Source organism: Falco biarmicus, chromosome 1 (assembly GCF_023638135.1).
Source record: "Falco biarmicus isolate bFalBia1 chromosome 1, bFalBia1.pri, whole genome shotgun sequence".
Taxonomy (NCBI): domain Eukaryota; kingdom Metazoa; phylum Chordata; class Aves; order Falconiformes; family Falconidae; genus Falco; species Falco biarmicus.
The window spans coordinates 10,873,900-10,945,558 of record NC_079288.1 but is presented as its reverse complement, the minus strand read 5'-3'; the positions used below and the strand labels follow the sequence as shown (position 1 = coordinate 10,945,558).

Below are 71,659 nucleotides of genomic sequence, written 5' to 3'. Positions count from 1 at the left end.
TGAAGAATCAACTTAATCAAACTGAAATAAAAAGTTCAGCACGTTAAGTTGTATCCTTCTACAGCTAAATCAGATAAAATAATTCCAATTACAGCGAGCCAACCTCCACCCCTGGGCAAGACACGCACACCCCCTTGGACCAGCCCCGCTCTCTGGTCCCTGCGTGCTCCCAGCCTCCCTCTACACCCGCTCTCATCCCTGCCCAGAGCTATTTTTGTGTAGATGAATCACTGCACAACGAGGGACACCACTAATTGTTGTAGGCAACCACGTGGGTTTTGAAGTATTTGCTAAATTAAGCAATAATAATAATTAGATAATATTGTAAATGGCCCACGGGCGCGCTGCAAAGCACGCAGAACAGGACTTTCTGGGGAAGCAGCCACAAGCACCATGATGCAGCAGAGGGACAGCTGGGGACATCAAAACCGAAGAAGCTTTGGTCCCACCATAGCATCTGGAGCGGCTCTTCGAGCGAAGGGTTCGTAACATACCTAAAAGCTACAAAGATGAGGAGAATTGGCACGGGTAAAATAGTCACATTCACAAGCTAAATGACTCTCCAGCAAGAAGTTATCGACTGCATGCAGTAAGGGGTCTCCAAATCCCTTATGCCTGGGTCCCACACCAAATTAAGTAGACTATTTACATCATCTCCATTTACAAGTAATTAAACTAGGTTCCTTCACTGTGGCTGCAACTCCACAGCAGCAAATTCACTGAAATTACAAAACTACCCTTCCCGGTTCTGGTGGGGCATACCCAGTTTTGGTGGGCACGTAGGAACATAGTTTGTCCCAAAGCCTCGACCATTTTAGCTCAGAATCAAAAAAGAAAAACAAGAGAACGCGAGGCTGACGTTAAGCAGGGGGACAATTTTCAGCATGTCAGCCCAGGTTTGCCTAGTTGACTAAACTGGAATTTCAAAGGCTAAGTACAAAATCTACTGCCAAAAGCTGTCAATCTTTCTGTCACAGCTCTATATTCTTGCTATTAATACAGCATTACGCTGGATCATAAGCTGCCCTTCTGAAAATACCCAGATCCAGATCTTTTATAGCATCCGTCATGAGTCTACATTCACCTATAACATTGCCCAGATGCAGGTTTACGCCACTTTTGAACATTCCTCTCCCTCCTATAAACGCTGTACCTGCCTGAAAGGGATCAGTTGTCTATTCAATAGCAGAATAATTTTCAAAAGCCACATTCATTTATGGAGGCTTAAAAAAATTTAAACTGTGCACCCTGCATCCCCTGCTGTCACACTGAAGGACCAGGATGCTCACAGGCAGTGCACGCTGCAGCCTGGCCTAGGGCTGCTTTAGGGATTCAAACAGGCTTCGAGATGTTATCTATTTACAAAAGCAAGGCTGGCTCCTAGGGATGAGCTGCACAGAGCTGCAGCCGTGGGGACCCCCAGCGGGCTCCATCTGCCCATGAAACATGAGACTTTCCAGGGTATTACTGAGTTTCCTGCGTTTTGGTGAAAATGGAGTTGACCATAAAATAGAGTGTGCCAAGGACTCTCGAGGTGAGGCTTGGGCTGCTTTGATCTCTGCATGTAGCCCATGGGAAAAGATAGTTGTGACCATCTCTGAGCCCTCACTTGCCACAGCAGAGGCTGGGACTGGCAGGAGGAGGGCTGAGGGGCTGGACACCAAACCCAGAGCAAGCGGAGAGGAGGCTGGGCAGGTCGGCAAGGAGAAAGAGCCAGCTTTGGACATGGGCAGCCACTGGAGATCATCTGGGGCTCTCCCTTCCTTTGCCAACAGCCCCTCAAAGAGCTTGTGCTCTTCAGAGAAGCTCAAGAGTCCGTGCTGGCCCCTCCACAACCCCATGCAGCACCTGGGAGTGCCACCATCCTGCTGGCTGGGCTCCTTCACAAACCCGCTCCCCAGCCCAGCGGCACCCATCTGTGCTCTGCAGGCAGGCAGCTCAGCCCCAGCAGGGCACATACCCACCTATAAATAAGGGGTAATGCCAAATTCCAATTTGTCATTAATTCCACCTCATTTGAGTCACTTTCTTGATATCCTTAAATGGCTACAAAAACACGGTCCAGCAGCAGGTTGCCCCAGAAGGACCTGACTCCTCCCTCTCCCTTGCTCTGGTTTAAGGCGGGATGACCTCTGCGATGTTCACGAGCCTGCACCAGAGTAAACACAGTGTAAGTTAAGGAAGAATCAGCCCGCAGTTAATGCCTCAGCGCAGCCGGGACCGTCTGCACGTGCTGGCAAAGGCTGAGCAAGCCCCTCGGGCTGCTGGCGCTGCGCTCGGTTCTGACACAGGAGCCGTTACAGCAGTCTCGGAGGTGGGAGCGTGCTGCACGCACCCTGCTGCCCTGAAAGAGGCACGAGCAACAGGCCAAATATTTTGCCCAAATCAGTGACAGCTGCCCAAGTGAATCATTCCTTATGCATGTGTTTCAAGCGCGTTTCTTTCCCCCCACATTCTTGAGGAGGTTAGTGATTGATTTCTCAGAACCTGCGCTCTCTGCCAAAGTTCACATCTCCATTTCCATCCTGACTTTTCTATCCATAAACCAAGGGGATAGATGTGAGCCAACTGCAAGTGGACGCGGGCAGGCTGCAGCGAGGGGAGGCCAAAGCAAAACCTCTGCCCTGCCCTGCCCACCCCCCCATTATCCCTGGTGCAAAGGTGGGGTGGCCATTCCCACCCTGCTCATACCCTTCTCCTGATGGAACGAGCACATCCCACCTCCAGCCCTGCCTCAGAGCCGAGGGATCGGCTATCCTCTACAGGAAGACTTTTCATCGGATTTCTCAAAGGCACTAGGAAAATGATGGCGTTAAACCAGCGCGAGCTGCTGTGTGGAGACACAAATGCCATTTTACATCAACACACCTCTCTGTCCCCACGCAAAACCGCCCTGGCGCTCAGGAGCTGCGTGTGACATGTGAGAGGAGCCCAGGTGCCCCCGTTTGGCCCATGGGGGACATGCTGAATGCGAGTCACCTCACCTAAGTTTAGACATTGCAGTCTAAATAATTTTCCTTTACGGTCAGGAGGAAGAAATAGGTCTCTCCAGAGGCCATTATCTGACCAACCTTACGTGCTTTTTTTAGCATTAGGCAGATGGTGCAAGGGAAGGCGCATTTCTTCAGCATCCCGTAAGAGATGCACAGAGCGATGCTCAGACTTGGACATCTGACCAACCCAGGGCAGATGAACCCGGACCCACTCAAAAACACCCTCAGTCCTTCAGCAAGGCCAGACTCACTGAAAATCTATCCTTGAAGTTTTGGGTTCCAAAGATAACGGGCACAGAAAATCGCCTCTAGACGAAGGTAATCTTCACCTCCAAACATGAGACTCTTAACGAAGAGAGAAACCAATAAAGAGATCAAAAAGTAGACTGGTGGATGAATTATTCAGTCTAACAATAGTAGCGTTTGATGGAGCTTTCCAAACAATAAATGTGGCATGAATAAATCATTACAAATCCCTCCTTGAGCTCTCGTGATGAGTCACAACCAGCAAACCACAGATGCTCGGGGCAGGCTGCTCCGCACATCCCCAAGGTTAAGACACAGATAACTCATGTAATCACAGCAATCATGATCTCGGAAAATGTAACAATTTACTGGTGATGTTCTCAGCGTACCCAAGGAGCTATAGGAAATAATCCCCAGTGATTTTGGAAAGAGCCTCCTTGTAGCTGGAGCCCTGGATTTTGCTCTCTGCATTGGCCTCACCGCAAAGTCCAAGGCTGTGGGGAAGGTGTACTAAAATTGCATCTACCAAGCAAAGGGGTTGCTCACACCATAAAATTCAATCAACTACACAAAGAAATAGGCATACAAGCAAGTAGGAGACAGCCTTATGTACACCCACTGATTCACAGTCGTATAAAAGGCCTACACATGGGCATGAACAAAGAGGGATGCATGCCCAGAGCTGAGGATGCAGAGCATCACACCACATCTCTGGCTCCCTGGAACCTGCCAGGAGCCTGATGGGAATTGTGATCTTCCAGCCAAGTTCGCACAAGGTCACATTTTGGGGTTACCTCCTTGGCACACAGAAAAGGCCTTATGAAACCATCCCCAGCTACTTCTCCCTTGTATATCCCACTTGCTGTGGCCCTCGATTTACCAGAGGTGCAACCTTCCAGCCACTCCGGGGGCTGACTTCTTTCCAAGGAGAAAAGCCAGGCAAAAAACATTCAGAGCTGACAGCACAGTGGTCCGATAACTGATGGAGGGGGAAGAAGGGAAATGAAAACAGTTTCCCCAGATTTGCCTTGAAATACCCCACCCGTGAAAGCATTTCACCACGTGCTGTTTGTTAACATCACGATCAGCCCCATAATTTCAGTGTAATTTAAACACAAACTTAAAACTGAGCCCCAGCATCTGAGATGTGCTGAGTAGAAATAGATGGCTCGCGTGATTGATGCTACGCACACGCTTTTGTGCTTAGCTGAAGTGAGTTATTGGTGGCCTCTCCATGCTCATATATACTCCTCATTTCTGAGCCAGATGTGAAAGCAATTAGCACAACGGGAAGACTATCTTTAAGTCTGTGGGGCTTTTTATAGGTCAGTGTTTATTTTTGGACCTACTTTCTTGAGGTGAATTTTGGCAGGCTGCTCAAGGACTGGTTTATGTCATGACTGGCTATTGTTTAAAGTTTTTTATTGCTTTGGCAAGGGCTTGGGTTGGAAAGGGGAGGGGAGAGTTGTATGGGGTTTTTTTCTCTGTCATCATATTCAGGCTACTATTTCACAGACAGCAGAAGGATCTCAAAGTCTGCAGAGCCGATAGAAACGACTTCAGTTTCTGCCTCCTCAGGAAATAGCGAGGGCTGGATGCAGCCCCACTGTAGAAGTGCCCAGAAAGCTTGTCTGGAAAAAAAACAACAAACCAGCCTTCACGGAAATTGCTTCTAAAAAGGAAAAGAACTGTCTCTCTCTCTCTCTCCTCACTTCAGCTCCCCTTGCAGCACTGCCAGGGTGCTCCTTCCATGGTCACACAGACGCTTGCAAAGGAGGGCTGAGCCCCTGCACCGTCCCGCGGCACAGAGCCTTGCTCAGCCTCAGCTGCTGCTCAGAAGGACACGACTGGAGAGGAGCCTTAGCTGCAGAAAAGCCCCCGATTCCTGGGCTGTAGGGCGGTCTAGATGGGGAAATAATACCAAACAATCTCAACAGAGCAGCAACCCCTGAGGCTGCTGGAGCGCCAGAAGAAAAAGGTCCACGTAGCACTTCCATGAGCGCAGCGCGGTGCTAGTGGGGTGCTGGGGAGGTCTGCGGTGCCCTTCGCCGCTGCTGTCACACCTGCCTGGCTCAGGGGGAAGAAAAAGTCTTCCCAGAGCACCGTTACTTCTGTAAATACGCAGCAAATGCAGCAAATATTCCTGTAAGGAACGGTTGCAGCAAACTGGCTAAGCACAGCGGCGGGAACCACTTTTGTTGCATTTCAGCTCCCGGAGCGCATCCGTGCTGCTTCTGCAGCAGCAACACCCTGCAGCCGAGCTGGGCTGCGTGTGGCACAGCCAGCTCAGGAAATCAGCAGCCAGCTCAGGGAAAAACCACTCTCAACAAGCCAGGTGAGACATGGGGGTGTGCTGACCTGACTCCCCCCAGGCCAGGGGGAGAAGGAGGCCAGCGCTCGCCGCAGCCTTTCTGCTGTGCCTCCTCCCCAGGTCTGGGACACAACCAGCCCTGCAGGTTGGGTGCACAGCTGAGAAGCAGCAGAGGGAACATCTGCTGGGCTCAGCCCCGGCCACCTGCCCCGGGACCTCAGAGGGCTGCAGCCACAACACAACGATTTCCACACCACTTACTTATACCTGAACTTTCCCAAATACAGGTGGTCTCGGCTGGCCTGTCCCTGACGTACACACAAAACACACAAAGTGCTCGTGACTACAACTTATTGTAAAACACCACCCAAGCTGTGCTTGACTGATTTTAATACTCCTGCAAAGAGATCACCTACAGAGTTACTTCTGCTAAAAACAAAGCACTAATTCCACATTTTAGTACCGGGATCACTCAAGGGATTGTCTAACTCCAGACTAAATTTCCTTTTATCAGATTTGGCCACTGAGAGCTCTGATAAGCACAACGTGTGTGTATTTACAAGCCATTTCAATAGGCAATATAAAAAAACTCCAACTACATTTACTTGCTGGATAAGGACAAGAAAGCAGCCTACCTGGTTTGGCCAAACGTTTGGCTGGACTCGGAGCCTGAATCTGAACTGCCTTTTCCTTTCAGCCACATTTGTGACCGGCCCTTACAGCTGCCCCAGCCCCAGCCAGGATGCCAGAGACGGACCCACCAGCAAAGGACGGGATGGATTTGGATCCGAGCCCAGCTGCAGCCCGTGACGCTCGGGGCCCTTGGTGGTTTCGGTCAGTTCTAGTTTCCGTACGCCAGCAGGATCACAGAGGAAGTTTACTACTTCGAAACAAAGGGAAACCATTTCCATGTAAAGCTGACAAATCATTAAGACAGCTGCAATCAGATTAGATCCCATAAACTACTTGATATCATTTGGTAGATTTTTATTTTTTTTCCTAGAAAGGGCAGATTACATTTCCTACTAAAACCGCCCTTTTTTCTCACCCCTGTGAGCGTCTTTCTGTCCCCGCTGGGACAAGCCAGCAAGAGCAGTGTTTCTTTTCTGCCATGCCCTGCTGCAGACCTTTAGAGCTATCATTAAGATTTCATCACATAAATATTTTGCCTGATCCTTTATCTCATATTACATGTAATTTTTATCCTTGGAACACTGTGGTCCACTTAGCCAGATGGAGTACGCGGCGCCTGCTGAAGAAAATATAAAAGCAGGGCTGAATCGACGGGTTTCTTCCCTTGTAAGTGACAAATATTTTCAAGCAGTTTAAGCAAAAGGTGTTTTCTGATTGTATCCCGAGCAGCCTTCAGAAAAAGGTTAATTCTAGCACATTTTGGAGAGACAAATGTTGTTCAGACTAATGGGTGAGAGGATGAAAGTTGTTGAGGTCTCTGCACACTGAACCCTCATTAAAGTTTGCTCCCAAAGGTACCTATGAGCTATTTTGGTTTGGGGCTTCAGTCAGCAGCTGGGATTTTCACCTGTATCCCCCAAAAGTGATGGGCCAGCCCCTCAGTTTTCTTCTAAATCCATGGCTTCTTCCTGAATCTTGCCTTACACAATTAAAATACAAGGCACAAACACTTTGCATCAGCCCTGGGCCACGGAGTAGGGTGCAGAGCAGCCAAGGAATGAGCAGCCTCCCCAGAGATGCAGCCCATGTGTTTTAGCACAGGTACCGAGGGCAGGACTCCTTACTGCCACAGACTGCCCGAAGCCCCCTCTCTGTGGGTCTGGGGGTGTGCGGCAGGATTTGTTCTGCTGCAGCTGCAGGGAGCTCTGCAAAACCCATCCCAAGGGGTTTGCCCAGGGGGAAAATCCCTCCGGACAACCGGCTGGTGCTTGGAAAGATCTACAGGGACCCCAAAGCCCCTTCTGCCAGGTTCCTGCCCAAGGCAGACAGGGGAACTGTGCCAGGTACCTGCACATCGGGGGTGATCATGAGGGTATCCTCATGCAGACAGGTTCCAGTCCTGGTGCTGGTGCCTCACCAGTGCACATGCTGCACAGATCCTTTGGTCCCTGCTGCCCAGCTCCATTGAGATTTGCAAGCGGGACTCATCCCCTACCCAATGCAGACTGGCTATATGGCAGACAGCACCCATTCTGGTTTTCAACCATTTTTTTTTCCTAACCTGCATTAAAAAAACTGCACACAAATGCTTTCTGCCTGGTACCACGCAGCACTAACAGCGATACAAGTCTCTTCCGGTAGCAAGATGCGGATAACCAACGGTAACAAGAGCATCCTGTGGCCTCTTGCTTGCTCTTTTGCACCCACTCCACGGCAGCTTTTCCTGTGACCTGAGAGCCAGGCTGGGCATTCCCAGTGCCACCAACAGTCCTCAGAAAGAAAGAGCTGGACAGAGTTGTCCTGCCCCCAGAAAATCCTCACACACATGAACCAGAGGGTGGGCAGGAGGGGCCCCACTGCTGGGGAGCCCGAGCCAGAACACGCTCTGCCTTTGCCCATCAGCTATATGAAGCAAAACAAAACACCCTGATTTCACCTTAGAACAATGATGAAAATAGAAAAAAAAAAAACCAAAACAGATAAAGATAATGAAGAAAAAAATAACTGGAATAGATGTGAAATAAATCATGACAGCCGGAAAAGTATGCCAGGAAATTTGCATTTTCCCACCCTTTGCTGAGAAACACTTTTGTGATGTGCTTGCCCTGACTGCCTGCCAGCACTAACAACTATAGCACCTATAGAGACCACTGACACCAGACAAACCAGTAACAAAGCTCAGGGCTGTCAGCGGGGCCACCGCTCCCCAGAGTGCAGCAAGACCTGTGAGAGGTTTCTCAGCGATGCCAGTTCAGCAGCAATATCTGCTGGGGCTGGAGCTACGGGCAGCGACTCCTTGAATGAGACTTCCAGGCTAGAGCAAAATAAATATTTACCCTGAGCCAAGCAGCTATAAAACCCAGTACCAGGGTGCTAGGCCACCTGCTTTGTGGTGGAGAAGCCCTTCGAACCCACTTTCAGGGACAAACATAAGGAGCAGAGGTGCACATACTGGGAAATAAATAATTAGCCTGGAAAGCAGAAGACTGAGAGGGGATCTTATCAATGCTTACAAATACCTTAGGGCGAGCGCCCAGAAGATGGGACTGGGGTCTTTTCAGTGGTGCCCAGTGACAGCACAAGGGGCAACAGGCACAAACTGCAGCACAAGAAGTGATTTGGGTGATCTGCAAGGGAGATGTACGCAGGTAAGACTGATTTCCAAAAAAACAGAAAGGAAGGTGGGGAAAAAAAAGTCGAAGGAGATAGCCTGGCACTATTATGTCCTTGTCCTTCAGCAGCTGGGTCTGAGGACAAGGGCAGGAGCAGCACGTGGACCAGAAACCTTTGGCTGCCTCAAGAAGAGTCCGTATTTCTTTGGCACAGCCAGCTCCAGCGTGCGTCACCCTCGCCACCGGCACCCTGAGCAGGGATGCCCCAAAGGGCCCTCTGCACCCATGCGGAGGGGCAGGCTGCAGCCCCGACCCCCCGGACCCCCTGCGCTGATGGGCACGCAGCATGGGCTCACGGAGGCGCATCTTGGCAGCTGTGTTTTCCTCTTCTCCCCGCGGAGGGTTTGTTCCTCGGTGGGTGCGAGCGGCAGGAAGGAGGCAGCTCGGGCTGGACCAGCCCTTCCCGCAGTGGAAGCCTTGGCAGGAGCTCGGCTCCTTGGCTGGATTTTTTGCAAACAAGCACCGAAGGGTTTCAGCTTTGCAGCTTGGTGGAGCTCACATTTTTCCACCTTATTATTTTTTTCCCTCTTTCCGGAGCGTGAGATTCAGCTCCTGAGGGCTTTTCAGGGTTTCGTGCAAGCTATCTTTCAGATTTGGGGCTTTGTGGTTTCGTTACACCCACCTTGAGTTTTATTTGAGAAGGGACCAAAATACAAAGCGAGCAATTGGCCAAACCCAGTGGGTTTTGCCTGGTTTTAGGCCAACATTTTTCAACCCACCTGAACACATAAATCATCTCAGTTGCGAAGCTGGGCTATAAAAGCAGAGAAGTTCATTCACTTTCTTACACATGTAATACCATCACAGCAGGGAGTGATTCTGCCCCAAAATCGTCTTGTTTCTGTCCACTGAGTGCCAAGGAGTCTGCCCAACCGGCTCACACGGAGACACCTGCCCTGTAGACAGGAACAAGAACAAATGACACCCTCCACCAGGCACACGGCAGCACCAAAAACGTTGGTTTTAAACTAAAGGTGCGATTCTATAAAGCTGATATCATGCATGATACTTAAGGTCTGACACGCACTCCTGAAAAACTTGGGATTACGTTATTTAGTGTTGAGCATCACCTGAATCTGGTTATTGACTCCTGGGGAAAGGCTCAATCCAAATGCAACACCCATGTCACACAGAGAAAAAGTTTCAAGCACAGTTCCAGGAGGGATGTACCAGGAACAGGTACAATAGATAGGAACGGGAAAGGTGCAGCTTGCACCCCCAGGAGATGTTAAGCTCTCAGCATCTGCGGGTGTTTATAACTTGTGAGATTTAAATTCCACTGCCAGCATTGAAAGAAAGGAAATGGGGGCGGAAGGACCTGCCTGTGCTGTCTGTTTTTATTGTTTCATTAGGACTTCCATGAAAATTAGTATTTTTCTTAAAGCCACAATGCCTGGGGTTGTAAGACTATGTGAGAAACTCACCTCTCGCTCCAAGATTCCTCTCTAAACCTCATAACTGCATAGAAAATGACCCCAAAAGGGGAATATTAAAGTCAAAACCGTTTCAATTATGCAAACCTCTATTTTCTATGGAAAGGGGGGTCCATCCAATCTGACCTCTGAACGTCACAGGACCTGGGGTGCCCCAGCACTGCACTTTTCCAACCAAAAGAGATGGGAATAAGAGTCCTCCCTACCCCAGACACACAGAGCCGCGCACAAAAGCCTTCCAGCCTGGTAGCACCTGATCATAGGGTAACTCACGGTGGAGGAGACTTCAGAAGGTCGTGCCGCCCAACCTCATTTTTTTCCACGGGACGCCTTCACTTCTGTCTGTCAGGACACACCGAGCATGGCTGGGGCATCCTCTCCTTGCTCCAGGCTTGCCCAATGGGCGCACACCCTCCCCAGCTGCGCGACGGGCTCCGATGGCAGCGGGGTGCAGGATGCCAATGTGTGTTCCCTGCAGGGTGGCCAGCAAGTCCCTAAGGAACAGCTCTGCCAACCCAAGGAGCCAGTGAGCCATCCTGGTCCCCAGCTGTCCGCAGCTCTGAACCACCTCAGTGGGGTTGGATGCTCCAGGGGCGATCACCCGCGGTCAGAGTTGAAACCCATCACTTCGCAATTAGAGCCCGGCTATTTAGGGAAAATACTTCTCGTTTCCCCCAACCCTTTTTCCTCCTGACAGCATCCTGCCCCGCCATGGGGAATGGCTATTCTTAGAGACGTCTATTTTGGGTTGGAATGCTGGAATTAAGATCCTTCCTTCCTTTAAAGAAAACATGCCAAACGGTATTTCGAAAGCTTCACCCCGGTTTGAAGGCTACGGTCTGGCTGCTGAGTGAAGCAGATTTATTTGTTAGCTTAATATGTACTGGGGGCTGTGATGTGCCCTGCCCCACCGCCCCAGCACCAGGACCACCCAACCACCTCCTGAGGCTCTGGGCACTCCAGTGATGGTTCCTTTAATGACTAGCTGCCACAGGCTTTATTCATTCCTTCTTTCTTGGCAATGCCTTGTATTGGTTTCAAATAGGTTTAGTAAAACATTTTCCATCAAAGCTTTTTTTGACAGAAAATGCCTTTGGACACAAAGGAAACTTTTGTGGAGAAAAAAAATAATAAAATAAAACCTGCTCAGCTGACGTTGGAGACCTTTATTAGAAACTCAGAGTTGTTTTCCTCCTTGAAACATTTTTGGGACGGTACTGCTGATGCAAAAGATGTTATTTTTTCAAGGCAAATACAAATTTTTTGTGGAATTACCAGAAAATTTCTCCTGCAGTTATCACTCCTGGACCGGGAATCGCTAGCAAAAGTGGGTGAATCTGACAGCAGCAGCCCCTGGGGACTCAGGCATCGCAGCCTCCGGGCTCCCCTACCCCAACCTGGGGCAATAAGGCAACTCTCTTCCTTCTACGTAACAACACTCAAAGCTTAAACCGAGGATGAAATGCGTATTTCCTCCCTACTGCAGGTTTCCCCCATGGCTACAGCTCTCCACAGGGCTCTATGGTCAATGTACAAAGGTGTCTCGAATGCCAAAATGAACGTGGCTTTTCACAGGTAACAATGCAGTGAGATTTTTGGAAGACAATGTAAAATAATAGGGATTCACCTTGCCTTTCAAGTCTATTACCCGAGGACCTGGCAAGGTCACTGGTTTTGTACAGCACCTGAGATGCTGACGTAGCCACAGGACTCCAAGATGTGGGGGCTCGAAAGGAACAAACCCAAACAGCTCAGTGCTCGCCAGAAAATCAAAGTAGCTGGCAGCAAAACCTTCCTTCGAGACGGCTAGATGAAATTCCATGGCAGAAACTTAAGAGGCAGCAAGTTTTGGACCAAGGAAGCAGCTCTTTCCATGGGGGCTGCAGCGAAGTGCCATGTTTCACCCACAGAAGCCTCCTCCAGTCCCCGCACGGCTCGGCACCAACCCAGCTACGTGGCAAAGCCCTGGCACCATGCAGCATGGGGGGCCCTGGGCTCTCGCTCTTACCCTCCTCCACATTCTCCCTTTCCGAAAGCAATGTTAATGCAACATTTTTTCTGGAAACCTTGACAATAAATTCTTGCCGCTGCCTGTTTCTCAACGGGTGCTGGAGAGCCCCAGCGCAGAACAAGCACGCCAAGGTGGTGGGTGCCTCCGGCATGCTCCCCATCGCTGGGCGATGCTCAGCCCAGGCGCATTACCCCCCCCCCCCCCCGTACATCTTCCCTGGGGTCCACCTGCAAACCAGCGTGGACTGTTGCTGCCTCCCTCAAACACACACACACACTCTCTAAGGACTTCAGGATTTTGCTAAACGAAGCAAACGAAAGCTGATTCTGGCTGCTGGCAGCCGCAGCCCCCTTATTGCTTTAGCAGCCGCCGGCTAAAACTTTGCAAGGCAGAGCCAAGAGCCACAACGGGCTGCTGGGCTCTCCAGCCCACGTCAGGGGTTTGGAGCATTCAAATTGGGTCTCTGTGGTCACACACAGAGCTGAGGTGTCCTCCAGCCCTGCAAGGTCTGAAAAGCTTGCTGCCACCCCCCCACACTCCACCCACCCCCCCAGCAGACCAGGGCTGTCTGTCAGAGCAGCCTGTCCGTCCCATGCACTGCCAGCCAAGCATCCTTTGCTCCGCATCCCCAGCCAGCCCAGGGATGTGACATGACTTTAAAGCAGTGGTGTTATCCCACGTTTCCTCTAAGTTATCTCCTATATTATCTGACTCTGATGAATAATTAACACAGACTACATCCTGAGCAGAGCTGGCTGGGAGCTGCAATTTCCATTACTTGGGAAATCCTGACATTAAGGGAGAGATTGATTCTGATTCTGCATAAAAAGCTAAAATTCTTGTGTTTGCCAGGAAACATTTCCTCCCAGCAATCACTTTAGGGCCATTACAATGTTTCACTTCAGTAACTCTTTTCATTATTCTTTTCGTTCCTATGCATTTCTTAAACCATGCACTACATGCGCTTGGAATTATACAGTCTATAAAGACAACATAATGTTAAAATTTACAGTCTGCATTGCATGAAATTAATTTAAGTGACAAAACAGAAACATTCTACTTCTGCTGGAGTTTTGGTACTGTCCAAACAAAATATTTCAACTTCTTTTTTGCTGCTGGAAAATGTTGTTGTAATCAGCACATTTCTACTATATGGCTCAAGTTCAATTAACCTGCTTTTTCATATGGAAAGTTCTATGAGAACAATTTTTCAGTGGCTTTAATAACAGAGATACTCTTATACTACTCATCCCCAAAACACTCTCACCCATCTTTTATTTCCTGATGTTAAAATGCTGTGCCAACAGATAAGCAAGGAAGACAGAAACTGAGACCATGTTTTTCCAACCTTATACTCCAACCCCCAAAGCTGGCACAAAAAGGCTACGGAGAGGCTCAGCTCAGAGCAATTTCAGTCCCATTCGCTTTTCCATGGGCTGTTCTGGATTAAATAACTAACTTCTGCCAGGTTTCACAGGCAAAATCTCTACTTCTCTACACCAACGACTGTGCTGGATTGTGCACAGACTTGTGCACCCACAAGGTCTTTTGAACACTTTGATTTCACAGAGATACATGGAGGGGGAAAAAGGGAGAACATCAAGAGCACAATCAGTGAGGGGCATTTGCTGCACGTTGGGATCCCCAGGATAGAAACGCTGATAAAAGCCGCCTCCGAACGGAGCGAGACTGCAGACGGATTAGTTGCAGTGACTGAAAACGCCACTTCTGTTTACTCCACAGCACCTGGTTCTTGGTGCTCTGTTTGCCTTCAAAGGGTTTTCAGCAGCAAACACTGCTGTTGGAAACACCCCACGGACAAGAGGGAAGGGCAAATCTTTTGAGGGCACCAGGAGGTGTCTTGGTGTCTCCTTCGGGGCTCACGATGGGCAGCACAGATCTCCCTGCCCTCTCCATGAGGGCCCTAACACCCCACGCTGACCCGTGCATTACAGACTATCTTGCAATAGCAAAACCGCTCTCTTCTTCCCACAGCTATTGATACTTGGCGCTCAGCTGCCTTTTTTCACCACCTCCAAAACCAGCTGCCTTTCAAATGTATTTTACCCCCAGCAGCCCCTTGCCCATGACGGCAGCATTGGGTGGGTCTCACCTGCAAGGAGAAGACCAACTTCTCATGAAAAACAAGGACGGTATTTCCTAAAGCACCTGTACAACAGCCGGTATGTGGGACGGGGAAAGCCGCGGGGCAGCTCTGCACCTTCACCAGGGCTATGCCAGGGCACACAGGAGTTTGCTGGTGGATTCCAGACCCTGGAGCCCTGCATGGAGCATCACCAAACCGGCCAGGCGCCAGCAGAGACATTGCATGGGGACCCTCTCACCAGCTAATGTGCTACACGCTCTCCCCTGGGCTGGATGACTCAACAGTGACCTGTGTGTCTGTCTGCAGCCTCGGCTATTTGTAAACCTCGCTAATAGCGAGCTCCAGACATTGCACTTAAAAAAAAGAAGTAATTACATCATGCTACATTTGTCAGGGTCAGGCTGAGCGAAGCCAGGCCAGGCTGGTGCCTTCCAGGAACAGCCCTGCCATCCAACCCATCCATCCATCCATCCATCCATCCATCCATCCATCCATCCCAGCACCGTGTCTGCTCTGCCCCTCCCCTGGCCACGTGAGATCTTCCTTCTCAGCCTGCAGCTAAATCTTTATCTTTTGCAGGAACTAAGCACAGATTTGGTTTTCTGCACTTTATTCCTGCCGCTGACAGACATTCCTGCGTTAATCCTAGGGGAAGGAGAACCAGGAGCCTCTCTCCAAGGCTGGGTTGATTTGAGTGCAGCCCAAATGCAGCAGTGCTATGCCAGCTTAAAGGGACACATTGCCCGCACAGGTTAGCATGGTGACCAGCCAGCAGGAAAATGGAGACAAGGATGGAGTACAAGCCCCAGTCCTGCACTGCCTCTAGGAAAATCACATTTCGCAGCAAAGACAGGATAAAATCATCCCCTGCCTCCCTGCATGCAGAAAGATGCCTGCATCCCCCAAAGCAACCAACAGCATAGCCCCAGTGGGGCTGCAACGCCGAGGGGTTGGCACTGCAGACCCAGGCATGGCTCTTAACCAGGTGAGGAGCACAATGTCCGAGCATTTTTATAAACAGCCTGTGAAAACAGAAATATTGGTACAGAGCTTCACCCTGACACACAGTCAGGGCCACACACTGCGGTGCCAGGGCGCTTGCTGAAAGGCGACGTGATCAGATGTACAAGGGGCAGTGCCCCAGCCCTGCTCTTCCCAACAGCTAAACCCTTCCCTGGAAAACTTCCAGAAAGAAAAAAGAGAGCTGACACACAGCATGAACAATGTAAATGCTAATGGCCACACTTTTTATAATCGAATAAAAACACGATGGACATTGTTAGGCAAACACAGCCAGAGACGTTGCTATGAGCCCCACCTGCAATAAAGCCTAATCTCAGGACTGGAGACAGCTTATTTTGAGGGCTCATAAAGTGCCAGCGTACGTACAAAACACACTGTAAGGGCTCGGGAGCAATGCCAGAGCCAATGTCACTTTTGCCTCTTTGGCAGAGAGGAGTTCTGCCCCAGCCGAGCTCCTCCCTGCCTGCTCAGCACGCTCTTCAGGAACGGCAGATCGACGTTTCCAGCAGAGCACTCCCCATGCCGCGGCTGCCTGGCCACTGCCTTGGCTTGACAGATTTTTAAACATAGAAACAAAAGAGTGCATCACCCCGTCCCTCCCTCCTCCCCGCCGTGAGGACACCCGTCCTGGCGAAGGGACCGTGGCGAGGGGTTTAATGCAGGGCTCTCCCGTTCAACCTCCGCAGCCCACCCCTGCGCAGGGGCGGCTTGTAACAACTACAGCAGCACCTGGGGGACTCCGAGAGCCCCAGCCAGGATGGTGGGTCTGGCACAGAAAGGAACGTCCATATCAAGAAGTTTTCTCCTGCTACCGAAGCGCAGCCACCTCCCGCGGGACCCCTCCCTGCACAACACGGCCACCCCATTCCTGTCCCCTCGTGGCCACCCTGCAGGCGTGGGTGCACCCGGCCGAGCCACCAGCCCACACACCCATGGGCCAGCTCCTGCACACACTCACTTTATTTCCATATATACGGCTTTCTGCAACGAACACCTACTTTTTGAATCACAATGCAAAAATCTGGGTCTTTGGGAAGGGAGTCACATCCAACATGCTTGCAAGAAGCTTCCCAGGGTGACTTAAACTGTCCTTGCCACTACCCACATACAATTTTGCTCCTTTTCCCTGGGAAAAGCCACTGTGTTGCCCTAACTTCACTCTTCATCCTTTAATTTCCAAGAAAGCTGCCACTACCTTGTTCCCTGCTACCCTGAGCGAGGCTGGGGGGGGTTAAAACAGGCTGCTGAAGTGCTCCGTGGTCCTGGGGAAATCACAGCACATGTCTGTGGGATGCGTGTGCCATTGCTCAGGGCACCCACAGCCATATCCACTGTGTCTGATCGCCACAAGGCCACGGAGAGGGAGGAGAGGCACAGCGACCTGCCCAGAGGTGCTGGCATGGAGATAAAGGAAATAACGCTGCCTCCACAAAGAACGGAGGTAAAAAAAAATTATATCAACGAGCAAGGAGTGCTGCTGAATCATCAGACACCAGGGAGCCTGATAAACATGACAGCAGCATACAGCTGGGGAGCAGGGGGGCCTTTTTCTTAAAAAAACCTCTTGAAATTTCAGGTAGCATTATTCAAGGTAGATTTGAGTGAACAGCTCTGTTATTTTGCAAAGAGGACGAGGAAATGCTTTTTCCAGGCAAGCTCTTGGCATGCCCCAAATATGCTTTTTAAGTAGAACAGCAAGAGAAAAGATAAATTTAAGTCCTTTGCAAATATGCTAGGAGTGTGTGCAGAGCACACAGTAGAAACCGCTGGGAGCGTTCACGCAGGGCCTGGGAAGGATCAGCGCAGCCGTGCACAGCACCGCATAGAAGCGGCTTTTGTTCCAGCAGCAATTAGCGCATTCCTGCAGAGCCCCGGAGCCCAAGAGAAGAGGCATCCCTTGTCCCAGCCTCCAGCCCCGTGCTCCCACCGAGACACCCAGGCTTGGGATGCTGCCTCTGCCAGCGAAACAACTCTGGGAATGCAAGGAGGACACACCAGCAAAGCAGGGGGAAGCATCCACAGCCGTGCCACTGATGGAGGGATGCCGAGGGCTCCACAGAGACAGGGCTCTGCCCCTGGAATGGGGATGGGACCCAGCCTAGCCAGCCCTTGGTGGGAGAGTGGGGCTCCTCACTCCTACCTTGGGCCACCTGCAGTGAAGGTGTGTGCTGGTGGCCTGATCCCCAACCTCTCCCACACCGGTAGTGTCCACCAGGAGACACCTGGTAGATGCCTAAGAAATGGATAGTGATACTGGTCTCCTTCCAGTGACTATAAAGCGAGTCCAGAAGGGTAGTGTAGATGAGACATCCAGCTCTTAGGTGGCTACATCAGAAATAATTCTTCCCTCTGTGCATTTAACATCATCATATAAGGCAGCATCTTCCCACGAGCACATTGGGCTGCTTTAGCTGATGGCTGGAGGAGGTCCCAATCCTGCCCTGCACTCAACACATCTGTTTGACGACAAACACGGCAGGACTCCCACTGCGCCCAGCAGAAGCAGTCTCTGGTGTAAGCGGAGCTGCTTGCAGAGCTGAGATCGGGCGAAGGGCTGGGGGGGTTCTGGCTCCTCGCTCAGTGCCCTGCCTCAAGAGGCTGGAGATCATCTGCAGAGCATTTAGGAATCCCCAACAGAAAGCACGTAGATAGGCACTTCAGAGTGGAAAATGTTACAAAGCCCAAACTCCTCATATAACTGGAGATGTTCTGGTCAAAAGGACAATATTTGGCTTCTACTTATCACTTATCTACTTGTCACAGCACAAGCAAACTATCAGGCTGCAACAAGGCTTTTACCGTCGGTCAGATTCTACTGTCCGTGCTGTTTCTCCTTCCTCCAGAGGCCAGACCACACTGCTCCTCCGTCCAGCCTTCTCCACTCTTTCCATTCTTTCCTTGATTTCCTTTTCTTCACGCTTCCGCTCATATTTTCGGTGATATTCTGCAGTTTTCTGGGCTCTCGGTTGCACCCCCTCCAGCACGGCACTAGCCTCTTCACCATAATCCAGTTTACAAGCTAACTAAAGATCACGAGCGGCCTCCTCCCAGCGACTTAGAAGTCTATGGGCTTTCCCCCTCCATTTTTAGGGCTGTGCCAGGTCAGGATGAATCCTGATGGCTCTGTCACAACCTCTAATGGCAGCACAGTATTACTGGAAAAAGGGGGGGGTTCTTCCCCTGTGAGGTGCAAACCCTGCGCTGCTCTCCCTTCTGAAGCGCACACAGCCAAGTGCTGAGCACACATCCAGCCCTCAACCCACCCAAACCCACAGACACTGGTGAACCCCACGTCGCTCTTTGCCCATGCTCCTCAGCAGCAGAGCTCCTGCAGATCAGTAGCATGATTCCCACATTGTATGGGGACAGATCTCTGTCTCCAGAGCAAAACAGACATTTGTGCATTGAAACAGCAGGGTCAGGGCACAGGCAGCAGGGCTCACAGCTCCACATGGCACCCAGTGTCACCTTGGCTTCCAGCCACAACCTTCCTCAGGGATGACTGTGGTGTGTCACAGGCAAAAGAGAAGGCCAGAGTGCACGAGCAAGGGCAGGGGCATCAGCAAGGGCAGGGCCGTCAGCAGTGCCCACTGGGATGCTGTGCCTATGTGATTCACGTGTCCCTCCGTGGTGCAGAGATAGGCTGAAAGGGCTCTGCCAACCCAAGGTGGCACTGAGGGCAGCCTGGGTATGTGAGCGCATCCCCTGGGCTGTGCCAAGTGGTCCCCAACACCGATCCTTCACAGGAAGGATGAAAGCAGCCCCTGCACGCCGCTAGCATACACCTACCACAGGGACAGCCTTCTCCTGCTGGCACTGCTGCACCCGGGCACGTCACCGGCATTTCGACCAGCGACACAGGAGCATCGCTTTAACACTGTTCTCTCTAACCTGCCTTTAAAGCCTTTGCTGCACCAAAGCTGAACAACCACCATCACCACCAGGAAGCTGAAGGTTATTTCAAAGGCATTTGGACCATCCCAGGCTTTGGGACCTTTACAGGTCCTGTACAGCCACTGCTGCCTGGGGTCATGGCCATCACTCACAACTGAATCCCATGTGTGGCATAAGTAACACGCTGACCTTGAAATGGTTGTCAGGGAAGGAAGTTTGTCTAATACTGATGTACAGGAAGCAGAAGCACGATGCTGTCCCCATAGGTACGTCTCAGGCATTGGCACAGTTGGTGAGATCTAAAAGTAAGGTTGGGGATCCACGCATGGAGCTGTTCGGTCAGGTAACAACAGGATTTCCCTGTTTAGGGAAACAAATTAAACTGCCCTTATAAGAAAGTGATCTGTGATGGCCACAGCATGCACGTGCACACCCCTTTTTGCACCCTTGTTTGTCAGGTAGTTTCTTGTGTGCTCACCAGAAGGGGCTCAGCATCCAAAGCACAGCCTTGGGATGCAGGCTGGCATCCAGAACTCCATTCATGCAGACCAGATCTAATTGTGCCATCAATTTAGTTTAATTATGTTCTTGCTTTCTCTAATTCACTTACGCTCTACTTTGCCATCCATCACAGGGCTGCAATTGCAGCAGGCAGCACACTGGCCGGCAGTGGGCTGCCTGCAATTAGGATCTGAATCGATGCTATTCGAAGCTGCCTGTGGGCGTTGGACTGCCAGCAAGCAGATTTTTGTGCAAGCCCTTTCCAGCTGACCGAAATGCAAACGGGGGCAGAGACAAGTCCAGAAGTAAGAGGAACCCAGCCCCAAAAGCTGCTGTGGATTCGGAAGCAGCTTGCTGAACTCTGCGTATTTCACACCAACGGTTTCTGTCAAAATTGCATTTAGCTCCAAGGCTGCCAGTGAGCATCAGTTTAGGTCCCACAGAGGGGAAAAGGCTCTAATAAAAATTGGCAGAGTTGCCTTGGGCCGAAGCTTGCACCATCAGAGTCAGTGCCAGGGGTTTTCAGCTAACTGCACTACAGTTTACAGACTGGCCTTTTCAGTGAAAGCACCTTTAAAAAACTTCCACAGATAAACAAGCAGGGAAAGACCACAGAGGAAGGAGGAGGAAATTGTGAGCTTTCTCCTGACTGAAACCTTACTTCTCTTCAGCTCCCCCCAATAATTTTTGATGAAAACGTTTTATAACGGAACAACAGTCACATTTAGACTAGCTCTGATTTTTCTGTAGCTAATAACATTATTTTCAATGGCTGAATCAAATAATTTTCATCTCTGTACAAGAGCAGCACAACAGCAGCACCCATGCCAATGGGATCAGTACTCCAAAACCAGCAGAAACCTCCCAGGTAGGATGGTTGGGGGGGGCAATAACTGCAATCTTATCTACTGGTATCAGCCACACAAAGTGATTTATTGGGATAATTGGAGACAGAGTCTGAGCACAAAGCCCAGCCCCTCCTGCACGTCACTGGAACGGCACGGCCGGCAGGATGATGCTCCCTGCACGCACCAAGGGCAGGGCACAGGTTGTGCCAGAGGCGCTGGCACTCCCCAAGCACCTCGCCTGCGTTATGATCGGTGACACAAACCCGCTGCTCCCCACGAGGACCAGCCCATGCAGTCACCCATGTGCCACACAGCCTGGGCTGGTCCCTCCAGGCACCCTGCCTGGGAGGGAAGCATACACATATTTTACCTTTAGCTCATTAGCCCTAAAACACTGTCTTGAGTTGTGGGCAGCATTATAGAAGTCTTAGTCATGCAGCATCTCGGGGAGACTCCCAGCTTGTACTGACAGATCTCTGCTGCTTGAAACAAGTGCGAGTTGTCCCCGTTACCCCTGCGCCTGGTGCCGCAGGGCAGAAGCCCGGGAGATGCCACATCCACCCCGCAAGGGGCTGCAAGATTAGGGATGGGCACACTGAATGTCTTTATTAATGTTTCTGTGTCTTATTTTTGCAGCGTGCAGGTCACAGGTGAGATTTCTCTGGAGGAGATTTCTGTTCTTGCAGGGCTGGGTAGAGCTCCTGGTGCTCGGGCACCCCAAAGCCACAGGGCAGCCTCGCACAGCAGCAGGGGTGGGGGAGAGGACCCTGTCACAGGCTTCTGCTGACTGAAACCGTGATAACAGGGCTTAGAGTAATAACAACAACTGTTTACAAAAGGGTTTGATCCCATCCACACAGACAGGACCCAGCTTTGTTAGGAACAAGGGCCACGAGAAATTGTGGCGTCTTTTCTTTGCTACCAAGAAATGCTCAGCGTGGCTTTGTGGCTATGGCAAAGTGATGGAGGCAGCCCGTGGGCACAGGGTCCCTCCTGGGCAGCTGCCAAACATCACGTCCTGGCTGTGGGGTTAGGGGCAGGGGTAGCCCTCGAGGCACGAGGAACCCCAGCTTTGGAGACAAGGTCCCCCAGGGAGTAGGTGGCTTGGTGCTGGCCTCTGTCTGCATTTCAGAGGTGGCCGAGCACAGCGAACACCAACAGGCTGGTTCCTTTCCTTATTGTTATTTTGACCGGCTTTTTATTAAGGTTAAAGATCAAGGCTCTGCCGACCCTTTGGGCTGAGCAGTTTACATCTGGGTCCATATTCAGGAAGGCTGGAGGGCCGGCACCCGCAGGCAACTGCCAAAACAAATGGTCGTATTATCCAACAGTTTCCTCCCCTGAGACCTGATTCATGAAAGAGAAAATCAAAGCCAAGAAGCCTTAGGTGTGGAGCAGCAGCCCTAAAGAAAAAAAAAAAAAAAATAAAAAGAGCCCATGAATTAAGCTGTAACACATAACACCTCTGGTTGTTTTCTTCATCACGTGCATGTGATTAAAAACACATGCACGGTGCAACACCGGCTTCTGGAGGGAAATGAGTTGTACCAGGGGAAAGAGGAAACAACAACGAAAATACGCCAGGGTTGGGGAGTCCCCAGGCGACTGCAGAAGGAGCCCTGCTCTTCAGGTCTGCGCTCCCTGCTCACAAGCAGGGTGCCGTGGCCACCGCTCCTATGCGCCCGCTCCCCCAGCATCGATGGCCCCAGCCTGGTGCATCCCACCCGGGAGCTCGGGGTCCGTTTCCCATTGCCTCACATCTCCATGCTTGCAGAGAAACCCCCACACACCAACACCAGCTGTCTGCAAGAGCGAGGTGCTGAGACTGGCTGGGGTTCCAACGTTACAACGGCAGTACAGCACCAGATACCTTCATTTCAACAGAGGGATGGTGGAACTAACGTATTAAGTGTTGGCTCTTCTATAGTTCATGGTGACATCTTCTAAATGTTTTGTGCTAACGGTTTTAGCCACTTGTTCTCCGCAGAAGTGCAAAATGAAACCGCGCTGAGACAAAAGCAAAAGATTTTGCATTTCTAGAGGGAATCCCGGACTTGCAGCATGTTTTGGGCCAAGAAAATCATCTCACTTCTGCACCTGTTTGCGGGACCACAAGAGGATCAGGAGGAGATGCCTACAGGCACCACTGACCACCATAGTGTGCCTTCCAGCCAGGCCAGGCATGGCACAGTGCCAGGTATGGTGTCTCCATCCTGCACCAGTGCGGGAGTTCCCCCCAGGATGGGTTTTTTCCAAACCTCTCTGCTGTCAGACCAACGCTTTCACTTGACATAAGGAAGCCAGAGCAGGGACCAGAGCAGCACATGTGGGCGATGCAGAAGGGAACTCCTCAGTGAATCATTTGCTCCAGTCTGTGAAAATCCCCCACCACTGTCATTTACATAATTAATGCCTCTCATCCCAGAGCTTCCTGAATTGCTTGGAAGATACTGAATATAGCATCTCTTCTGCAACAATCACACAACACTAAAGAAAGCACAGACATCTCTGGGGAAGAAGTAGCAGACATTATAATGCTACAGGACACCGATAGCTGGGACCAAAATTACTAGGAAGGTGTACAAGCATCTGGCCATAAAAATGGTCTTAACATCACTATTCCTGCAAAAAGCATCTTAGAATTTTTAAGGGTCACAAGGACTTTGATTTTATCTCATCTGAAAGTCGGTACCTCCCCCTAGCTCCATGCCGAGGAACTGGTTCAGTAATGGCTCTCAAACCATCTGCCACTTGGAGACCCCCTGAAGCATCTGGGGATTTCAGACCCCCCATACTATGCTGGGATATTTCCAGCTGATCCTCTCAAAACTTTTATAGGATAAAAGAAAGAGAAACCAGATGAAAAGGTTTAGTGGAGCACAGTGGGACAAGCCCTTGGATGCCACAAGTGAAAAGACATAAAATAAAGGTAGGCCCCAACTTCTCCTCTCTGCCCATCTACACAGGCCTTCCCCAGATCACACAGGTCCTAAACAAAAACAGAGCCCAAAAGTGATGGGATGGAAAGAAAAGAACAGTTCAGCAAAGGTTGGATTCCTCCAACACCAAGAATGGCCCCAGAAGCACAACCTGCCCCCTGGAAATCCCACAACACTGGAGACAACAATGCTCTTACCCTCGGGCTACAGAAAAGAGAGACCCATTCCACATTTACATTGCAATTGAAAAGCACTGGTATTTAATTTTAAAAAGTGTATTTTACTTCCACGCCAGACTTTACCAAGGGCTGTGTCTACACAGATTTGCACTTACGATGAAGAACCACACGTCTGCATTCACGTTGCATCTCCAACCTTGCCAAGTGACAAAAGCTTTCATTGTGCTTGTCATTCTCTTCTCCCCTGCTTTAGAAGTAGAAAAATCCAATACATGAAAGATGAATGCGGGCATACTGTATTTTATAACAGCTGTAACACTGCCATTACTGCAAACCAGGGGCTCAGCTTGTGCAGAACCAGCCTTGGAAGCCTCCGGCTTCAGGAGCAAGACGCAGCAATGAGGGGATACCTGCAAGCTGATAAGGACACAGCCAGCACTGATTCAGCCTCTCAAAGACAAAAGGAGCAAAAGGGTGGAAAGCATCCACCCCATTCCCTGTGTACACCTTGAAGAACCAATATTTATTGTCTAAATTAATTATTGTGTCCCATGTATCACCCAGGTTTTCCAGCTGGAAGCCCTGTCAGTCCTGTGCAGCACGTTGCTGTAAAACCCAGCTATACCAAGTGACACCCCTATTTCCTGAGCATGTAGTTGGCATCTTTTCCATTTGATTTTCATCTGAATTTTCCGTATGCCCTCTGGGTTAGGGGCCAATTTTGGACCGATGGCCTCCTGCCCGTGGCGGCAATCGCTAACAGAGAAGACAGGCATGGAGGCAGGTTCACCTGGGAGCAAGCAATGGCACTACACAGCCAGGCTGCTGCTGGTGGTGCTGAAGGCATGTAAGCACATGCTGGAGGCAAATTACTGTCCCAGGCCACAGCTGGAAGCAAATTACTGTCCCAGGACCTCTGCTACAGACCCAGCTTTCTGTAGGGAGGAGACGCATGGCTTAGCAAGGCTGGGAATTACTTTTGAGTGAAAAACTTGTGCAGAAACCCACAAGATGCACAGCGTTCTGTATTTCCTAGCAGACAACTCACACCATAATCTCTCACCCCAGCTGGCCCCGGCCCCATGCAGGATGCACGGATAAATCCTGCGCTGCCAAACATAAGGTTTCCCTCTGCCACGCTTGCAGCAATGGGAACAGAGAGGCCAGGAGCAGCAGGAGCTCCTGGAGACGTCTGGGGGTTTGAAGCCAGGAGGCACAGTGTGTGCCAGGGTGTCAGCAGGGCATGCCATTCCCCACAGGGCATCGCCACCCACCCACAAAGCCCCCGCAAAGGTCACGTCTCCCTGCGACGGCCAGCGACAGTTAAATTCATTCCAAGCAACAGGGCCGACTGGTGATTCATGAAGCTGCGCCTTGGGTTGCGCTGGCAGGACACAGCTGGAACAACAGCTGCAAGCAAAGTACAGCGTGCTCCGGGGAGCGGGTGAGCAGAGGGATACGTGTCACCACCAGGAGGTTACAGCTGGGCAAGGGAGATAGCAAAGGAGAAAGGAGAAAAGTCTGCCACCATCATGCCTCCATGTACTGCCAGCCCAGGGAGAAACAAGAGCTGAGAGGAGGAGAGGATGCTGCGGCATCCCTTGGGGCAAGGCATGACCCATGCAGCAGCCACGCTGTTCCAGGAGACTCTCCTAACTGGGCACTCCCTGTCTTTCCCCAGCATTGTGGACCAGGGGGATGTACAGTCCTTCCCTCCTGAGCCTGGTCACTTCATGGTGTTGCAGCTCTGACAGCTTGAGAAACAGTAATTCATGGGAACAAAATTAGGTTCCCAGCCTTGGTTTTATTCCAGGGCTTTTTTGGTGACATCTAGGACAGCTTTCACCCTTTTCAGGCCTTCCCACCATCCCCTCAGGAACAGCTAAGGGCAATATGGACATCTCAGGAAGGTGTGGGCATGGAAGAGACCTCAGTTCCAAGGACAAAAGGCTGGGTATGCCTGGGCACAACTTCTGGCCCAAGGCCAGTCTGACCCATGGGTGTCCATCTGCCCTCTCTGACTCTGAAACTCAGAAACCTTCTGGGCAAAAGTGTTTCCAGGTCAGAGAGATTTCAAGAAACTGACATTTTCCAAAGGAAAAAAAAGACCTAGTAAACTTTTTCAACAATAAGCTTCAAGGTTTCTTGGCTTATTCCTAAGAGCCACCACTAATTTAAATACACAGGAATATTGGGATCAGTGAGGCATCTCGCCACCCTTTGGAAGACATGACGCATATTCCTATATTCTCCACCATTATTTCCACCAACGGACCTCACTCTCATCCTCCCCCTTCTTTACGTGCTCTGCCTTATTAGCAGCGTGCCTGCTGTCCCCACTCCGGCTTCAAGGCCACCTCCAGACGGCAGAGGCCCCTCACAGCCAGCAGGCTGGGGACTCCCAAGGGCTCTCCATTGCCTTCCCCGAGCTGGTCCACAACACATCAATGTGCGCGTCTGCACACGCCTCTGCGACAGCCAAACATCAGCAGAGCGGGACGGAGAGAGGGAGGCATCAGAAGCTGTATAGAAGTTGTGGCAAACTGTCCCAGCACAGGCAGGGACCCCCTCTGCACATAAATACCCTGCCGATGCAGTCCGATCTGAACCAGCAAAGCCTCATGTCCAGGGAAGCACGGCTGGAGAATATCCACCCAGGAGTATCTCTGAGGGTCTCTGCTTATGTCACACTTGAAGTTTGGTCTTAAATGACTCAGTGGACCAGACTTGTCTCGCCTAACTTTAGGCACTTTGCTAAATAAGGAGACGAGGTTCCTTGGGGAGCTGGTGGTGACAGTGTGGGAGTCACGGACGGACGGACACAGCCCCGCCAGCCTTCGCTCCCCCCGATGCACACACGCACGCCCCTTGCACTGCCACACACATCCCCTCTCCCCATCCTCTGCTCCATTTATAAAGGAAAAGAAACATCCCTCCAGCAAAGTCAGGAGCTACGCTGTGGTTTTAATTTCACTACAGGCTTTTTATAGCTTCTAGTGAAAAAAAGCCTTGTAACGCGAGAAGGTCGGGGTAAGGCGACCAGCCCAGCGTGCTCAGCGCTGCCAGGGCCAGAGGCAGACGCTGCCGAGAGCGGCTAAGTGCAGGAACACAAACTGCCACCAGCAAACCAGGCTGCCCTGGCCCAGGGCAGTGCCCCGCACCACGCCGAGCCCACCGCTGCGGGGGACAGGGGCTGCACTTCTCATCCTCTGTTCCAGGTGATGTGCCAGCCTCGCTCAGCGCTGGGTGCAAACACAAGGAGCCTTGATGACCTATTCCGACACCTGGCCCGTGTTCAGAAGCTTCAGGACCATGCACTTGAGTAGCTGCTCACAAGTGCCAGGGCAGGACACAGAGGCTGGTCCTTCATTTTAACACTGCAGAGCACTCTGAAGGAGCTGTTGGCTCCACGGGTCTTTACATTGGATTGCAGACAGCATATTTGCGCTTAAGTCAATATGAAACCAGTTGTTTGAAAAGAATTCAGACCCCCGAAACTGTTCCCCTTAACGTGAAGAAACTTCAGGGGGAAAAAAGCCTGGAAAAAAATAATTTATCCAAGTTGGTTGGAATCTGAAAGCAAAACTGGAGAGGCACAAGGTCAAAGCCCAAAGTGAGAAACAAACTGCATGGACCCCCCTGAGCATGGACCCCCCCGAGCATCAGAAGAGCTGCTCAGGAGCAGGCTGGGATGGGAGCAGCAGGGGGCTGGGGCTGGGGGCCAGGGGCTGGCAGGGCTGGGGTGCAGGCAGCACGACCCCTGCCCGCACTGCGTGGGCACAGCCCACCCGGGCTCTCCCGCTCCTCTCCAAATGCTCATTCACCAACTGCCGCACACCCTGCCCTTGCTGCTGCATCTTTGTGCATCTTCCCCTAAAAAATGTAATGGGCATTGCACTAAGAGGTGGGGTAAAGCAGAATATCCGTAGAGCAATGCTGCAGCACCGAGCGCTTCAGTAAGTATAAAACGGGAAGAGGAAAAACAGCAAAGGCTGTGCTGAGCCGCGCACTGGTGGCACCACCCATCCACTTGCTTGCCCTCTTGGATGTTTACGTAGCATCGTGAAATCCTATATAACCCAACGGGGCTTTGCTGGTTTCTGAAACGTTTGTGTCATAACAGAGCCTCATTCATCAAACATGTTGCTAATGAATTTTCCACTGAGCAAAACTGGGGATGCTCTCAGGGACGGCTCCTGAAACAGCCTGTGTTTGGATCCAACCACTGGCCAAAATAGGGTTCCTTGTTTCCGATCAGATTAATAAATAAAAAAAATACCACACAAACAACCTCCAAGTGGGGCATCCATCCCCAGCTTCAACCCCTTCCAAAGATGAGTCATTTTTACCCGTCTCAGAGCACCCAAGACGCTGATGGCCGAAGGAAAGGGAGTCAAACCGCCAGTGACAGAACCACCCCAGACCTACTTTCAGAAGAGATTCAGGCACTAAGGATCCTATTTCTGCGATTCAGACACACATTTTTCTTTCAACTTAATACAAAGTGGAAGTCCAGAGCATTTGGAGCAGAAATCTCTTCCCCAAAGCAGGACCTCAGCCAGGGCAAGGACAGAGACACTTGGTCAGCCCCTGCTATTTGCCCCTTTTCCTCCTCTGCTCCCAGCTCGCTGCCTACATCACCCCCTGCCATTTGGCAGGTCACGGCAGGAAAACCAATCCCCCCCATGGCACAAACCACGTTCCATAAGGAGATTGCATTTCAGAGCGAAAACCTCCGGCATTTGGTTCCGTGACCCTACGGTGAATGAACCGTGCGGGCTGGGTGCTCGCCGAGCCCCGTCCAGCCCCGTCGAGAGGGACATATCCACGCCTGCAGCCCCACGGGAAGGCAGCGCCGCAGGACTCACAAATATTTTGTGTTCAAGAAGAGCAAGCGCTTGCCAGCAGTTCTCATGGAGGCTATGGCATCCTGGGATTGGTTCCGAGTTCTCGGTCCAAAATATCCCTTAACATTAATGCTCAAGGCATGCTGCAAAAAAACAATTATCTGCTGGGACTTGCAGCGGGGACTGGCTCCCTGGGAGTGTTTTCCTGCCCATTTTTAGCCTCTGTATGCTTAGCGCTATATTGCTCTATGGATACTCTGCTTTACCCCACCTCTTAGTGCCATGCCCATTACATCTTTTAGGGGAAGATGCACATAGATGTTTAATGACTGCTTTTTCTAAAAGCCTGGATTATGTCCTTGAAAGCTTTCTTCAGCTGGGAGTCACCCTTTTAGACCTCAGACGCACAAAAATATAAAAGCAAAGAGGCAAAAGTGAAAGAGAAGGGAGGAAAAGCAGAGAGCTGGAGCCTGAAAGGCCCAGGAAACATCAATAACCTTTACAAACCAACCAGCCCCAGCAAAGTTTCTGCAGGTACATTGGTGTCCTGCCTGGACAACAGCAGAGAGGGATGCTGCAGAACGGGAGGCAGAGAGTCTTCTCTGAAATGCCTCCTTAATGGCCAGAGGTTGCACACAGGGAGGATACTCGGTTGTCCTGGAGGGTCAAGGAAAAGCCCTGGGCAGGAGATACCGGTCCTGGTGCTGTTGGGATACCCACACCCTCTCCGACATCAACGGGAAACCCCTGGTTTGCCACCAAGGAAAGGAGCAGGTGCCACAAGCCCATCTAAGCTGACCTCAGTCAAATTACAACAGAAGCTGCACTCAGTGTGATCCCGGCTTGTCACCAGCCTCAGGACCAGAGGTGCAACCCCACCAAGAGAAGGGCTAGAAAATGCTCAGTGGCTTCTGGCTGGGAGCTCACAGAGGGTCCCTGTGCCCGGGGGTGAGGCACCCATAGCCCTCAGGAGACCTCTGTCCCCAAGAAAAGCTGTGTCAGCCCTGGGCAGTGGTGCACTGCAGGGATGGGGAGGGAAGGCGAGGTGGCTCGCCTGGAATTCGGGCAATGTGGCCATTAGTCTTGGAGAACTGTGCTGCTACAGGGAGGCGGAGGAAGAGGTTTCCAAGGCATAAGTGCTTATTCATCACCAGAACTCTCTGGAAATTGTCCAAAACCCAGCTGTTAGAAGAAGTGAAACTTCTCCTCAGCACATCCCTCTTCTGACATAACTTTGAAGAAAGGTTTCTCCTCCCTGCAGGAGGTGGGATTGGGGGCAGGAGTTCACTGTGGGACTGTCCGTCCCAGGCAGGGCTCCCTTTCTGCTTCTTGGCTCTGCTTCTTTGTCAGAAAACTTGTCCCAGCCTCAGCCTGCCCTGCTGCAGGAAAAGAAACTGAATTGTTGGGAGTACAGTAGCTGGGAAAAATCTCTTCCTGTGTAGCCCCAGTCCCCACCTGGGCTGCCGTGCCTGGGAAGCACAGCACATGGGACATCTTAGTACTCCAAACTGTCACTGAGTTACCCCCAGGAGTGCCACCAGCACCTGCAGAGCTGCGGGAGCACGGGCTTGAGCAAGCCTCAGGGTGGTGGGATGGAGGGATCTGTATGAAAGCAAAAGAGAAAGCCTGAAAGACCAGCTGGGAGAGCAGCAGGGAACTGCAGGAGAGAAAAGAACTCGGGGATGTGTCTGGGCAGGACAGGGACTGTAGCACGCTGTTGGGGCTGTCCTGGAGAGCCCACTGCTGTACTCCTGCCTGTAGCAAGAGGGGCACGTGTGGGAGAAACCAAAGCTTCCAGGAGTAGCTGGACTGTTGCAATGAATTTAATCCCAGCTTTATGTATCACAAACCTTTAGAGTTACTGCTCTGGAGTGATAAGAAAGTCTCATCCCCAGATGCTCCTCACATCCCACCCCCCGTGCTTGCATTGCACTGCTGAGCAGCGTTCGTCAAAGGGAAGGGCAGGCAGAGAGAGCCTGAAGCTCCCACTTCACAGCGCCCGTCTCCGCCAGGCTGGATCCAGGATCCAGCAGCCCCCGTCCTGCTGCTGGGGCAGCTGCACCCTGCAGGACACGGGCTTCTTTCCACACCTCAGAAAAAAATCCCCACAGCTACCACCGCAGTGTAAATGCCGGTGGATAAACACATCGGAGAGGCACCGAGAGTTGCTGCGTGTCAGAAAGGAGCATTTCCCATATGCATGAACTTGGGGCATCTTGGGGCACTGAAAGGAAACTTTGCATTGCTCCTGCCAGGTGTCTGTTCGACAGCACAGCCTGCATGTCTTGGCCTTTAAGACAGATCAAATAAAATGAGGATTGTTTGTTGTTTTGGTTCTTGTTGGGTTGGGTTTTTGATTATTTGGGGGGGGGAGGAGTAATAAAAGATTGTTAAAAATTAAACATAGGCATCTTAAATTCCACCTATTGCCTGGCCCCTTGTTGATCACAGGGACACAGGCAGAGGCTGACCACCGTGCTGGCCTGGGTCTTTGCTCCACACCAACCTCCGCCTCCTGGGGCACTACCCAGATCACCCCAGAACCCGAGGCTGTGAAAGCCCAGTGCTGTGCGTGCCTCCTCCAGTCCCCAAGTTTCCAAGTCTCAGGCTCTGAAAAGCCAAGCTCCAAGCAGAGGAGTTCACCCTCCTGCCCAGCCCTCACCTGCTGCTGCTCTGAGCCCCGAGAGATGCTGGCAGCCTCAAGAAATCAAGGCATCTCCCTTGCAGAGATGTGGTTTGCCTTTGCACTTTCATCTTTTATTAGATACCCCTCAGCCCTCATTATCTCTGCTTTCTTTAACAAGGTTAATTTATGCCAGCCTAAGACCAGGAAGCAACCAAGCTGCTTCTGCGACCCAAATGCAGTCAAGGAAGGGTTAAACACAGTTTTCCTATTCTGTCCTTTCCTTAGCCACAGGCTCTGCTTCTTCCCTCCACCCACTTCTGGTGTTTTCTCAGTTTCACGAGGCTACGGCTGAGGTTTACTGACTGTATAGCCATCATCCTAACAGCATTAACACGCAGCAGCCCTGATGTGCCCAGCCTGGGACATCATCCCTAGTTCTCCACGTGAACCAACCAAGCAGACCCCAGCCCAACCCCTGGGGCTGGGGGAGCTCAGCCTTAACATGAGCCAGGCTGCGGGGTCAGGCCCACGGGGGTCTGACACCAAAGCAAACACACCAGCCACAACCCCCTTGCCCTGGGTTCTACAGCAGGATGCCTTTTATCCCAGAGGGAGTCCGTGGCACGGAGCACATCGGCTGCAGTGCAAACCGAGAGGCTGGAACAAAGCCGTAATTTTTACCTTCTGTTTCAAAATAATTGATCCGCCTCATTTGCAGCGCTGGAAGCCAAGGGTCTGGCCAAACTGTGGCATGAAGTTCCCTCCTGCGTGAAGACTCACTCTCTACCTACTTGAAATCCCACCTCTCGGTCTCTGGCTGAAGAAACCGCTGCTACGCCTGCCTGGCCAGCCCGCCCGCAGGCAGCAAAGCGGGAGGCTGGATCCAAAGCTGATGGCTCCTCAGCAGCTTGGTAAGAGGAGCTGTTGAAGGTTAAAGTCAGCACAAAGGCAAGTGAGACCTGGAGCTGTTCTGCATGGCCAAGCTGAGCGTGACCGCAGCAGGACTGTCACTAAAAGAGTAATGGCCATCTGCGGTGAAGAGTATCCCACTGAGCTTTGGCTTTAATTAAAACTGGTTTGGTTTTCCCCCATAAAACAGACACTTAGGTCAGAAATTGCATTTTATTGGATGTTATGTTCTTGTACCAATACCACTCTGAGTGTCCTAGAAATGACGGGTTGGACAGGACACCCAGGATGTGTCCCAGGCTTGGGGGTTCACAGCGAGCCCCAGACTGATGACCCTTCCCTCAGTTTGGGCCTGACCATCCCCCCAGGAGGCACCAAACGCTGCAACTGCTCACACCCCAGCAGAGACTCTTGCAGCAGGGACAGGCCAAATGCCACCCACCTCCGTGATGCCCGGGTTCATCCCAGCCCGGATGCGCTCCCACCAGATGAATTGACTCTGTTGCAGAGGCAGGAACAGGCTCGGGTTCCTCAGCCAATTGCCTTCACCATTTTTCATGGGTCAAAATCACTTTTAAAGATGGGGGAAGGCATGAATCCTCACGCAACCTACTGCATCATTGCATGGCTGCAAGCACCAAGCTCACGATGAAGTGAAGTCTCCCTCTGCTGACTTGAGGCTCTTCAGGGTCCCCTCGGACCAACCTGTCCCAAGCAGGATGCATTTTTCCATGCTAAGCTACAGCCAAAGCCCTGTGCAAAACAGAGCATCGTACACCAGATTCTGCAAGCTTTGCCCACAGCAAACAAAGTACGCAATGACCCACACTGTCCGGGCAGCGATGCGACCTCTGCTCGCTCCTGCTTGCCAAGCGAACGGCACTCTCTGATCACACCGATGAGCAGACAGGCAAAACCTCACGATTGCTGTTACCTGGCTTCAAGGTCAGCGTTACAACAGGTCTCCTCTAACTCCTGCACCACCCAGGTTTTATAGAGGCTCACCCTATCACCTCTGCATCGTTAACGCTATCAGATCCTCCCGGGAGGAGATTTCTAGGGGAAGTGCTGGCACACACCCACACAGCCCCACCACAAACTTTTCGCAGCAGCACCTCTCCCTGCGCACCCCGCTTTGTCTAGACACCGGAGCATGGGCAGAGCATCCCTGTTTATCCATTAGGGAGTGAATCAGCAAGTCTAGAGCCCTGCTTGTGGCAGATTAGCTCTCCATTGGAAAGGATAGCTCTCGTTATCGTTATTGTACTTTGCCATTAATCTAGCTGAAGGAGTCTGGCCAGGAGCCCAGAACAGCTGGGGCGGCCACAGAGAGTTTCTGTTCCCCGAGCATATTTTCATCTCCACCACAATGAGCTCCCCATGGCCCTGCGAGTGGCCCCAGCTAATAGCAGAGCCCGCTTCCAGCTCAGAGAGATCAATGGTAATTTAATTGCTAGAGCATCTTCCAGGAAATGTGCTGCTGGATCCAGGCATGGTTAGAAGGAAAACAAGAGAGGAGTGACATGGTGAGCATCAGAGCTCGTGGCTGTCACCCTGCTACAAAGCACCCCAAATTCAGGTATTAAATTTATATAATTCAGGTTTTATTAAATTCAGGTATTAATTATATAAATATAATGTAATATTTATAGAAATATTAAATTAAAATTGAGAGAAGAAGTTCTCAGTCTAGGTGATTTCTAGCTGTGGTAGCTGCTGCCCGTGGCTGCCAGCAGCAGTGCAGACATACATGCTTCACTGCCTTGGTGCAGAGATGCAAAGAGATCCTGGTGGACACAGGGTCTGCTAAATAAACAGGGCTGGCAGCTCCCCAAGAGAGTTTATACCACGTTTTGATGAGTTTATTGAGCTTGTAGGGCAGGGTGTAGATTGAGAGTGGCAGCATCTGTGCCCTGTAGTCCCCACCACCATGCCCTCAGACAACAACTTCTAAGAAGGACGCGGGTGCCTTGCTACCTCTGCTGATTTTGCAAGTAAGATCAGCAATGTTTTCTCTTTTTAAAGCATTTCATAAACTCTTGGAGGCCCAACGTAGTCAAACAAGCGAGAAAGAGCAGCCTTAGGGGAAGAACACAAAGGGACAAAGGGACGAAACACCTTGCACCATCTGATGAGCTCTTTTCTGCTCCGCAGCACCAAGTGTACGATGCAACGGCAGACGGGCACATGACTGACCCCTTGACTCCCGGAGTCTCTGGCTGCCTTTAGCTGACAAGATTTCTGTGGGTGGCTGGAATGCCATCTATCTCCTGAGCCTGCTAAAAGGGAGCCCAGGATGCCAGCACCCAAGGGGGGGAAATCTCTTGACCACAGAGGCACTGCAGCAGAGTGGCCTTCCATGCACCTCGCCCAGAGGCTGGCAGGTCCTCGTGTGAGGTCTGGGCACAACCACCCCTCCCCAAAGCAGGAGTCCTGCAAGAATTGTCATCCTCTATTGCCTATCAAAAGACTTTTCCCAGCTGCTGCCTTTTGTGCCACCCTCCCTTAGAGCTCTGGCACCTCAATGGCATTTAGGGAGTCACGTTTGGGGAGCAACAAGTCTGATTCTGGCTCCTGATGGCTGTAAGTAATCTGGCATACACGGAGAGGACCACGGGCTGAAATGTAACTGCCACCACTCTTCGTCCAGCACGTGCAGCTGGTGCTAGTCCCTGGCGTACAGTCAGTGCAGCCAAGCAGCGAGGAGGATGGGCAGAGGTGGAACTGGGGATCCCCGTAAGGGCAGGTGGTCCCACCTCTATAGACAAGGACCAAGTGATCTGGTCTCCTCCCTCTCGCCACTGGTGTTTTAAGCTCCAAACCCCATCAGCAGTTTTAAGCTCCAGCTCCACTGCAGCAGCTCCCCACTTCTGTGTGGGGAGCAAGGTACCTTCTCAGCCCACAGCAGTCCCACCAGCACACCCCAGTACTGCCACGCAGAGTACTGGAGTGGGAGCTTTCCCCCAAGCATGGACCTCAGTCCTGGACCAGGCTCACAGCCTGTGCTCCTTCAGCTCAACAGATGATCTGCGTTTTCTAGAGGAGGCATCACTTATTTTCAATGCTATTCTTCCTAAACAGGTAACGCCGAGTCTCACACCAGCCCAGCTAAAGATCTAGGAGAAAGTCTAGCTTTCCTTCCCCAGGGCTCATTGGGAAGAGATCTTTTATTTATCTATTTAAAAACTGAAAATCTGTGGTCAAAACCAAACCAAAATCAGTTTGTGGTTTTCAGATTTCTAACAAGAAACTATAACACCTTTAAGAAAGCATCTACTGTGCATTAAGAAAACTTTAAAAAACATCTAACAGTTTCATTTAGCTAGTAAGAAATTTCCATTACGAAAAAAGTAGAAAAATCCCTTGTTCAGCCCAAACCACACACTCAAAATTCCCACTGCAGAACTAAGGCTGGACTTGAAGAAGCAGATGCCGCCCACTGAAGACAGGGACTAAAGGCAGCTATGCCTGGAGTTTTGTGAGAAAGAGGTGGAGGGATTCACCCTTACATTTGAGCCAGAGAAATCTCATCCAGACTTTAAGCTTTGCTCCTGTCCTCGCTGTGCTAACAAGCAGTGACACAGGGAGGACAGGGAGAGAGAATAAACAGAAGAATGATCAGCCTGGGAAGACTGAAATTCCAGCACTAGGGCTTTTCTACCTGTGATCCCCATTCATGCTACGACATCCAGATGAGCCCTGAACCCAAATAAAAGCAGGAACACAGCAAAATCCCTGTAGCAGTGATGGTCTCACTGGAGCAGATGGGGTTTGGGGGTGGAACCACATTTCCAAGCTACCCCTCTGTACCCACACGCTGCAAACATCTGTGAGCCACTCAGTCCCCCTGCACCCAGAGCTTCCAGCTAAGCACAGAGCTCAGGCCTGAGCAGTTCAGGAACTCCAAACAGGGCTGCCATGCTAAATCTTTCTGGATTTTGCCTTTGCATCTGCAGGGGAGGAATGAAGATGCCATTGCTGATGCAGCAGAGGCGCTGGCAGGGATGCAGGAGCTGGGCAGGGATGCGGGAGCTGGGCAGGCAGCACCAACCTCAGAGCCTGCAGCCAGCCTGCAGATGCCGCGTGGGGAACCTGATGAGTGGGTACGTAGCTAGGCACAGCGAGACAAGGCATAGGAACGGAGGTTGTTGTTCCACTCGAGCAGCTTGGAGAACAGGCCAGAGATCAGCCCGGGGTTTGATGAGAAATAGTTTGAGGCGAGATCAAGATCTCTGGCAACGCTTTGCAGGCACACCCTCAGAGCCACGTGTCACGGTGAGCACGATGGAGCACACCAGGCTTTAAACCTGTTGCTCATCAGGATTATCTTTCCTGCCACTAAAGACTCTAAGGTGCAAAAGTGAAATCCCCCTGGATCCCAGGAGACTGATGGTGCCAGGCACTGAACCCCATCCACCTGCAGAGATTCTCGCCACATCTAGACATCACCAGCCCCACCTTTCTGCCCACGCATCTTCTTCATATCACAAAGACCTGGGAGTTTTACTCCCACAGAAGTCAGCGTTAACCCTCCCCCAAGCTGCTCTGCAAAGCATCGCGCCAGATCCACAAACACAAACATCTAAACCCCAGCCACTCCGGCAAGCGTCGCATGACGAAGCCCTTCAGGGAACCATCTCCCTGCAGTTCAGATTGCAGAGGGTGATGAAAAGCATGGCCAAAAATAAATGCCACTTCTTGCCGAGTGGCTGCAGGACAGTCTTTTTGAAAAATACAGCTCACACAATTTTTGAAGAACCAGTACTGGCCTCAGAAAACCTCTTCACCTGCCACCCACATCAAGCCTCCCATTCCGGCTGCAACAGTGGAGACAACAGTAGCTAGAGAGCTTTGACACCACATGATGTTCACAGACCCCAAACTCCTTGCAAGCAAGGTCAGACCTTGAGAGGTGGTTCGGGCAGCATTGCTGTGAAAGGAAACCCTGAAAAAGTCTCAAAGCACTTCAAACTGGGCGGTAAAGGCCATTATCCAAATTCCATAGACAGGGAAACAGAGGTAAAGTGAAAAGTTGTGATCTGGACCTCCCACACCTAGCAATGAGTGACCCAATAAAACCACCCCAACCGCAGTCCTCGTTACGCTTCAGAGTTAATCACAGAACTGAGGCTCAGACTCCAGCGGGCTGTATCCCCACCCTGGAGATGAGCCAGGACAGCTCGCTCCGAGGGATCCAAGTCCCCAAGCAACATGAGAACCCTGTGGGTACTTCACACCTGGACTGGACAACACTTCCAGCGCTGCGGTGCGGTACGGGGAGGCTGAGGCTGCCCTGCAAGAAGCTCAGAGCTGCCTAGACCAGCCCTGAGGCTGAGAGCATGAGGGTCCCAGGGGGTAATGTGCCATGTTGCAGTTGCTAGCAGATTCACAAAGAGAGTTTGTGTTTACGCACCGAGCTATAAATATTCCTTTATTGAAAAGGCATAACTGGAAAAATGTCTTAATGTCTATTTTTGCCTCCTCTGCTTCACCCACTTGAAACATTGACATCATACCAAGCTCCTACTGAGACAGAGTCATTCCTGAGACCCAGAGCAGTGCAACTACACCCAGCGTAAATGCTGGGGAAAGGGAAAAAAAGCATCTTTGTAGCCTGGGAGGAGAGACGGAGCAGCGCTTGGGGAGGAGGAATTTTTGCATGAAAATGGCAGGTTTTCCACTGCTTTTTGATTCCAATAAAAATGACTCAGCAAAGCCTAAGCCCAGGCTGTCACAGCTTTGCCCTAGGCTCACCTCAGGTCTGATACTACTCCAAGAAGCTTCCAGCTACCCAGGTTCAGCCTCACCAGCCAAACAGCAAGCGGTTCTGTGCCATCCCTCCCTCAGTTTCATATAATCCCACAGAACCAAGCCCAAGCTGCCTCTGCAGAAAGACACCCCCATCCCAGCGAGAACAGGGCAGCTTGCAGCAGGCTGTGACCCCTGCAGCTCTCGCCCCAGGCTTTGTGAAGAGCCGCAGATGATCAGAGCAGCGGGCACTGGCAGCTCCATCACCTCAGCATCTGCAGCATCTCCCCTCTGATGGCAAGGACAGGTTGAGCACTGCTGGCAGCGCTCGGCACGAGCCAGGATCTCCAACTGTAATTGCTGGCAGCAGCTCCCTCCCTCCAGGGCTCAAGCACAAGCTCTCGCAGAGGGTAACTCCTGGAGCTGCTGCTGGCACAGGCGGCTGCGTAATGACAGATGAGTCAAGTGGTAAATGCAAACAAAATGGTTGAGAAACTGGTTTAGAAACACCTTGGGGTTAGCTGGGCAACCCTTAGCTCTGCTCACCACCAGCTCTAATTTCTACCTGTTGTGCTCATGATCATGGTAAAGCACTCAGAGAGAAGTTCTCAGTGACAAATTCTCCAGCGAAACACTCTGTGGGTTAAAGCACTGAGTTAGAGGCACAGAGACACCCCACAGACCTGCTGTAAGGACTCGACTGCAGCTTCCCCCCAGAATCAGCACCACATGCTGCTGGGGGTTTGTCACCTCTGTGCCACACTGTCAGACCCACGTGCCTTTCAGTGGGGCAGGTGTCTCATCCAGACACCTTTCTGAACACCTATCAGCACACTGGTGACACGCTCAGGGAACAGCTCTGCAGCACAGTCACCTCCCCAAAACCCTCAGCAGCTTTGCATCCAGCCAATCCATCAGCCAAGTCCCAAAGCAACACTGAAAGCTTCACCAGGGTCCCCAAGCCACAATGGCCACCATTCTCCCCAGCTGCCTCATCCCATTCTTGGGTGCTGGCATATATATGACCACACTCATTCCTGCAGGAAATCAACTCCTATTTTGCTTAAATAAGGCAGTCAGCACCTGGCTTATATCTATTTAATAACCTGAGCATCTGGTTTCAATACAGCAGGCAAGGAGCAGCCACAGCATAATAAAAGTCATTTAGAGCTGCAATTAGATCTGGGCCCCCAGTCGTATATTATAATGACTAAGTAGGTGCTGCTACATCTGTTGACAGATGCAGGGGGGTCAGTTCCACCCCACCCCCAAGAGACACCCTACATAACATGTAGGTCTGTCCTCAGACCCCCAATGTTCCCTTGTACTACAGCCAACGTTACACTGATGCTCTGCCATGGCACCTTACACGTGGGCAGGGATCCCTGCAGCTGCACCACACAGCGAAGCTTTGCCTACACAGCTCTGTGATGCCTGGCTACACACCCAGGGCACCAGGACACCCGTTACTTTACGGGTTTCAGCCTCGCCAGATGCATGTCTGGAGTACAGAGCTCACCAGCGTGATGAGCCCTCGCAGCATCCCCAGTGCCACCTACACCGTCCCCATCGCAGCCCTGGGCTCACCAGCTCCCCGCACTGCTGTACATCGGGGCTCCAAAATAATAGCGACGGATTTCAGTTGGAGCTGGACAGAGCTCACCGAGTATTTTTTAATGCTAGTGGGCAGTCCAAGCTGAAACACAGAATTATCATCCGGTGAATCTGCAGCTCTAGAGAGGTCCCTTTAATCCCCAGTGACAACAGAAAAGTCGGTATTTCCCATAAAGTGACGTCACTGAAAACATCATTGTAACAATTACCGAAGCCAGCATGTTTAGGTTTGGGGGATTTTTCTTTTGGTTTGGGGATTCCCCCCCCCCCCCCCCCCCCCTTTTTTCTCCAAGTGCTTCTTACAACACTTGGTTTTCAATGTTTCCATTTCACTTTAACTCATTATGGAGAAGCAACACTGCAACCTTTGCTAACAACATAATCCATTCTCAACTTTTTTCTTTTTTTTTTTAAGATAAAATCATTCAATTCCTTGAAACTTTTACACCTCTGGCCATTTTGCTGCAGCAAGCTGTACTGCCAGAACATTTTCAAGACAGCTTCAACATACCTGACCTCAAACGCACACGCACAATCTAATCCAACTACATGTCACGGTCCCTGCTGCAGAGAAACTGAGACCAAAAAAAAATCAACTGATGTATGTGGTGAGGAAAAGAGGAGAGCAAAGAGCAGCCTGCAATGCCCCCACCAGCCCTAGACCTGACCATGGGACAGGGGTCCCCCAGCTGGGGAGACGCTGCTTCAGGGATGCCCTGGGACACCTTCCCACAGTCAACTCTAATGCATTTGAGCACATGTGCAAACACTTGCAGACGCAAAAGAAAAACAAAAGTGTTCTCTCTCAAGTCACCTCAGCTACCACTTCTGCTCTCTAGGGATGATTTCAACCTTTTTCTATACTATTTCTCACCACAGAACCGCCTATAAATAACTCTGGTCTTTCACCTGCAGAAAGAGGCAGCCATTCCCCAAGGGAGGAGGTGTAATAGCGAGAATGGTTTAACAGAGGTATAAGCAAAATCTCAGCCTCGGTAAAGCCTCTGTATGGCCAGGAAAAGGAAGGTGGGTGTTCTCACCATCCCCAAACTGTGCAAGCAATGCTTCAGCATCCTCTGCATAGGCAGGGCTGGCCTACGGTGAACCTCGAGAGAAATCAGCCCCTTACCCCGGCTTGGCTGGGAGCATGCGATTGCAGAGCAAACCCTGACGCTGAAAAGCTTGGACACGGGTTCACGTCACACCTTACACCTCTTCCACTTGCTTCAGCACTCCCACGCAACACTATCCCAGTGTCAGCTACATACATTGATGCTATTAAATAGAAGCCATCAACTGCCGTTGCAGATAGTGCCCCACACCCAGGAGGCTGGGTGGCAAGGGGCTACAGGGGGACAGTGCCCACAGCCCCCCCCGGCCACCATCAGGAAAGACACAGCCCCAGCTGGGTCTCCCAACTCTTTCCATAGTCATCCCATCGGCAAAGAGGTAAGGAGGGGACATCACCGCCTCCCTCTTCCAGGATCCCTCACAACAAACAGAGAAGGCAGAGGGAAGAGCTGAAAACTAGGGTTTATTTATTCCTTCCCAGCTCTGTGGCTCTTGACCAAAGCTGCAGGTTGGCAGGCGAGACACACGACTGAACACGGGGCTGGTGACGCGCCACGTCTGTGCATGCGCAGGCACCAGGGGTGCGAGATACCCAGGCTCCAGACAGGGCAAGGAACAAATGTATTGATACACCTACAGAAAGTAATAATCTACCTTTTTTTGTTGTTGCATGTTCTAATTCTTTACATACTTTTTTTTCCTGCAGAGGCCCAACACTGTTTCCCAAAGCATTCAGCTGACGGGTGGCACTGGTCCCATCTCAGCCAAAATCACATGAGCTGACAGCAGCAGCTGGGAACAGTGCAGTAGACGCAGCAGCAAACACTCCTGATTATTAGATAAGTTGTCTATAACTTCAGCAAAGTTTTCCAGGGCACATAGCTTCCTCAAAAAAAATTTAATTTTTATAGGGGAAAAAAAATGACAATTTTTTTTTTCACCATCACAAGAAAGATGTTTCAAATGCGTTAAATGCTGAAATGATCGAACACACCCATTCAGTCCCTGCAGAAGCAGAACGTGAAATTAGAAGGGATCACCCCTGCAGGAAGACAGCAAGTCTTCACAACAAAAATTCCCAACCGTATTTGCCAGAGTTTGAAACTCCAGAGAAATGTGAGGTCACATCCCAGCAGCACACTCCCGGGATACAGGCACAGAGGGCTAAGCTGGACACCCTCCATCCCACCTCTCCAGAGCCCCCTGCTCCCCTTTAGGTGCTCTCCTTGCCCAGTGCTCTGGTGGGAGGAGAAGCCACCTCTCAGGTGTGCCGGCTGGTAGAGCCTTCAATTGAGTGATCACCCAGCCCTGCACCCACTCGGAACCCTGCATCGCTCAGCGCACAGGGTGCACCTTCTGCAGCAGATGGACACATCCAAGGTGCCGGCAGGATCCCCTGCCCAAGTAGGAAGCTCCTAATGACGGAAGGTGGCCATAGACAGGGCACTAGGAAACTGGGTTCTACCTCTTGTCAGTCAAAGAACAACGAGACAATGCCTTTGCAAATAGCTTTAGAAAATCTGGCAACATTCCTCAGCGCCTAGGGTCTGAGGTGGCACGCACCAGCAGCTGGGGAGCCTGAGTACATGCTTTCCAGTAGCGCATAAGGCTGAGGACTTGCAAAACAATCATGTCCCCCAGCAATTTCGACTTTAGAGTCTCTGCTCATCTGTTTAAGTGAGAAAGGAGCAGCACTTCATCTACCAGCTGACTGACCAGCTTGGCTGCTGCATTGCTTTTAATTGACTTATGTGCATGTATCACATGCAGACACACACATAGGTGAAGTTACTAACTGCAGCTTCATCAGTCCTCACACCCTAAGGACAGGTAGGCCAGGGGAAAGGATAGAAGGACAAGCCAGCGCTCATTGTAAACTCCTCTCCCTTCCCGTTCATGCTCCTTCAGCAACACACAGCTTCAGCAAGGGGGGACACTTATTCCCAGTGCACTTTTCCTCCAGTCACCCAGCATCTCCAGTGGATGCAGACGCAGGGTCCACAGAAGCCATTACCCTCAATGACAACTACTGGCACTCAGCACTGATGCCAGCAGGGTCACAAGATGCAGGAGAGCAGAGAACTGGGTCCTGTGTGTGTGCCGGGCTGCGTGGGCGTGCAGGCATCCACATCTCCATACCCTGCCTCTGCACTGCACCCATTCTGGGGCATTTCCAAGAAGCAAAGTAGCAAACAGCCAGCACTGCATGTGAAGCAAGTTCACTAGGAAGAGGTTATGGTTTTCTCTAGACCTGAGAACCGAGAAGCGCAAAATGCAATACCACCACCTTTTGTGTTTGTCTGCTTTCATTCAAACGGGGCTTTTAGGAAGAGTCAAAATGTTGAATGCTATTTGTATGTGTGGTTTAATGCACTCTGGAAAACATTCGAATGCATCTCATTCTTTGCTTCTAGATGCAAACAGATCATTTCTTCTTGCTGGAACATGCCAGGGAGCTACTTGGTAGCACACGCAAGGGAGGCTTTCTTGCAAAAATAACCCTATTGCAAACACTTGGTGATGGCAAACTGCTCTCAGCCGTGGACATCCCCACAGAGTCCTTCCCCATCCTGTGGGTGCTGCTACCTCTGCTCAGCTTTGGCACTTGAGTTACTTCCTCAGCTTCTTGAGGCTCTCCGTTTGTCTCTGTCTCTGCTGGGCGGTTGGATGCAGCCTTTCTCCGCTCATCCTGCTCAACGAGCATCTTGACCACGGGGGCTGTGTGAGTGGTGTAGGCAGGCCGGGGGCGGTGGCACTGGATGAGGTGGCCGGGCAGCCCCACGTTGGCTGAGGGTGGCAGATACTCTGGAACCCAAGAAACAGACACCATGAGCGCACAGCTGGTTACCTCCCAGCCTCTTCCCTCTCGGGGAAGGGTTAGAAAGAAGGATGCCTTTGATGACACTAAGGATGCTCTTTGGATTAGTGATGGCTTTGCTATGGCCATGGAGGGCCAGGCAGCACTAAGGGACAGCAGGCCATACCAGGTGGCTACTCTGCATCAAGGTTCAAGTAACCCATGCAAGAAATACAGATGATGCCCATAAATTCTAGCCTTTGTACCTTTATTTCTATACTTGAGCACAGGGTGCGATTGCACTGACCAGGAGGAGCTGCAGGTCAGTATTACACAGAGAAGCACAGTGGGAAAGGAAAAAAAAAAAATTAATATGAAAAAAATAATCAGCAGTTCTCATTTCTGCAGCACTGACCAATGGCCAAGATAGCATACAGCAGGACAAGACCACACTGAAGATCTTCCCAGTCTCAGCTTTCTGCCCTAAACCCCATAATCACTCAAGTCTTGCACCTCAAACACAAAGCTACCAGGCTGGTAGGAAAGGCTGGAGGGATTAGGCTTCCCATCTGCTTGGGAAGATGTCTGCCCAAGGGAAACTTCAAAGCCAAAAATCCAAGGGAAAAAAACATTCAGAAAAGGAAGATGCATTCAAATAGGTCTTGGAAAATGAGATCATCAGTATTAGCATTTTTAGATACAGGGCTTTTCATAAAACCAGCTTGTTTTTGCTTAGATGGCATTAGTCCTTGAAGAGTTATATAGCAAAAAAGCAGAATTTTCCATCTGAAATATTTCACTTTTCAATACCTTTGCTTAACGCAACAGTTAATTATGACTAGAAAAAGTAGTAAAATGCAATCTTGCTTAGCGCAAACAAGCTAGAATAAGATGGGAAAGTCCTACTGATAAAGGTTTCCCTGAAGGTCCATTGCTGTCAAGAGGATGAATTTCCATGCTACAGTATATTTAGAACTGGTCTTTAGCAAGCTCTGAACAACAGCCTGCATGCAAGAAAGGATGGAGAGATGGAGCAGCCACCCTGCAATCAGGCTTTTGCTTAAGATATCCATACTTCGCGCTTGAGAGTCCCCCGTGCATGGTGGACAGGGCACTCCTAAGGAGAGGAGGTGGGATGACTCGTTTGCCCTCAAAACAGGCAAGGACAAGACGTGGCTGCTGTGGAGGGCAGCAGAGGTAGAACACAGTCCTGTTAAAGGCAAAGCTATTTGGTTTACAGGTGTGGAAAGCCCGATCCACTAAATGACGCTAACTCTTATTCCTCAGGTGCATTATGAACCACTTCACACATGAAGAAGCAGGTGGAGGCCAATAAATACACATCACCTCCACAGCCCTGTTCACCAGCGGTCCCGGGAGAGCACTGCAGCCCTTGGGTACCCCTCCCCAAGCTGGGCTGAGCCAGCAGCAGAGCAGGAAGGAGGCAAGCTGCTTCAGCTGGGATTTACAGACCTGCCCACATCACACACACCTCCCTGTTCCTAAGTCAGCCAGGTGTTGGTGGAAAGCCTGGTCCTGACCTCTCATCGTGTACTATTTTCTTTTACAAACTGGGTATAACTGCCTCTTTCCTCCCCTTCTTTCCTGCAGAGGGTCAGTCCTTTCCCACCAAGCTATGCATACCAGGGAAGCAGCCAGAAGAAAAGCACGCTGGCTCTGATATTCAGCTGTGACACTCAGGGTCCTCATCAGAAAAGTGTGCCAGCTCTGGGCGTTCAGAGAAGGGGACATGCAGGGACAGAGCCGCAAGCGTTTCTCACCAGGCTCCTGGTGGAAATTAAAAGCAAAAAGCTTGGAGCTCTGAGAGTTTTAAAGAAATGAGAGCACTTACAGAAACAGCTTAAATACTTCAAAAAGCTGCTTCAGATTATCTTCTGCTAAAGCTGTACGGACAGAAGGAGGGAAGAAAAGTGGATTTGCAGTGGCTTCTGCACCGAGCCACATCCCACGGGCTCCCGAGCCCAAGAACGTGCACCGCCGTCACCGCTCCTGCAGCCCCTGCCCGCAGCGTGGCTGGTGCCAAACGGGCTCTGGGTGTGCAAAACGTCAGGAATTTGCTTTTACGTAAGCCATGCTCCTGCTCACGCTGCGGGAACACGGCTGGTGCCAAGCTCTGCCTTCCCGCGCTCCCCCTGCCCGGCCCCAGCCCAGCACCCCAGCCCAGCACCCCTGCGAACGCCCGAGGAATATAGCAATGTGCATCGCATCCCAAGGGCAGGCGCTGGGGCTTCGCCTGCCCCAGCCAGGCTCTCCAGAAACCCCCAGCTGGCCTCCCCCGCTGGGGAGACAGCAGCGGATCCAGCCGGGACAACCCCATGAAGCACCATGGTGTGACAGCAGGGTGGCGGCAAAGGGGGACGATCAGCGATGGGCAGCCCAGGCTCTCCCCAAAGGTTATAAATAGAAACAGCCTGACGTGTTTGCAGAAAAAAGTTTCCATACCAAAAAAAGTTGCACTGCAATTATGTTGCTGTGAACTTACGCCATCCTGTACCTATGCTGTACACACACACACTCAGCTTTACGATCAGAAAAAGTCAAATTAAAAAACGTCTTTTTTTAAATTATGAGCTTTCGGACAGTGGCACACGCTGTGCTTAAACAAAATGTTTATTTTGACAAGCTGAGATAGTCCAGTCTCTTCAAATGCCTGTTCTGACTCACTATCTGGAGGTTTTAACCCTTGTTACAGAACCGGTTTACAGTTCAGCTCATCAGGCTGACGTGCAGCAAATACCACCACCAGAGGGTTAAAAAAAAAAAAAAAAGTCTTGTTAAAGGACAATTCAACTATTTTCCAAGTGTTTCTGATGATTCTGGCTCAGCCCACCCTCCAGAGAGCTGGGAGGGACAGCAAGGCACCCCCAGCCCCGGCAGAAGGAGTCACGCCGGGGGCTGCTCCAAGCACACACAATTGTGAGCGTGCATACGTGCAAGCTAAAGCGCTGCACCGCGGTGGATGGAACAGCAGGATCAGGCCCCAAACCCCACCAGCCAAGCACAAAAAGAGCTGATCTGGAGCAGTTTTCCCCACTTCTGTAGGCTGCAGCTCAGGTCTTTGCAAAACGAATAAACACACGGAGCAAAACCCGGGCACCCAGCCACCGCGCGGGGCTGGGCTGTAAATTTAATTCAGCAGTAACAAAGCCGGTGGAAAGAACTCAGCGAAACCACCCCGCCTGCTCCCGGCTGGACCCAAAGAGCTGCCAGATGGGTGACAGGGGGCCAGGGAGCGGGGCAGCGAGGGCACAGCCAAACCAGCAGCACCAGCTGCTCACCAAGCACACCCGAAGGTGCCGTGGGTGAGGACCACGCCGCACACGGATGGTGGGCTGCTCCCGCGTAAGCCACAAAACAAACCGCGCTGCATGTTTTGCAGAGCAAACAAAAAAAAAAAAATCCAGCTGAGTCCCTCACCCAAACAATCAATTGTGTAATGAAAAGGCAAGGAATGAGCACAACGAGGTGGTGGAACCGGGAAGGACAAGGGTTACGGTGCTGAGGTGTGGCTCCAGCCCGCGCCTCTCGCTTGCACGCCTGGTGTTTTCTCCCTCGCACGCCTGGTGTTTTCGTTGGAACATTTACCTTCACTGCCCCGAGCCAGATGTTCCCAGCTCAGAGAGCTCCTGATGTGGTGAGGCTCGCTAAGCTCGCGAGTTTGGGACAGGGGGACATGTGCATGTGCTAGGCGTGTCTCCTAATATTTTCAGTGTTTGCACAGTATTATTTTGACCCTGGATAAATACTGCTACTTAGGTGATATTTGTGTAGGCTGGAGTTTCAAAAGAGCCTTGGCCTCAGCTGCATTGATTAATTGCTACAGCATCATCACGGAGGGCAATAAAATGAAAGGGTTTTAGAATTTCCTGAACAGTGAGGGGGGGGGAAGAAAAAGCAGTGTGATGGACAGCAGCTCAGCTCAGATATTTGATGAGGTGGGAACATTTGGTGACAGGATAAAGTTTAGATACCCACCAAATGAATTCTCCCGTCTAGTTGGGGGTGCAGGGAACCTCAGATAAGGCCACCAGATCTGCCTTCCAAGTTGCCCGTGGTGGAGTGCTGAGACAGAGGGTGCTGCAAATCCCAGACATTTATCCTCTGACGTTATCTCCAGCCCTTCGCAAGCCAGCAAGGCCCCAGTGAGTGAAGACACAAACATCACCCTGACTACAGAGCCCAGATCCATCAGCTTTTCCTGCATTACATCCCCGTGGAGGCCACAGACAAGTGACTCCTTCACACTGATGGCATGACAGGAGACAGCCAGATGCCACAACAGCACTGGGAGCTGAAGATGGGAATGCAAAGCACTGAAGAAAAGATGCCAAGGGAAATCCCAGAGCTGACAACATCTCAAAGCAAAACAAGATGGGATCATCAGGCATCATTTGTTATTTACAGCCTGTGTTTGGCTACTGGCCTGGAAGTGATTTCAGAGCCCAGGAAGAAAACGCTCCACAATGACCCTGGGTATCCTCTAAGCAATCAGCTCCTTTGCTTCGTAAGCACCTGCTAGTGAGACCTGTCTCCAGGATTGTCCTGGAAAAGGCTTTCCAGGGCAGAACTGGGTTGATTTCCCTCTCACTACAGTGTCATGATTATTGCCTGCCATTGCCTCTGCATCCCCTGCCTGGGGCTTACCTGAAGCTGTACCCATTGTGGTACCTGCTCATGAACTGCTCCAGCATGCTCCTCTCCCATCCTGATGCCAGCTTGGGACCTCACCAGCCTGCGCTGGGGAGCACCAGGGTGGGATTTCCACATTCCCCCCAAACTGTGGTTTCCAGCAACAAACCTGATGCTAACACGGGCTGCCCTGCCTGATAACAGGGACCGGGTCAGCATCAGGCCTGGCCTGCCACGCACCACCTGATGCAGCTGAGAAGGGACACATCTCCCTGGCCTGTCACAAGCCACCAGCCCACTGCACATGGGGAGACCCATCTCCTTCTGCAAAGCACAACCACCAGCCTGGCCTGCAAAGCACAACAACCTGCAGCCACGAGCACCAGGGCTTCCCCCCAGAACCACACACTCCCCTCCCATCTCTGCTTCCACCTCGTGCCATTCACCGCCTGCTCCCACCGTCCATCCTTGGCAGCAGGTGCACTGCGAGAAGAGGCTATCAGGCTGTGTAAGGCTCTCCACTCGCATCCCAGCCTGCGCTTCTCTTGGGTCTCAAACTCAGTACGCACCTGAATGTGCCGATTCCCTCCCCTGAGATAAGCAGCCAATGCAAAATATAAAGACAGAACCCGACTGAAGCAGCAAGATCAGACAATGGCTAAAAACATCTCTCATGAGACCAAGTGCATCAGGGCACCTCACCTGCTCAGGTGCAGTGAGAAAGGCAATACTAAGCTGGCTTTAATTTGGGACAGCTGGGAGCATCTAAAATGAGTGCCAGGCCCCTACAGCACACAGCTATTTCTGAAAAATTCAGTTTTGCAGTGTTGAACTTCATGTACCTCTGCTGAAAGTGCCAGCCCTAGAACATAAAACCAAAAGAAATCTCCCACCTGGAAGCCTTCCAAAGAGGGCCTTGAAGGATGTAATATCTAGAATGGGACTGTAAAAACACCCTGTGTTAGCTTAACTTTTTCCACCAGAAATAAAACTCATCCAACCCAAAAATTCCCTATTGACTTCAGAGTGCTTTTGAAAACCCCATCCACAAAAGCAGCATTGATCAAATTTTATTTTTTAAAAAAGTGTCATCAGTGGAATGATATCTAAACAGAATAATTCAGGAGCCTGACCTAACGTTCCTAAGCGATGGGCAACCTCCAGCGCTGCCCACGCAGCCTGTGAGCAGCTATGTAGTGCTGGGGTCTCTGTCTTGCTCCTGGGCTAGACTGCGCTGTGCAGCTCCCTTTAGGATGGGGGCCAATGTGCTACTTGGCATCTACTACCCAAGTACTACTATTTAGCACATCTACTACCCAAGGCAAGCAAAGACCTGTCATCATCTATAACAGATGAGCTTAACCTGTTTGGGCTTGCAAGCGCAGTTTCAGATTAGACGGCAGCTTCCTAACTTCATACCTGACCAAACTTTCATCTTAACATCAGGTGGAATTTATGTGAGGACAGCCCTAGCTTCAAGACACATGTACACACAGCATGTGTTTTACAAGGATGCTGATTTTACACCTGTGACGGTACTTCCTGGGAATTTACTGTCTGGCAGACCTCTGCAAACCCCTCAATGTGAAAAGCTCTCCAAGTTGCTCTAGAGGCTCAGCCAGGGCACTTCACAGGGGCACTGCAGCCCTCAGCCTTGGAAATCCTCTTAACCGCCAAGGTTCTGGTAAAGTTTAAGATCCAGAGATCTGTTTCCATTCTTCTCCCCAACAAAAGACCCAGCTCCTGATTGCCCACGTGCCACATACAACATAGGGCCATGGCTGCAGCTATTTCTATGTCCGTCAAGTTACCACAGAGGGAATTCACTGTGCAGCACCCTCCGCCCCCCTGGGTCACACCTGTGACTGAGTATGGCAGCCAAGAGCTTCCTCTGGCCTCAGGTCTGGGTGGGAGCTGCCACAGCCCCCTGCACCAGAACGGTGCCTTGTGCCTCTGCCACAGCCATACGAAGGCTCACCGCCTGCACCCACAAGCACCACCTGAGGAGCACCACTGCACTAGCAGATACATCCAGGTGAAAAAATCAAATCCAAAAGCCTCCTTTGTACACAAGAAGCTGGCACCCCTATCCAGCTTTGCTGGCTCAGTAACCAGACCAGAGCCACGGAGATGCTCCAGTCCCATCCCACGGGTTTGGCAGCACGAGCCACCAGCCTGCTCAGTCCAACCAGGCTATTAAATCAGATTCAGGTTGTCTGGATACCACAGCAGCACACTGCAGAGAGGGCAAACTTGAAAAGACACACACACACACCCTCAAACAGCGATCCTTTGGAGAGGTTGAGTGAAAAACAGAACTTTCACACAGAAGTCACCAACAAGCGCTATGATTCCTATGAGAATGGGGACACGTGCAGCCAACTTTAAATACAAATCAAATGCTCCCGAGCTTCAAGACACTGTCAGAGGTGCAAATTTCTCTCTGACTGCATCCAAAAAGCGCTGCAGCACCAAAGCCAGGTGCTTCCATGGGCAAAAAAAGGACGTTACTTGCAGACAGAGACACAGAAGTAACATCACACAGTGAACACAACTATATTTTATTAACCAGAACATTAAAGCACATGCTAAGTTTTGCTCAGGCTGCCAATTAAGGCTTTCCCCAGTTTTCAATTATTACTAATTCACTTAAAATTAGCAGGCTAGGCTGTATACCTGCCACTGTGTTACACTTCATGCTGCTCATTTTCTTTATCTCTTCAGGATGGGAAGAAAACCTTAGACAAAGCTGTGTTGCTGAAACCCTCGGTCAATAAATGTCTCCCTCACGATCTACAACTCTGCTGATGGTACACAAGGGAGCCAGTAGCAGAGAAACAGTAAGGTAACAGCCACTGCTTGTTTTATTTTATTTTCCCCAACTACAGGTTGAGATATTCGATGTAATAAAAGGAAAAATCACCCCAAGAGAAAGGAGGGAGGGCTGCTTTTTATGAAAGACATTTAAGTCCTAAAGCGCCCAGCACTTTGCTTCGTGCTACAACTCATGTGAGTTTTAATGCTAAGAGAGTTGCTGGCAGCGGGACAGTTTTCACACTCTTCTATTTAGAGAGACAAGCCTGAAAAATAGCCAAAGCTGTCACTTATAAATCAGGTTGTTCTGACAGTGCCCAGAGCAAGCAGTAAAAGCAAATGGGGGGAAATGAAATTACATGCTGCAAAGGGAACTCTGCAAAATAATAAGCTTTTATTTTGTGTTTTTAAAAGTTCACCATAATTAGAACGATTTTTTCCTCTGTTCTTTCATTTGTTTTTAAGCCAGCCCCTGCTGACAGGCTCTGGGCCCCCAACCTCTGGTTCCCATTCATTTGGCTTTGGCCATGTGGTTCGCATATTCTTGGCCGGGGCACGCTGGCCTGCAGGAGCAGACGTCTCCAAGGGCTGGGGTGGAGAAGATGCAGCACTTGGTTTGCTCTGGGCATGGGAACCCATGCAGACCATCCCTCCCCAGCAGCTTGCAGGCACAGGTGTTCCTGCAGCACAAGGTCAGTCCACAGGACACCCAGGTTGGTGGAAAAGGTCTTCCCTGCAGCAGGCTTGGGATGTCTCAAACCGTATCATCTTCCACCAGCGTGGGATTTTTCATTTGAGCTGGGACATCTGGGTTTTTTTCTACAAACAAACTGAAAGCTGCTGATCTAAATTAGGAAGACAGCAGCAAGTGATGTCCCTCCTCTTGCCCCAGTCCTGAGGGGGACCACATCCATTCCTCCAAGCTGACAAGCACCACTGGGCATATCTTAACACTGTTTTAGAATCTTAGCTTACCCTGCTTTGCTGGGGGATCCTCAGGACAGGAATTCCTGCCTCCAAGGTTCCTGTCCAAAGATTTTTCAAGCTCTCAGTTTAAGCAACATGAAAAGCAACGAGTGCTACTCTGCCAGAAGGCAACTTTACACCTTACTTAGTCCTATACAATTCAACAGCAGTTTGCTCTCATCTTAGGCAGGATTAATTTGACCCTCAGCAAGAAGCCAGATGGAACAGCAATTGCAAAATGAACTGCTGGGAAACACATAAAGCTGATGAAAGGATAAGAGCAACAAAACCGCCCTTTATTCATTCATTCATCTGATGTTACTGTTTGAGGTTCTCCATAAACTGCTTGCAGCCCAAACTCCTCCCCATGCATGTGAATCGGGAAGCTGGGATAGAGATGGAAACAGATGATCACAGGCTCTGAAAGGGCTGGAGGAGAACGAGATCAACAGAAGAGGCAGCCAGGCAATGTGGAAACTCGGGATCCCCATAACAGGTCCCAGGGAAGGGGAAAAACCCTGCCTTGGTGCTAGGGCCATAGCGAAAAGCTAATAGAAGAAACTAATAGCTTGAGGAGTGTTTTATTTCTGTGTATTCCAGGATGGGCTTGATCTAACATCAGGTGGAGTTGACTTTTGCCTCCAAGGGGCTTTGGATCCACTGGAAATTGAACCACGGGGTACACTATGTTGGCCCAAGAACAGTTAGCCCCAGGCCAGGAGGTACCATCACATCACCCCAAATACTTCCAGACAGGTGCTGAGGTGAGGAGGCAAGAGATGAACCCACATGGATCACATCCCTTCCACCACCTCAGCTCGCTCCAGAGCGGCCTTTCCAAGCGCTGCCCCAACCCCAGCATCCACCTTCAGCTACCAGGACCAGCTTCTACCTTCAGCGGACAGGAACAGAGGAGAAACAAAAGGGTTTCCACAGCAGCAGCAGCTCACAGGCACTGCATGCCCCAAGCTTCACTGAACATGTCTTACAATGCGCTCAGTGATCTATCAGGTTACGTGGCTGAGCACAGGAACACGGAGCAGCACACTTGTGTGGCACAGCTGAATGAGCAATCACCCCGGGAACGCTGCTGGCACTACATTTCATAATGTAGATGCAACATTACAGACCCCTTTCAGCTTCTAATTTTGATTCTTACAAAGGGGAAGGGAACATGCTAGGAAAAAAAAAAAAAAAAGTGGCCTCCAGGATAGAAGCCTTCAGTATTGGACTCAAGTCACTCCAGTGTGTACATGCAAACAGCAGCTAAAATAGAAGGGGCGGTTTCTCAGCTGCTGCAATCCGTGTAGTGCTGTTCATTTGACAGTCACTTAAACCAGGGGAACATCTGACCCCACAGCAGGATGGATGATGCCCTGGCAAGAGCAGAACAAGGTACTGGCCCAGGCTGGTGTAAACAAGGATCATTCAGCGTAAACAGGGATAGTTCACCAGCCTCCCTATGGCTGTGCCCAGATCTGTAAGCAAGAGCGTGCCCCCTGCAATCAGGCAGCAGCAGTCCCTTGAATTAAAAGCAGCTCAGACTGTTCATTTCTTTCCGAACCCAGTTTCAGCTGCCTTTCTTGCTGCTCTCTGGCCCACAGCCCCCTCCCCAGCTAGTCCTGCATCCCTCCAGCCGCGCCAGCCTGGCTGGGGGGTGGATGAGGAGGCTGGGCTGCCCGTCCCGCGGGCACCACCGAGCTGGGGGAGCAGCCAGAGCAGATATTCAGGAGAAAGTGCTTGTTTATGCGAAAACACAAGGAGGCAAATAGTTGACATTAAGATTTTGAGGAGGCTGTGGGACTGGGCTATTTCTTTCAGCCCTCACACAAAGGGACCTTTTTTGTCTCTCTCTAAAACAGAAACGATATTGAAGGGTCTGTGGAATTTCTGGGCATTTTTTTCCCCTCAGAGACGCAATGGCCCGCACTCCAAGGCGACCAGCGAAGCAGGATGCAAAGGACAAGATGTTCATATGTGCCTCTGCATCCATCTCCTGTCCCCCTGCTGCCACAGCCACACCAGACCCTGCACCCCCAAGAAGCCCTTGCTGGCAGCAGCCAGAGGGGCAGAGCTCAGAGATGCCCCACCAGGGACCAGGGCTCACGCAGCTGCACCCGTGCCTGGAGTGGCTGCAAATCCTGCAGGAAGCCATTTGCTGAAAGCACCCCCTTTTGCAAAGGGGGCTGCAGCTCCCACACCCACCCTGCCGGGGAGCTCCAGACTGTTGTTGCACATCCAGCAAACACCATATTTCAGGCCACAGCCTGGGAGCCAGGACAGGTTGCCTTGGACTTGTCATCCCACATGTCTCCAGCTTTAGCCATCCCCAAGAGGGGCATCAAGCCCACACCAACTGCCAGGCCAGCCCAGCTCCCCCTCCCTGCACATGCTCCTGTCCCAGCAAGGACCAGGATACATGTGCTGCTGCTTCCTCAGTGCATTTCCCAACACGGCTGAGGACATCTCTCGACACGTTCTTTGTGGAAGCATTACACAACACAGTTTGGCTCCAGAATGTTTCCTGCATCAGTGCCCACAGGGCTTGGACCAGCCCAAAACCAGGCAGCCAAACACACAGGCAGTTGTGGATAGGGCACCTCTACAACACCGCAGAGCTCGCCACCGCGGAGAAATCTCTGCTTCTGCCAAGACAAGTTCATGAAGGCACATGAATATACCTGCTACCTGACCCTCTGTGAACCCCTGCCACCTCAAAGACTGTAAGAATTTGGCACAGACCCCACCACGCTGCTCATCCTGGAGCTCCTTACACTCCCAAGGCACTTTCTGCCCACAAGATGATAGGAAGAGCTTGTCCTCTGCAGGCAGCCAAACTGCCATGGGTGCTGGCAGGAGAGCAACGCCTCCGCTCAAGTGAAACACCAGATAAGCCCAATGCCGACAAAGCAGCCACGGTTTATAGGATGAAAGTCCCATAAATACCAGGGCACGGTGCAACTCCTGCTGTTTACAGGCAGCCCCCCGCCTTACCCGCTCAGCAGCAAGGGCAAAACCAGAGACCTCCCAAGTTCATTTGGAGATCCACCACGTTCTCCCCTTCCTGAACATGCATAGCACCCAGCCAGGGCAGTAAGGATGTTTTAGCACAGCCCTGGTACAAAAGGCTGAAGACAACCAAAAATAAACCCCCCATTCTCCTGCAGCGAGTGCCGAGCATGACCCCGGTGCCAGCAGAAAGCGCGTAATCCCACCGAGGAGAGGGCAGATCCCGGGAACAGCACAGCATTGTACAGTGCTGGCAGCAGAGCGCACATCCATGAAACCTTGCAGAGCTCCCCATCCCGTCTGTTCACATTGCAGTAGTTAGGTAGGTTGCATGTTGGTCTAATCAGCTGTGGGTGCTGCTGCACGGTGGCCTGGTGTTACGGCACGCAGAAGGTGAATCTGAATTCCTCGCACTAGTTCCTTGCAGCCCTGTGCTTTGTACAGTTTGCACAAGCAAGAAACTAGTGTGGTGGTGGAACACGAGGACCCCCCCCGTCAGGGGGAGCAGCGGAGGAGCTGGCAGAATGTTCTCCCTGTTAACTGGGAGACTCTGCGGGATGAAAGCAAAAATAGAGTATGTCCGCAGCCACACCTGATGGAGGCACTTCAGAGCGGCAACTGGTCCCAGCCCCACTGGGACTGAGCACCAGCTCCTGTTTCCCCAAGGCACTGGGCACAGCCTGCCCCAGCACCATCCAGCCCTCCCCAGCCGCCTGCTCCACAGTTCCACGTGCTTTATTTCTCCCTGCTTAGGAGACTTTTCATGGACACTAACTCCTGACCACCTAGAAGCCCAGCCACAGGAAAAAGCCACCTCTGGGAAGCAAGAGGAGCCCTTCCCAGTCCCCAGCATCTGGCCAGGAGCCATGTCTCCAGCTGGTTTTACACATCTGATGCCCTGGGGCACTGTGCATCCTCCGGGAGGACTTAACCTCCTTGTCCATGGGGAAGGAGATGGGGAGCAGCGGCTGCAGCCCCAGCGTGCGGAGGAGGAAGCTGGGGCGAACAATGGGTGCTTTGTCAGCCCGGGCCAGGAGACATGATGGAGCAATAAAAGCTGCACGCTGAGCTGGTGGGATGGTTCAGACTGATCAGCCTGTTCGTCCTTCGCTTCCTGGACGCCCCTGCAAGAAATTCTGGCATTGCCCCTTCAAATCAGCGCTTAGCTAGAAGAAATCTCTCTTCAAACCTCCGAGAAAGCTTTCCTACTGGTTGGAGCTCTCTTAATTCCCAGTTTGAGTTTGCCTAATAAATCCCAGACTGCTCGACTTCCATAACACTGATCTATGAGCTCAGGCAGAAGTTAACCCTTTGTTAGCCCCAAACAGGGAGTGAATAACCTTCTCCTGGTTTATATGCCTTCAGTGCCTTTTTCGGTAAGCTGCGGGGGAGGGGGGGGGGGCAAACCCTGACAGCGTGCGGGAGCACAGTACCCAGCCCCATCCAAACCCCAATGCCCCTGCAATACAGCACACCCTAGTTTCTTGCTTGTGCAAACTGTACAAAGCACAGGGCTGCAAGGAACTAGTGCGAGGAATTCAGATTCACCTTCTGCGTGCCGTAACACCAGGCCACCGTGCAGCAGCACCCACAGCTGATTAGACCAACATGCAACCTACCTAACTACTGCAATGTGAACAGACGGGATGGGGAGCTCTGCAAGGTTTCATGGATGTGCACAGTGCCTGTTTGAGACTGTTGCTATTGCACACCCGATCTCAGTGACCAAACAGAAAAGCCAGGCAATATTTTTTCATCCCTTACCAGAAATGGACTTTCAGAACAATTGGCAGTGCTATCAACCCTTTTGGTGTGTATGTATATAACTATACAAGAACACATTTACAAATACACTTTGTTACACAGGCATGTTTGTACAATCAAGTCTGTTTTTTTGCTTCCCAAAAGCATCTTCTAAAGAGAATCTACGAAATTTCAAAGACAAACGTGATACAGATTTCCACTAAGAGGCAGAACAAGTCAGAAGCATACCAACAGGCCACCCAGTGCCCAACATTAAGGCACACCTGTCTGTGGCAGGGAAGGGATGCAGCCAACATCACATCCCACATCTGACCTCCTACCACACCTTCCAGAGGAGCTGCCTGGGACAGCTGTTGGCTTGAGAAACTCAATTGACCACTGCAAAGCAGAGAGAGCTACTGCTGAGATAGCAGCCAGTGCTGCTCCAGGGGCCTCAGAGCACTGATGGCTGTAAGAGTCTTAAACCTCTACAGAAACAGAGGCTCCGCAGCAGTTCCTTCTCCATCCAGGCTCCCCTCCAGTCTCTTTCCACTGCTGGATTGACCAGGAGTGGAAAGGATTGGCAGGAGGCTCCAGCTGGGGTAGGCTGCCTCAAAGGGGGCTCCTCACCCTCCCACACCACCCAGCTCTACCAGGGAAGAGCCATCACCATCACCACTCCACAGCAAACTCAGACAGGCCATTTCCTGAGGCCAGGGTGACAAATCTGTCCCAACAGAAGCATCCTCTCCTAAGCTGCATTTCCCTACCTGCCACCCCTGTCACGTCTCACCCGCCTGACCCCAACCCCAGCAGACTGGGGGCTTGCTATCAATGTTTCCACTTAACCCAAGTTGTGTTAAAAGCACCCCAGTGTCATCCTACACATTACAGCCTCTCACACCCTGCCCCCTTTCAGTTCTGATGTTTGTAAACACCCTGGTAATAAACACAAACCCACTGCAGCAGAGCCACACACATCGAGTCACAGCTAAAGCAAGCCCCTTGGAAGCCCTACAGGATGCTCTACTCTTAAGAGTAAGAACCAGGATACCTCATATGTTTATGAATACATACATTTGTAGAGACCATTAGTTTGAGCTACACTTTGTGACTCAGCATGATTTTGCCTGGAAATGAGCTGGCCTGGGGGGTTATTTTAGTCTTGCAAGACTCCCACAGCTCACACCAAGCAATGCAGCAAACCTGGCTGTGAGCTGGATCTTCCAGAAAGCTTAATCACACATGTACTTCCACCCATATAAGCCTTACCAGAGAAGTTAGAGATGCCATTCCCTAGCTACAGAACAACACACATCAGAGTTGGAGCTTTCACAGTTTTCCTACACTTCTTTCCTCCACCAACATGTTATGACACAGGCATGGGACGCTCCTCTGGTAGGCTTGCTGGAAACCTCACCATAAATCCCAGTGTTTGTAGCTTTCGAGTCATGTGGGGTTGTACTTTCTCATGTTGTCTCCAAAGTAATCCCCCAGGAATTCCATGGCACCTACCCAAGCGCTCTGGCTGGTAACCCAGAGGTGCCAGAGCAGGGAGAGCTCCAGGACACATGGTGGCAAGGTGCACACTGCAGAGTAAGGCCACCCTGTGACCAAGGGACGCCTCAGTTCTGACATCCAAAAGCCTTGCTTTGGAAAGCTTTCCAGAAAAAAGTTGTTCACCTCCCAGCTCCCCAACCAATAATTTCACTCTCTTGCTTGATCAGCAACAAACTTCCAGAAGTCATTGCAAGCTTTCTCAGTCCAGCATCACCCTGTTGTTTATACTTCAGGTGTCTGACAGTGGGGAATATCAGAGCTAAGTAGAGTCTTAGTGCTAAAGTATAATTAATGACCACATTTTTCCTAGTAATCATTTTCCCAAGGCATTAGCCAGTACGACGCTGAAAGGATGGTCATTTTCACTGCAAGATGACCAGTTCAATGCAACATTTTCCATCCAGATTTCTCCAGCAGACACACCCGGTCTCTTCTGCAGGGCTTACAGGCACCTCAGTGGTGATGCTCCAACTCTTGAAGCCAGGGTAGAGCACAGATGCGGGTCCTGGCCCACCCAAGGGTGCCCACTCCAAGCACAGCTTGTGTACAAGACCCCAGCAGCACCGACTCCTTCCAGCCTTCCCCCAGTATCCAGGTCAGTATTTAGGCAGCAAACACCAAGCTTCCTGCTGTCACAGCCACATTGCAGAGGGCTCCTCTTGCACAAATATATGGAGTTGTTTGCTCCAGGGAGGCTGCAACATGCATTTACCTGCAATGCCCTCCCAGGCATCCTGTCACAGCTCCAACACCTCCGGTATTCAGACAAGCAGTAAAAAACCCAGCGCCAGTAGTTAAAACACACCATGGTGACTCTGCACACAGCAAGGACTGGATTTGGGATCAGATGAAATCACAAAAATGAGGGGAGAGAAACCAGGCTGGCAGCACAGGCAGGGAGGGATAGCAGCTCTAAGTATTAGTCAGAAAGAGTCAAAAGTTCACGTTATTCCCACAGCAGAAAAGTTCTGCAAAGGCACTGTGCTCAGGTTAAGGACTTCAACAGGAGGGAAAGAGGATTTTTCCCAGCGAGGGCTTCCCCCTCACAACATACCATTTGCCCTTTCTCCACGGGGATGAAGTAGAACTTGACAGAAGGCAAGCCAACCCCCAAACCCAGGTAGGGGTCTGCACCTCCCAGGCAGCTCTCCAGGCCAGGATCTCCATCAGCACTCTGCAGGAGCCCACTTAGTTTCATCATCCAACAGCACGTGCACAGGGTCCTGCACCTCCCAGGCAGCTCTCCAGGCCAGGATCTCCATCAGCACTCTGCAGGAGCCCACTTAGTTTCATCATCCAACAGCACGTGCACAGGGTCCTGCACCAAACCCACGTTGCACCAAACCTTTTGCTGCCTCCGGAAGAGCTACACCACATATAGCTGAGTTGAAGTCCAGGATGCGCCATGGGATGAGACAACTTGAGAGCTAATGCTCTGAATCTGGAGACTGAGCATAAAGCTGAGATGGGACTGCAGACCAGGATCTTCTACAGATGAGAACGGACTTCACAGAAACAGCTCAGACCCAGCTCAGAGGGATGTTTGCAAACCTCACACCTGCTCATGACCTTGTGCAGCCTGGCTCTGCCAAGGCTGAAGAGGCTGCCACGCAAGCAGGCAAGCTGCACAAGGAGAGTCTCGGGCATAACTAGAGCAAACGTCACCCTGCTCCTCGGGTAGTAAATGGGAGGGATGAAACTGCTGCTGTGGAGGAGTGCAGCAAGCCCCAGGGCATACACTGCTGCTCCCAGAGGTCCTCTCTACCTCCTCCCCTGGGAGCTGCCCACCCTGAGCATCTCTGCATCTGTGTCCTACAGGAGAACCAAGTATGTTTTTGCTACAGTGAAGAGAGGCATCTTCTTGCGCCGGACATTTTCTCCCACATTTAACACAGATTTAGGTACAGGGAGATGCTGAGGCAAAACAAAACTTCAAATCCAAGCACAGACCTGGCCTCCTTCACAGACAGGCCTGTCCATAACACAGAAAAATAAAAACACTGACCCACAGGAAGAAAAAAACCCAAAAAAACCACAAACTACTTTCTCCCTCCTCACAGCCTCCTTGCTATTTGGTTGTCCTCAAACAACACCCCAGCAAATGCCTGAACAATACAGGTTACAGCAACACAGCAAAGAGACTTGGCCCAGGTTCTCCCCCCACATAAATCAGCACGGTATTAGCGGAGCCAGAACTTTATGACAGCAGCAGATCTGGCTCAAATTCAGCCCACAAAACCAGCTGCCATCAGCCTAACGCAACACAAATTAAACATAAGGTTTTCCAATCAAGCCTTACATCAAAAGTAGAGCTATGTGATTCAAGTTGCAGGCACAGCTTCAAGCTAATATTTGTTTTACCTTAATTACTGTGCTATTAGCCTCTGCAGTAAACTTAACTTGATAGGCAAGATCCTGCTGGCGGCCAACAGTAACTACTGAAGAGTCATTTTTACTGATGCTCACTCAGTTATCTACTGCCACAGCCACAGTTAGGTCTGTCTGGCCAATTAAATTCAGGCTACCTTCCCTGTGAAAAAATCCTGGATGGATCCATGTGTATTCCACATCTGTGAAGCACACCAGGGAAGTACAGGCAATTCCAAGGGGTCCACCCGGGTGCTTAGTGGTGCCCTTTTGTCATTTAAAATATAGCCATAAGTTAACTTGAGCATCGATGGGCTAGTGACTGTTCCTGCACCGCAGGGGAACAAGGAGGATGCTCTGGGCTCCTGCCTTCTCCCCCTCCCTGCACCGTCCTCCTTATTTTACTATCTGTAGTCCCAACAGTTTCACAGAGAGGAAGCGGATTACTCAGGGAAGCCACATATTTCCCCTTTACGGTGACACACTATAACATGACTCAGCCAAACACAAGAGTAAAAGACAGCACACATGTAGCAATCTAGGAAGGATGGTGCAAGACTCCCGGGGTGGCTTGAGCCCAGATTCCAAGTTCCACTCGATAACCTCAGCGATTATCTCTGTGCTGGCTAGAGCACTCTGAGCTAGATGAGGAGAGCTCAGATCATTCACACTGAACGGTTCAGCAGCGGCTCAAATGCTGCCCTGGCAAGTCCCCACTAACAGCCGTCGAGTGGCTGCTGGAGAAACCCTCTCCAACATCCGTTTCTGGAGAAACCCTCTCCAACATCCGTTTCTGGAGAAACCCTCATTTCTCACCCCAAATGGTTTCTCACTTGCATGCTGGACAGAGAAGATCAGCTCAAACACACAAACCATCTCCTTTGTCACCCAGCAGCCTGGTCCAAGAGCCAGGGTGATACTGGCTTGCTCCCAGAGGGGCTGGAGGAGAAGCCACCTTTCCCCAAAGGGAATGCTTCCATCCACGTCAGCTAGCAACCACCCTTCGGTGGTGTTGGCTGCTATTATCACACAACCAGGACATGGCACTGAAGGTGGCATGAGGTGCCCCGCAGTCCTACACTGACAGGGACAGTCTGGTACCCGGGCAGTGGGCTGAGCTACTGCAAGCAGCCCACTGGCTGGTCAGGGTGCTGGGATATAAATTCATCTCAAAGAGGAAGGAGCCTCATGCAGCTGTGCACTTTCCATCAGATGGGGACCAAGAGATGGAGCTACTCTTCCATGGGTTCCACAGAACAGCCGGGGCTGGAAGGCACCTCTGGAGCCCACCCAGCCCACCCCCCTGCTGCAGCAGCTCTCCTAGAGATGCTGCACAGAGCCACGTCCAGGTGGGTTTGAATGTCTCCAGCGAAGGAGACCCCACAGCCTCTCTGGGCAGCCTGTGCCAGGGCTCTGCCACCCTCAAGGTGAAGAAGTTTTCCCCATATTCAGCTGGAGCTTCTTGTGCTGCAGTTTGTGCCCCTTGTCCTGTCACTGGGCACCACTGGAAAGAGCCCGTCCCGGTCCGCTGGGCCCTCACCCTTAAGGTATTTGTGGACAGTGACAAGGTCCCCTCCCAGTCTTCTCCCCTCCAGGCTAAACAGCCCCGGCTCCCCCAGCCCTTCCTCGAAGGGAGATGCTCCAGTCCCCAGATCACCTCTGTAGCCTCCGCTGGCCTCTCCCCAGTAGTTCTGCATCTCTCTCAAACTGGGGAGCCCAGCACTGAACACAGCACTCCAGACACTGCCTCAGCTGGAAGGCAGAGCCATGCAAGTCAGCTTCTCCACACCCCCGTGGCTAGAAGCAGGAGACAAAGCATTCATCCAGGCTTTCACCTCCCTTCCCTGCCTGCCCAGCCTGGAAGCAATCTGAAGCAAGGTCCACGTTTAGCCAACAGACCCCAGCCTCTGCCACACATCTGACCTTGCTGTATGACAATCCACTTTTTTCCAGACTTTTGGAAGTACCATGAAGAACTCTGCTTGCAAGCCACTGTGTCTAGCAGTGGCCAGAAGGAATTTCACTGAGCAAGAGGTCAAGCCTCTGTGGTTTCCAGTACTTTCCTTTCACAGGCAGCTCCTAAGCCTTAAGCACATCACTTTATTTGCAGCGGCTCACAGAACTGCTGAGGCTGGAGGCACCATTGGAGATCTTCAACCCATCTCCCTACAGCAGGGTCAGCAGCAGCAGGTCGCTCAGGACTGTCTGGTCAGATTTTTAATAACCCTGAGGATGGAGACACTGTTTTTTCTGCTTTAACATCCCACTCTTTAATCACAGAAAAAAGATATTTATTATTTTTTTTTTGTACAAAGGCATTCACATCAGGCAACATCCAATCTCAACAACAAGTTAAGCTGGCTGAAAATGAGTTGGGAGGGGAAAAGCTTCAGCTAGAAACTATTTTGCTGGAATAAATCTGCTTTTCAGAGCTGTTGACTGTTTGACAAGATTAAAAACTCCATCTGGAAAGTATCCACTTTGCATTAAAAACCTGATCAGGCAAGAGAACAGACGACTTTGCCTTTTAGTTAAAATGGCCTCTCAAAATGGAGAATTTGCACCGTTTGTTTTCATTTTGTCATTAAATTCTCCTTAGTACAAGAAAACATTTCCCAGCCAGCTCTACCAATTAGCAACTGGGCTGCTCTGCCAGCCCAAGAAGTGACAGCCTGCCTCAAGCACGGCATTCCTGCCACAGGGTGCTGCATCAGCCCTTGCACCCCGACGTGCCTTTGCTCCTGGATGGGGTTTCGCACAGCCCCAGACTGCCTCCCACCGAGCAGCACTTTGCTCCAGCTGGAGACCCACAAGACAAGTTATTGCCCAAATATCTCCACAACTCCAAGCCAGCAGGATTGCTTTGTACACAAAAATCCTTGCCCCAGTGATGCCCAAGCCCTGCTTTTGGCTTCGTTGGACCCAGGGTTGCAAACTCCAGCCCTTCATGAGCAACCTGTCCCTTTGAAATGGAGCAGCAGTGGATGGACAAGCTCATGTCACCACCCAACTACCTTAAACGTGCCTGTTATGAGAGCTCAGGGCACATCCATGACGTGCCCTGCATTCCCCAGAGATGCCGTTCAGAGGAGCAGGGTGTGTGCACACACTTTTCTGTCCACAAGCTGTTCTGGATGCAGCATGCAACATGACCCACGGGCTGAAATAGCATCTGTTTTTAGCAGGAAGATGCTGCAAGGCTGTGACACCCGCCTGCCACGCTAAAAATGAGAGGCGGGAATGTTCAGTATCCAGCCAAATCAGCCCGGAGAACAGAAATACTGGGTTTGTACAATTAATCTTCCAGGGGAAGAGAACATCCCCCTGGCCCGCCCTTAGGAAACCCAGGATGACCCGAGGGGGAGCTTCCCAGTCCCTCAGCCCTAAACAAGCAAGAGCAGAACAAAGGCAAGGGCATAAAAGGAAACCCTGCAGGGACCTGCCACCAAATATAACCCAGGAAGGAGCCAGTGCATGCAAGCAGCGAGACCCCTCTTGCACATGGGCTTAGTTTATCTCCATGGATTGTCATATTTATTTACTCAAATGACTTTCTGAAGTGCTTTAGCTACAACAGATTCTTGCTTCTGTTTTCATTTCCCCCCCAACGCAGCTTCCCCCTGCCCTGCAGCCTGCGATGCTTCTGCAGGAGCAGCAGTCTGCACACAGGGATAAAGGTTTCACAAGTCCAGGAAAGAAAATCCCTCAGGTAGTTGTGGTTGCTGAGTTACGGTGGGATTTGTGTCTTTCAGGGAGCCTCTGGAATGACCAAGGTGACTGAGGTCACTTGAAGCAGCCTCTTGATTGCTTCATTTTCCCAATTGTTAGCAAGCCCCTGGCCTGAACGGACCTGAGGGATGCCGTGCACCACAGAAAATTTAGTTATCTTGAAGGACAAAATACAGGCCCACATATCCCCCAAGAATGCCACAGCAGCATAACAGAAGGACCCCCAAGAGAACTGGCTCCTGTGGTTGAGCAGCCCTTCTCTAACCCAACCTCTCCTTCGTGACCCAGAGCCGGGAAGCCAGTTTTAGCCAATGCAGCTGTGAACAGCTCTGACAAGAAAAAGAGTCAAAGCACTCATGTCACCACTCTTGTGACCCTTTCCATACCTGCCATCTGGGATAACTTTCTGGCAACTAACAGTTTCACTCGGCACAGGAGGTTCTCCCCATTTTTGACCACATCTCACTGGAAGGGAAAGCAGTGCTCACAGAGTCCCAGGGACAAGCCATGAAGAGCCAAACCAAACATTCTCTCAGGACAGAGGGTCTGCTTGTGCTGCTTACCTTTGGCTTGGTAAGCACGTACACAAACCTATAGAAGCCTGATGACTTTCCACAAATAGAGACTTCCCTGTTACCAGTGGATGCCTGCTCTCCTACAGAGACCAGGTCTGGCTTTGACTGAGGCTCCCATGGAGCCCAGCTCCGAGGACCATCCTTCACAGCTCTGAGCCCTAGGAACAAACCCAAAGCATGCCTGATCTTGATGCTCTGCAAAGCCCATGACTAAGCCCCCAACCACTTTAGTGACACATGGTCAAGCTTTTAGGCATTTGGCTCTTAGGTCAATGCCACTCAGCATTGCTTTTAACCATAAACTGGAGATCGGGCACAGGTTTTTCCCAGAAGAACATATCTAGTCCCAAGGAGACCTTCACCAGCATCTGTGAACCAGGACACACCGAATCAGCGCACACCACCTCCACAGTTTTGTAGCTGTAGAGCAACCTTTTTGTGCCTTTTAGATGGTAGCAGCTTTCTGAAAACTGTGGAAATAAATGGATAAGGAAAAAAAAAAATTTAGGTCTGAAGGTCATGAGATGACTAAGTGAGAAGGAGGTCACCTAAGAGCGCTCACACACTCCCCAGACATACACACAGACTTGATGGACACACTGCTAGGGCTGGCCAACAGTGCCACATAAACATAATGAGCACATCCAAAATGATCCAAAGAGCTTTGTGGCAATTTAGAGCAACTGCCAGGGAAACTGTTAATCCTTTTCTGCAGATGAGTTGCTGCACCCAGGCTGCTCCATCAGCAGGACTCAGCCCTGGACCCATCTGGTGTGACAGGGGCCACCAGGCAGCTGCTCAGCAGGGACAGAGGTCCCAGCAGGACACACACGCTCTCACATTGAAGCCTTCAGATCAGTCACCCACAGTTTAAAAGAAGTTGCTCACTGCTTGTCTACAAGTATTCCCAAGGTATTTGTTGGCAAGTTTCCTGCATTCCTCACACATTCCTGCAAGGAAGCCTTTGATATGATTTCCAAGGGAAACCAACACCAAAGAAACACAAGTTGCTTCAGAAACAAAAGTGCTCATCACTGAATCAATCACTTCCAGCATTCTTTTCCTTAAGCTCTGATCAAGAAAATATTACTTGAAATTTCTGTAGCTGACCCTGGAGAACAGCTCAGCCTTCCGCAGCGCGCTCTCTTCAGCTTTCAACACCATCTGCTTGCTTCTGCCATTATCTCCGTTGCATAGAAAATGAAAGTGAAAATCAGAACACAAATCTTCCCAGAGGTGCAAAGAAAGAGGGTAAAAGCCAAAAACAGAAGCAAGGAGCTGCTATAGCAAGTGCCCCACAAAGCTGCCCTTTCCCTGAGCTGGCAGAAAAGGGATTTTTCAGATAAATGCTTCCTAAAGCTGGTTGATTCCAAAAAAAAAAAAAAAACCAACCCAAAAAAAACCCCCACCACCCTCAAATGAAGTACAGATGACTATTTCCAAAAGCTTCCAGAGATTTGTGTTGCCAACCATGACACACCCTGGGTTGGACTTTCCTTAGCAAAACATTAAGCCCCCCAAGATGCTGGGCTTCCAGAGCCCGGAACCTTCTGAGCCACCAGGCACACCCAGCCCATCACCTGTGGGATGCAGCCCAAGACAAGCGGTATTTGGTTCCCCGGATCACCCGTTGGACTTGACATACTCCATGTTCAGAGGGGCCAAATCAGGGCATTTGGATCCAACTAGTTTTCCCAAGCTGCCCTGAAAGTCAGCCAGGGCTGAGGCCGTTCCAGCTGCACATATGGCCTAGAGCAGAAAAGGGACAAGTCCCTCGAAACATCTTCGCTAGCATGTATTTCACAGTCGTGCTGCTCCCCACTCCAAACAGGGGGGGAAAAAAAAAAATATATATATCACTCCACTACTATGAAGTTTCCCTTCTCAGCAAAACTGACCATGCCTCCACTGTAGCAGGTTTTTTGCCTCCTCTCTCCAGCCATGCATTATCAAACCCCTTTGTAAATTTAACAGCAGAGCCTACAGGCAAGACTAAAATTAATTCCTTAATTATTTTTTTTCAGGAGCAAAGAAACTCCAGGATGCAGAAAGCCAGCAGGCTGACAGACACCTCCCTATTCTGCAAACCATTCGCTTGCCACATCGGAGCTGCAGCCAGGACCAGACAGAGCTGGGAGGAATGTCACACCCCACCCAGGGAAACAGCAGCAGTGTCCAGAGCCAGCACCGGGACCCATGCTGCCCCACACCAGCACCAGCCTGGCTGGGCTGCACGCACACCCCAGGTCCCTGCACACTTGGAACTGCTAGATCTCATGTTCTGGGAAGGCAAAGGTTTCTTTGCCCAGTTTTACCAGCTCCTCCTGTTATATTCATGCCCTGAGGCCAGCAGATGAAGGCAGTGGGGACCCAAACCCCAACGCTATTCCCAGGCAGCCAGCGGACACAGGCTGCACCCCTGTTTTGGCACACCCTGGGGCCAGCGCTGCACATTTGCCCTGGAACAAGCGCAGCTGGGATGCTCAGGGCAGCAGCCACAGCAAGTACTGCTGCCCTGCGTGCAAAGCAGCCCTTACACACCACACACCCCTAGAAACACTGCCAGCACGCCCAGGCAACGCAGCAGCCCAGACTGCAGCATGGCCCCATGCAAAATTCACTTAGGCAGCTTTTCATAGCCCAGAGCAAGATACTACCCTTACTGCTTAGTTATCAGTGTCTAGTGAACGAGCATTAGGTGACACAGAGGACCATACAAAGGAAAAAAAGTGTGGCATCTCCTGCTGTTTTGTTAGTGGACATCGAAGTTTGTGGAGCCCAGCCAAGGATCTCGCCCATTCGGGTCTGAAGTTCAAGTTTACGTGAAGATCTGGCCCAAACCCTCAGCTCTTGTCCAGCTCTGTGGATAGATGGAGAAGATGACTAGTAGATGGACCAGAGGCTGGCTCCTAAATGCCGATAACTGATGCTGGCCCCAAGTGGTGTCTAACAAGGCAGTGGGGGTGGCTCTGGATGGGCAGGACAGACTATCAGAGGAGCACCCAACACCCCAGCCACTTCCAGCTGGCACCAGTCACCCCAGATAACTTACGAGCAGACTCCACACGACCTTAAAAATAGAGAAAAGAAGTCAAAGCATCTCAATTTCTTGATCATGTTTCAATTCCTATTTCACATGACTTCTGGATCTGTTTTTCTGCTATACAACCCTTAAAACGAACAGACACTCCTGCCAGCTGAACCAGCCAGGGCTGTGCTGAACTCGCCCGCGCCTCCAGAGCTAACTCGCTCCAGCTCCGTCCAAGCCAGACCACAGAGGCACAGGAGGAAGCGACAGCCCATGGCTTATCCAGCAGGTCACCGATGCAACATCTGCTTTCCATGTTCCCCTGGGCAAGGCTCCAAACACATAACATATACATCTGCCTGCCTGTCTCCATACAGCACATGCCATTTGTCTCCTCCGGCACCGCTGATCGATGACCCCAGCAAAACTTGGCAGAGTGGAGTAAAAAGCAGCTCCCCAAGAAACACACCTCATCCCTCGGGACAAAGCAAGTCTACAAAATAAAAGCTACAAGCGGAGCAGCTGTGATCCCCACCCATGAAGCAGGGCTGTAAAGGAGCTTAACGTCACCAAGTAAAAAAGGAGCAGAGCCACAGCGAGCATCCTTTCCCCACAGCAGCATCTCTGCCATCCACAGCCCGAGCACAGCAGGCAGTGTTGTCACAACCCTTCCACCTGGGTGGCAACAGAAACATCTGCAGGCTGGTGCGTGGACAGGGCTGGAGGAACCAGGGGAAATAAGTGGTCAACAAGGAGCCAGTCCCACCCACCTCAAGGTGTCTGGAGCAGGACTGCGCCTCGGCAAGTTGTCTAGCTTCAGGACAGCCTGAACCCTCCCTGAGCCCATGCTGTTGCAGGGTCACACATTAGTGCTGATGAAAAACAACTGATCCCCTTCAGGATGGCAAGCACAAGGCAGGGACCCCCAAACCACGGGGCAGGGCTTGTGCCATCAGCCAGCTGCAGTGGCTTCAGCTCCGGAGCAGCCACGCAGGTGCAGGGAGCCCTGGGGGTGCTGAGCCATCTGTGCTGCAGCATCACGGGTGGCCTGGACCGCTGCAAGGACCACCGCAGTGTCCCAGAGCTGAGAAGGGGCATCTCAGTACAGCACCCAGGGACATGTCACCTGCAGTGCCCAAGCCACCAACAGGTAATCCAAGAGCTGATTACAGCTCCTTGAGCTATTTGCCTTCCACAGCCTATCCACGGGATACACAAGTGCAGAAATTCTACTGCTCCCATTTTACAGGGGTGGCACAGAGAAGCTTGCTGTCCTGACCAAGGCGCACAGGCATCAGTCCAGCTCCCAGCCCTATGCAAAGGTAATTATGGGCCATCTAAGCACCATCATCCAGCTACTTCCTACTTTGTTTGCATGATCTTGAAACTTTATTTGAAGGACCCATTCAAAAAGAATACCCCAGCTATCTGTGAATTAATGAGAGTACAGCTATATGGAGCAACTGCATACCCATTTGTCTGCAGGCAGAGAAAACAGCACCTAATTTTTTAATCCAACTTTCTAATCCAAAATACCAACCTCTCCAGCTGTGCTAACCCCTGCTTGGAAAACAAGCAGGACAGCAGCCCTGCTTTTGCATTTGGCATGTGGGGGCTGCACACACGCAGCAGGAGATCACACAGGGGGGTCACTACCCAGAGAGATGATGGAAGATGTCATAGGAAGGTCCCAAGAGCTAGGGAGAGCTGGAGATCTGTCAGAAATCACACCACAAGGCTGTGGCACAGCAAGGGTCACCTGCAGCATCAGGCACCCTCTTAGCTGTAAGAGCACCTCTCCTCTACCTGCACATCCTCACCCCCAGGTACAAGTCCAAGAGCAGGTAGTGATGTACCAGGTACATGCAAATACATAACTGCAAGAAAGTAGAAAAGATCCAGGGAAGTGCAAAGCACCAAAAATTATCCTGTAGACCCCATCAATACTTAACTTGTTTGTGTTACACACCCACAGGCCCGCTCTTATGCCCCTGCAGAGGCTGGTTAAAACACATGAAGTTTAATGATTACCACATCTCATGCTACATGTCCCACACCAAGCTACGCAGAAAATCATTTTTATGTTACCTACTGCAAATTCTCCCTGGCCCCACCACCAGCTTGACATTGCCCAGGCAGTGAATTGAAGCCTTAAACGAGCCACTAAGGACGGCAATTAGCCACTAATCAAACTCAATTGCTGGGCATCAGTGAGAAGGGAGTTTACACCCGGGGAAGCAACCTGCCACAGGCAACTTAAATTTTCTTCACTGTTTTCTGCTGAGCTGCCCATAACAAAATCCTAGTATTTTCAGGTATTTCAGGGAACGCATCACACATCTCCTAAGGAGGGAACTCCCAACTTCACTGCAAAGATCCAGGGTGAGCTGGAAGTTTCCCCTAGTGCTGGAGGCCTCGCACCTCGAGCGCTGACCCCAGCTCACCCCGCAGAACCAACCCAGTTCAAACACACCATTAAATGGTCACACTCAGCACAACACAGCCCCAGGTTCCCAGCGCAACAGCCCAGCCTGGCCAGCCACAGGCAGCGGGGTGCAGCCTCACCAGGATTTCTCCAGCCACGTTTAAATGTCAACCCAGGGGATATTTAAGCTTATGAATAAGAAAATAAGCAACCCCAACGTTTTTGCAGGATGCCCACACAAGGGCAATGCCCGTGCTGGCTGTGTGCACAGAGGGCATCATCCTCCAGCTTCCTCCATCCCTGCCCATCACCCCGGCACAGGGCACCCACCCTGGGCAGCCCTTACCTGCGCACGGGCTGCTGAAGGTGTCGCTGGAAAATGTTTCCATCCGCGTCAAGTCATCAAACACGTCCTGCTCCGAAGGCTCCAGGATTTCCTTTAGAAAAACATCCATTTTTCCCACCGAGCACGGGGGGAAGGGGTACAAAACCAACCAAAAAAAGTTGCATCACATGATGCTAAGTGGCCAAAACTCCCCCCCCCCCCCCTTTTTTTTTTTTCTCCCCCCTTCTCAGGGGCACCCAGGCCAGGAGCTTTATTGCAGGAAGCTGCTCGCTGCCAGCAAACACGGCGTCACCGCAGCGACCGGAGGGCAGAGCCGGCGGCTCGCACCCCCCACCCGGCTGCGGGGGGCTCCCACAGCCCCCGGGAACCTGGCTGCAACGGCTCGAAGCTGGCTTTGAGTAGTAGTGCTTCCCACAGAGCTCACCGCTTCTGAGTAGCACCGGGCAGGTTGCAAAATCATGCATTTTAAAGAAAACACCAGAATTAAGAGTTGATGAGATAGATGTAAGCCTCCAGCCCCCCCAGCCTCGTCCATACACAAGCTAGCTGAGCTCTAGTTACCCTGGCACACACAGTTTTCCACAACCCTCTCCCTTACTCGGTGCAATTAGTTTTGCTTCACGCACACACACAAAAAAAAAAAAAAAAAAGTGTGAGGCACAGTACTCCTTCGCACAAACACAGCCTCACCCCCTGCAAGAGCTGGGTGCTGGGCGCAGGCAGCCCTTGCTTTCCCCTTCCAGTACCTGCTCTCCCATTGTGCTGCCGATCCTCCCCCCAGTTCATCATCCCCTCCCCCATTCCCTGCTGTCTCCCTGCAGTCCCACCTTACCCATCCCCATTTTTATACCTCCCGGTCCCTGCCCTGCCAGCACTTTCCCAACCCCCAGTACCTGCTGCAGCAGCCAAGCAAGGAGCAGGGCAGCTTCTGCCTGAGCTGGGGCAGCCACAACCCCAGGGCACGCTTAGGAGCCGGGTGCTTATGACAGCATAAAGCACCTCAAGCACCCACCAAAATGGGAGGTAAAAATTCAACCCAGCTGCT

General features: G+C 51.2%; 1 protein-coding gene across 1 annotated transcript; it reads right to left on the bottom strand.

The window, feature by feature from the left end:
- Positions 1-42,951: 42,951 nt before the first annotated feature.
- Positions 42,952-70,799, bottom strand: CDRT4 (CMT1A duplicated region transcript 4). The gene is made up of 2 exons (XM_056357096.1): positions 70,615-70,799; positions 42,952-43,410 (listed from the first exon to the last, which is right to left on the bottom strand). The coding sequence occupies exons 1-2, from the start codon at positions 70,721-70,723 to the stop codon at positions 43,031-43,033; spliced, it is 489 nt and encodes a 162-aa protein (XP_056213071.1). The 5' UTR covers positions 70,724-70,799; the 3' UTR covers positions 42,952-43,030.
- Positions 70,800-71,659: the final 860 nt, after the last annotated feature.

Bases quoted from the DNA above. Each gene is read 5' to 3' on its own strand.
- CDRT4 (XM_056357096.1), bottom strand. From the start codon at position 70,723: ATGGATGTTTTTCTAAAGGAAATCCTGGAGCCTTCGGAGCAGGACGTG. The intron at 43,411-70,614 runs GTAAGGGCTGCC...CTTGGGTTCCAG, and splicing joins CTTCAGCAGCCCGTGCGCAG to AGTATCTGCCACCCTCAGCC.